At 44.0% G+C, this 72,089-nt stretch overlaps 1 protein-coding gene across 1 annotated transcript; it reads left to right on the forward strand.

The window, feature by feature from the left end:
• Positions 1-1,420: 1,420 nt before the first annotated feature.
• On the forward strand, positions 1,421-55,590 carry LOC120018333 (neprilysin-like). The gene is made up of 23 exons (XM_038961469.1): positions 1,421-1,463; positions 6,181-6,357; positions 20,310-20,345; positions 20,452-20,613; positions 32,944-33,024; positions 33,149-33,244; positions 33,358-33,476; positions 37,059-37,127; positions 39,279-39,413; positions 41,098-41,199; positions 41,286-41,422; positions 41,583-41,676; positions 41,812-41,940; positions 43,240-43,338; positions 43,835-43,912; positions 44,033-44,136; positions 44,284-44,342; positions 44,683-44,802; positions 44,928-45,061; positions 46,017-46,082; positions 50,753-50,848; positions 55,193-55,269; positions 55,491-55,590. Exons 1-23 carry the CDS (start codon positions 1,421-1,423, stop codon positions 55,588-55,590), a joined length of 2,313 nt encoding a protein of 770 aa, XP_038817397.1.
• Positions 55,591-72,089: the final 16,499 nt, after the last annotated feature.

A 72,089-nucleotide genomic window follows, 5' to 3' on the forward strand; every position in this document is an offset into this window, starting at 1 on the left:
GTTTCGTATACATTGTTTGTCTTCAGGAAGGCTGTGAGTTGCTGCGCAACAGCTTTTTCTACAATTTTTGAGAGGAATGGGAGATTCGATATAGGCCGATAGTTTTTTTATATTTTCTGGATCAAGGTTTGGCTTTTTCAAGAGAGGCTTTATTACTGCCACTTTTAGTGAGTTTGGTACACATCCGGTGGTTAGAGAGCCATTTATTATGTTTAACATAGGAGGGCCAAGCACAGGAAGCAGCTCTTTCAGTAGAGAACATACTTTTACTTGATTGCTGTTCCCGCAATTCACTCTTCAGTCTCATGGTGTTTTTTTCCCTCCTTTCTTGACCAGAAGCATAGTTCTGCTTCATCCTCTCATCGAAGTTGTAAACATTGACACCCGCTTTGACACGAGGCGGGGCCATTACGTAATTTGCGGGGCCCTACGCAACTTGCGTAGTGAGCGTATAGGGCCGTCCGGCTCTGATGGTTATTATATCAATACCTGCACCTAAAGGCGTCTCCACCACCATTTCTCGCACAATGAATTTTACCAAACCAAAAAGATCCCGCCATGTCGAACGAACAAATGATCTGTAGCCATTAATGAAATTGTACCGAAACACCTGTTTCCATCACAGCTGTCATTTTTATACCTTATGACTTTATTCACATAAAAACTGTGGATGGGAAACAAGGTTGTAGATAAAGACTAAGTTCGAGTCAATGAAGGTCATTGCATAACACAATTTTAGCCTGCCCCAAGGTTCGTTGCAACTTGCAAGTTATTGAGAAAGGGGAGTTTGATCAACAAATAATGCAAGGGGTAACCATCATCATATCAGTGACTGACCGAACTGCGGTATAGGCAGCCTATTCGCTCATGGCGCAATCCGCTCGCCCCAGCTATTTAAGAGCGACTTGTGGCGCGCTCATCTACTCGCAGCTCGAGCTTCGTTGACAGGCTCACTTCTAAACGCTGCCTTAAAGAGAGGCAACGTATCGGTAACCGCTAAGTGGAAACTTCACCGGGATACTTCACTGACAGGTCACACGTTTACTCTCCGGTCATTAGACTTTCCGTTGATTTATCCTACATTTCTCGCTGAAGCGTCCGTTCAATAGATCTAGAATAGAAATACAACTGTCTTGGACTCTGGCTTGGGGGTGTTGTAGGCTCGTGGCGTTAACAGGTAGAAGAGGTAAGCTTGTTTTCACGTTCTTTGCCAGCAAGGGAAGCGCGAGGCGGATTGTTCTTGAAATCCACAGACAGGCAACGAGAAAGGAAGAGTAGATGCTGCACGTGCAGTAGCTAATGGGGATCCTAATAAACTAATCTAAACAGGTAGCCTACATTCTCACCAACATCAATTTCCAGGTCATATTACCTCCGCGCATCTGATTGACTTTTGAAGGACGTTTGATTGGTTGATGTAATGCCCATATATATCATCGATCGAAAATTTTCAGAGATTCCTGGTAAGTCGGTTACACGTGCCAAATCCATTCTAAATATTGCATTTTGATGCTTGGTCTGTGTGTGGGACAAGTGACATTCACCGGTTGATCATCATGTCTTCCCACTGAGTTTTCTTTACTCTTGTTTGATGTGCAACAGTTAGGAAATGAACTCCGTCGCCTAAGCGCATTCGGCTCCTTCCCTTCTTGGTCATTCAGTGTCTCTTGCCAGATGTGAGTGATCATGTGTTTATTCATGTCATAATTGTCGACAGATTTTTTTGCTCACAAAATAGATGTTTTAATAGGACTAGTTTCCCCTTCGGACATGCTTCGCACAGACTAGAATGTGTTTGTGATGGATCTTTTAAAAAGAACATGTGAACATATTTTCATTACAGCTCTGTCGTTTCTATAAATAATATACCGTTTGAGTTGTTGTGTTGGGTACAGTCATGGACATATGTGTTCGTCTCCATTGTAATGATTCCCTGTAGGGGTTGGGTTCAGACTACATGGGTTTTATAGTGTTTAGCCATTATTCAAAGGATTCATTTCAGTAATTGAAACTTTTTATCATCTGGACATTTTGATGGTAAACAATAATGTCTTAGTGGAACCGTAACTTCAGGGAATAGGTTTAAGCTACGTGTGTGTTGTGGTTACAGTGAAACACGACTTTCATTTTGAAGTGGTTTGTGAGGTCTCATTGCGACGTTTCAAATTCATCAGAGTAACATACAACAATCATAAATAAAGGTTGTGTGTGTGGAGTCTTAAACCCATCTGGAGCCCCCACGCTCACACACGAACAGAGGTGTGTGTGTGGAGTCTTAAACCCATCTGGAGCCCCCACGCTCACACACGAACAGAGGTGTGTGCAAAACGGTGTGTGTGGTGCGTTCATGCTTCTGTGTGTGAGACATAGTCCTACTAAAAGTACTGCCTACAAGTCACTCCTACAGTAAGAGGCCCCACTGTCTCACTCCTACATGCTAACTGCCATCTCTTCTAACATCTCTCCCTCTTTACCCCACCTCTCTTGCATATGTCAGAAGTCATTCTATCCTAGTGCTTAGACTTGACGTGCCTGGCAGGATTATGGCTCTCTCACACACACACACACACTCCTGTAGCACCCCCCATATCGAGACCCCGAACCCCCCCTCAACATACACCTCGTGGTGTGACATTGTGAAAGCACACATGGCTGCTGTCGTCACCAAATGTAATCCCTTTCTGTGTGTGTGTGTGTGTGTGTGTGTTGAAACAGTTCTATGTGCTGTGCAGTATGCAGGCTAGAGTAAGAGTAAGCTCTGATTAGTAGGTCAAACATAACGCTGATCTTCCTTGCTCTGCCTCTCTCTCTCTCTCCCCCTGCCTCTCTCTCTCTGCCTGCCCCTGCCTCTCTCTCTCTGCCTGCCCCTGCCTCTCTCTCTCTGCCTGCCCCTGCCTCTCTTTCTCTGCCTGCCCCTGCCTCTCTTTCTGTCTGCCTGCCCCTGCCTCTCTTTCTCTCTGCCTGTGTCTCTCTCTCTCCCTGCCTGTCTCTCTTTGCCTCTGCCTCCCCCTGCCTGTCTCTGCCTCCCCCTGCCTGTCTCTGCCCCTGCCTCTCTCTCCCTCTGCCCCTGCCCCCCCTGCCTGCCTGTCTCTCTCTCTCTCTCTCTCTGCCTCTCTCTCTGCCTCTTTCCACTTCTCTTTTCAGAATACCCAGTGACCCTCATCCCTCCATATTTCTCTATCGGTATCTGTCTGTGTATTATCAGCCTATGGAATGCATTTCCTCCAGGTAGTATATAGCTGCAGTGACATGCCACTCCTGGCAGTCAATCATTGAACTGGAGCCAACTGGGATGATGGAATAGGAATGAATGCATAAGTGTTCACATGATGCCTGAGGAGATGGCACATCTAACAGTTAGCATCTGAATTATCATGAGTTACAGCTAAAGCAGAGTGTCTGGTCTTCTCTGCTCCCTTGCTGTAATGGCCAATTATCCGTCCTCCTAATGCGCCTGACATTAGGTGCCTAATAGGCCCAGGTTACAGGTGTAGAACAGTAATGGAGAGTGTTGTTCCCTTCTACACATTCAACTGTTCTAAAGCCGTACTTCAAGTAGACATCAGGTGTGTGTGTGTGTGTGTGTGTGTGTGTGTGTGTGTGTGTGTGTGTGTGTGTGTGTGTGTGTGTGTGTGTGTGTGTGTGTGTGTGTGTGTGTGTGTGTGTGTGTGTGTGTGTGTGTGTGTGTGTAAAGGGAGGCAAGGAGACTTTGTCCCCTGAATGGGTGCTCTCGTCTCAGCCAGCTAACAGCAGGAGCCTCCCTTCTGCAGACTCTGGTCACTGAACCAGCTTGTAAACGTGTGTGTACTTGCCAAGCGGGGGATCAAGGATCAATTGCCTGTTAAGGAAGAGTTTACTACGTGCATTTTGCTGAGGAGTTGAACTATAACTTGGTGAGAGGCAGAGCTGATCTTGTCTGGTTCTGGAGCCTTGTATTCTTTCTGCTGCACATTACAAGGTAGGGTATTATATTTTCATCTGGACCATTTTCTGGGCTTTTGTAAGGTTTGTACCTTACTGTGTGACCCCCCCCCCCCCCCCCCCCCGCCTTTCCCTCTCCCTGTCTTTCTCTTAGAATTTAGCTACTTATCTCTCTGTTTCTCTCTCGTTCTCTCTCTCTCTATTCATCTCTCATTCTCTTCATCTTTCCCTTCCACTTCTCTCTCTTTATCGTGGTGTTGGGGAGGGTTATCCTTTATTCTCTCTTTATGTAGTGTTGTGTGTCTCTCTCGTTGTGATGTGTGTTTTGTCTATATTTATTTATATTGTATACATGTTTTTATTTTTAATCCCATGCCCCGTCCCCTCATGAGGCCTTTTGCCTTTTGGTAGGCCGTCATTGTAAATACGAATTTTTTCTTAACTGACTTGCCTAGTTAAAATAAAAATGGTGGGGGGGGGGGGGGGGGGGAGGGTTGACCTTTATCGTGGTGTTGGGGGGGACGGTTGACCTTTATCGTGGTGTTGGGGAGGGTTGACCTTTATCGTGGTGTTGGGGGGGACGGTTGACCTTTATCGTGGTGTTGGGAGGGACGGTTGACCTTTATTGTGGTGTTGGGGGGGACGGTTGACCTTTATCGTGGTGTTGGGGGGGGTTGACCTTTATCGTGGTGTTGGGGAGGGTTGACCTTTATCGTGGTGTTGGGGGGGACGGTTGACCTTTATCGTGGTGTTGGGAGGGACGGTTGACCTTTATCGTGGTGTTGGGAGGGACGGTTGACCTTTATCGTGGTGTTGGGGGGGACGGTTGACCTTTATCGTGGTGTTGGGGGGGACGGTTGACCTTTATCGTGGTGTTGGGGAGGGTTGACCTTTATCGTGGTGTTGGGGGGGACGGTTGACCTTTATCGTGATGTTGGGGGGGACGGTTGACCTTTATCGTGGTGTTGGGGAGGGTTGACCTTTATCGTGGTGTTGGGGGGGACGGTTGACCTTTATCGTGGTGTTGGGAGGGACGGTTGACCTTTATCGTGGTGTTGGGAGGGACGGTTGACCTTTATCGTGGTGTTGGGGGGGACGGTTGACCTTTATCGTGGTGTTGGGGGGGACGGTTGACCTTTATCGTGGTGTTGGGGGGGACGGTTGACCTTTATCGTGGTGTTGGGGGGGACGGTTGACCTTTATCGTGGTGTTGGGGGGGACGGTTGACCTTTATCGTGGTGTTGGGGGGGACGGTTGACCTTTATCGTGGTGTTGGGGGGGACGGTTGACCTTTATCGTGGTGTTGGGGGGGACGGTTGACCTTTATCGTGGTGTTGGGAGGGACGGTTGACCTTTATTGTGGTGTTGGGGGGGACGGTTGACCTTTATCGTGGTGTTGGGGGGGGTTGACCTTTATCGTGGTGTTGGGGAGGGTTGACCTTTATCGTGGTGTTGGGGGGGACGGTTGACCTTTATCGTGGTGTTGGGGGGGACGGTTGACCTTTATCGTGGTGTTGGGGAGGGTTGACCTTTATCGTGGTGTTGGGGGGGACGGTTGACCTTTATCGTGATGTTGGGGGGGACGGTTGACCTTTATCGTGGTGTTGGGGAGGGTTGACCTTTATCGTGGTGTTGGGGGGGACGGTTGACCTTTATCGTGGTGTTGGGAGGGACGGTTGACCTTTATCGTGGTGTTGGGGGGGACGGTTGACCTTTATCGTGGTGTTGGGGGGGACGGTTGACCTTTATTGTGGTGTTGGGGGGGACGGTTGACCTTTATCGTGGTGTTGGGAGGGACGGTTGACCTTTATCGTGGTGTTGGGCGGGACGGTTGACCTTTATCGTGGTGTTGGGGGGGGAGGGTTGACCTTTATCGTGGTGTTGGGAGGGACGGTTGACCTTTATCGTGGCGTTGGGAGGGACGGTTGACCTTTATCGTGGTGTTGGGGGGGAGGGTTGACCTTTATCGTGGTGTTGGGGGGGGAGGGTTGACCTTTATCGTGGTGTTGGGGGGGGAGGGTTGACCTTTATCGTGGTGTTGGGGGGGACGGTTGACCTTTATCGTGGTGTTGGGGGGGACGGTTGACCTTTATCGTGGTGTTGGGGGGGACGGTTGACCTTTATCGTGGTGTTGGGAGGGACGGTTGACCTTTTATTTTTACAGCTGAGTTGTTGCCACATCTTTCTATGAGATATCATGTTTACTTAGTTTATATTCTTCAAGGAGATTATTTCAGAGTTAACCTTGTCTCCCCTCAGGTGAGGCGTTACAGCCAGCAGCTGAAGGAGTGTTGAGCATGGTGGAGACCGTCCCCCCTAAATCGGCTAAGAAGCCCCACTGGACCTCTCTGGAGATCGGGCTGCTCACCATCGTCTCCCTCCTCTTCATCGTAATATTGGCCCTCATCGTCCTCTTCGCCACAAAGAGGACTGACAGTGGTGAGTGGAGAAACTCATAGAGCAATCACTGTCGATCAATCAGCAATGAATCTATTAATCAGTCAGTCAGCCAAATCACATGTAGTTAAAACGTTATGTGAAGAGCCTTTAGCCATCTCAACAGATGTTATGGTGATGTGCTTTTGAAAAACAAATCTGTTTTCTATTCATACGGTTGCAATCTTGTGCGCTTGTATAGCCTACTTTCTGTCAGCGACGACCCTAAAACATACTGTTAAGTCAAATGTTATGGCACATTTTAATATGTGGCTTTCAGACTTCGAAGGGGCAATATTCATTGCTAATTTTTTAAAACTTTTATATTCATGATATCTAATGTTACCCATTTTGAATCTTGAAGAATATAACCTCTCATTAGCTTAGGTCAACTGTTGTACCCCATTTAGAACACAAAATATAAGATTGTTTTGCTCCTATGTTTGTAAACATTTAAGTTGTAAACAAACACTGAATAGCCGGGCGGCAGGTAGCCTAGTGGTTAGAGCGTTGGCCCAGTAACTGAAAGGTTGCTGGGTCGAATCCCCGAGCTGATAATGTCAAAATCGGTTGTTCTGAACAAGGCTGTTAACCCATTGTTCCCCGGGCGACGAAGACGTGGATGTCAATTATGGCAACCTCTCTGATTCAGAGGGGTTGGGTTAAATGCAGAAGACACAAGCCTTTCCCTTAAAACATGGTTAAAACTATGACTTTGATATCATGGATGGTCAGGCCTTGCATCCAGAGATCTGTCAATTAATATGAAAGTGGTTACATTTCTCAAGCCCTATCCCACAGCTTTTTATCAAAACACGGTAGCAGGTAGTCGGCTTTATTGTTCAAACTGCAGATTACCCCCTTAAAGTTTGTCAGCTCAAGGGGAGCGTTAAAGCCTATAGTGGCCTGAATCCCACTAAGGTACAGGGTTTTCAACAGGCTGTTAGGGATGGCCAGTAGTGGGCTGAATACTGAATCCCACTAAGGTACAGGGATTTCAACAGGCTGTTAGGGATGGCCAGTAGTGGGCTGAATACTGAATCCCACTAAAGTACAGGGTTTTCAACAGGCTGTTAGGGATGGCCAGTAGTGGGCTGAATACTGAATCCCACTAAGGTACAGGGTTTTCAACAGGCTGTTAGGGATGGCCAGTAGTGGGCTGAATACTGAATCCCACTAAAGTACAGGGTTTTCAACAGGCTGTTAGGGATGGCCAGTAGTGGGCTGAATACTGAATCCCACTAAGGTACAGGGTTTTCAACAGGCTGTTAGGGATGGCCAGTAGTGGACTGAATACTGAATCCTACTAAGGTACAGGGTTTTCAACAGGCTGTTAGGGATGGCCAGTAGTGGGCTGAATACTGAATCCCACTAAGGTACAGGGTTTTCAACAGGCTGTTAGGGATGGCCAGTAGTGGACTGAATACTGAATCCCACTAAGGTACAGGGTTTTCAACAGGTTGCTAGGGATGGCCAGTAGTGGACTGAATACTGAATCCTACTAAGGTACAGGGTTTTCAACAGGCTGTTAGGGATGGCCAGTAGTGGGCTGAATACTGAATCCCACTAAGGTACAGGGTTTTCAACAGGTTGTTAGGGATGGCCAGTAGTGGGCTGAATACTGAATCCTACTAAGGTACAGGGTTTTCAACAGGCTGTTAGGGATGGCCAGTAGTGGGCTGAATACTGAATCCCACTAAGGTACAGGGTTTTCAACAGGCTGTTAGGGATGGCCAGTAGTGGACTGAATACTGAATCCCACTAAGGTACAGGGTTCTCAACAGGCTGTTAGGGATGGCCAGTAGTGGACTGAATACTGAATCCCACTAAGGTACAGGGTTTTCAACAGGCTGTTAGGGATGGCCAGTAGTGGACTGAATACTGAATCCCACTAAGGTACAGGGTTTTCAACAGGCTGTTAGGGATGGCCAGTAGTGGACTGAATACTGAATCCTACTAAGGTACAGGGTTTTCAACAGGCTGTTAGGGATGGCCAGTAGTGGGCTGAATACTGAATCCTACTAAGGTACAGGGTTTTCAACAGGCTGTTAGGGATGGCCAGTAGTGGGCTGAATACTGAATCCCACTAAGGTACAGGGTTTTCAACAGGCTGTTAGGGATGGCCAGTAGTGGGCTGAATACTGAATCCCACTAAGGTACAGGGTTTTCAACAGGTTGTTAGGGATGGCCAGTAGTGGGCTGAATACTGAATCCCACTAAGGTACAGGGTTTTCAACAGGTTGTTAGGGATGGCCAGTAGTGGGCTGAATACTGAATCCCACTAAGGTACAGGGTTTTCAACAGGCTGTTAGGGATGGCCAGTAGTGGGCTGAATACTGAATCCCACTAAGGTACAGGGTTTTCAACAGGTTGTTAGGGATGGCCAGTAGTGGGCTGAATACTGAATCCCACTAAGGTACAGGGTTTTCAACAGGCTGTTAGGGATGGCCAGTAGTGGACTGAATACTGAATCCTACTAAGGTACAGGGTTCTCAACAGGCTGTTAGGGATGGCCAGTAGTGGGCTGAATACTGAATCCCACTGCATCTCAGTGCTACAGACGTCACTACAGAAGCTGGTTAGATTCCAGGATGTATCACAACCGAGCGTGATTGGGAGTCCCATAGGGCGGTGCCCAATTGGCCCAGCGTTGTTAGGGTTTGGCCGGGGTAGGCCGTCATTGTCAATAAGAATTTGATCTTAACTGACTTGCCTAGTTAAAGGTTCAATAAAATATAAATAAATGTGAAGCTTGTTGAGAGCTTACGGCCATTGGAGATGGAGCCTTCCTCGTCCTTTACAGGCCAATTAACACTGTGTGATAGGAGCTATGAATGGGGCTTTGGGAAATAAATAGAACTAAGTCACTGTTCACACTGGTTTAGTTAGACACGGAGACATGACGTCTTCATGTTTACTAATCCATGACAATGGATAACTAAACATGGGCAGTACGTGACTGTCGATTTAGATTATTCCAAATGTGACAGTGTGATGTTGGTGATTAATGATTGATGGTGAGCGAGAACTGATTGGTTCTGAAAGGCACCACTTTATTGTTTTCAGATAGAGGGATTAAGATATCCCAGCAGTCATAGTGTTCTACTTCTGACAACTACTGTCTGACCAGCAGTACTGTTTCCTTCAGTAGAGTTCTACTACTGTCTGACCAGCAGTACTGTTTCCTTCAGTAGAGTTCTACTACTGTCTGACCAGCAGTACTGTTTCCTTCAGTAGAGTTCTACTACTGTCTGACCAGCAGTACTGGTTCCTTCAGTAGAGTTCTACTACTGTCTGACCAGCAGTACTGGTTCCTTCAGTAGAGTTCTACAACTGTCTGACCAGCAGTACTGGTTCCTTCAGTAGAGTTCTACAACTGTCTGACCAGCAGTACTGTTTCCTTCAGTAGAGTTCTACTACTGTCTGACCAGCAGTACTGTTTCCTTCAGTAGAGTTCTACTACTGTCTGACCAGCAGTACTGTTTCCTTCAGTAGAGTTCTACTACTGTCTGACCAGCAGTACTGGTTCCTTCAGTAGAGTTCTACTACTGTCTGACCAGCAGTACTGGTTCCTTCAGTAGAGTTCTACAACTGTCTGACCAGCAGTACTGTTTCCTTCAGTAGAGTTCTACAACTGTCTGACCAGCAGTACTGTTTCCTTCAGTAGAGTTCTACAACTGTCTGACCAGCAGTACTGTTTCCTTCAGTAGAGTTCTACTACTGTCTGACCAGCAGTACTGTTTCCTTCAGAGTTCTACTACTGTCTGACCAGCAGTACTGTTTCCTTCAGTAGAGTTCTACTACTGTCTGACCAGCAGTACTGTTTCCTTCAGTAGAGTTCTACTACTGTCTGACCAGCAGTACTGTTTCCTCCAGTAGAGTTCTACTACTGTCTGACCAGCAGTACTGTTTCCTTCAGTAGAGTTCTACTACTGTCTGACCAGCAGTACTGTTTCCTTCAGTAGAGTTCTACTACTGTCTGACCAGCAGTACTGTTTCCTTCAGTAGAGTTCTACTACTGTCTGACCAGCATTACTGTTTCCTTCAGAGTTCTACTACTGTCTGACCAGCAGTACTGTTTCCTTCAGTAGAGTTCTACTACTGTCTGACCAGCAGTACTGTTTCCTTCAGAGTTCTACTACTGTCTGACCAGCAGTACTGTTTCCTTCAGAGTTCTACTACTGTCTGACCAGCAGTACTGTTTCCTTCAGTAGAGTTCTACTACTGTCTGACCAGCAGTACTGTTTCCTTCAGTAGAGTTCTACTACTGTCTGACCAGCAGTACTGTTTCCTTCAGTAGAGTTCTACTACTGTCTGACCAGCAGTACTGTTTCCTTCAGTAGAGTTCTACTACTGTCTGACCAGCAGTACTGGTTCCTTCAGTAGAGTTCTACTACTGTCTGACCAGCAGTACTGGTTCCTTCAGTAGAGTTCTACTACTGTCTGACCAGCAGTATTGGTTCCTTCAGTAGAGTTCTACTACTGTCTGACCAGCAGTATTGGTTCCTTCAGTAGAGTTCTACTACTGTCTGACCAGCAGTACTGTTTCCTTCAGTAGAGTTCTACTACTGTCTGACCAGCAGTACTGGTTCCTTCAGTAGAGTTCTACTACTGTCTGACCAGCAGTACTGGTTCCTTCAGTAGAGTTCTACTACTGTCTGACCAGCAGTATTGGTTCCTTCAGTAGAGTTCTACTACTGTCTGACCAGCAGTATTGGTTCCTTCAGTAGAGTTCTACTACTGTCTGACCAGCATTACTGTTTCCTTCAGAGTTCTACTACTGTCTGACCAGCAGTACTGTTTCCTTCAGTAGAGTTCTACTACTGTCTGACTACTACTGTCTACTATTTATTTATTTAACCTTTTATCAGGGAGTCCTACTGAGACCAAGGTCTATTTTGCAGATGAGCCCTGAATTACAGAAATGACAGAAAATGCATACATCAATATAAATACAAAATGCATGCTGAAAGAAAAACACAGTCCTAAACTACCACATTCATCAGTAATAAGGTCCTCAATCAGCTGTCTGAATTACCCAGAGGCACCAGAACATCACATTCATCAGTAATACGGTCCTCAATCAGCTTTCTGAATTACCCAAGAGGCACCAGAACATCACATTCATCAGTAATAAGGTCCTCAATCAGCTTTCTGAATTACCCAAGAGGCACCAGAACATCACATTTAAGAACATGTTGAGGTGCAAGAAAACCTAAAAGCTGATTTGCATAACTCAGTAGAGACCAAGAATAATTTCCAGAGGTAACCATCCCCCAGACCATGGGTGGTGACTCGTATGTCTCAAGTTTAGTAAAGACATTACGAACAGTGGGACTTTTTGTAAAAGGGCTTTATAAATGAAAACATAGCACTGTATCAACCTACGTGACATCAGAGGGCCAACCAACTTTCTAGTAGAGAATGCAGGTATGAATACTCAAAATGTAGCCTGTAATAAGCCGCAGTGCGCTATGATAAACTGCATCTAACGGCTTTAATGAAGTGGCAGCTGTGTTCACGTCGATGATGCCGACATGGTCAAGAACCAATAGGAACATTGACTGAATAATCTGCGTTCTACTATTTAGCGAGAGGCAGGACCTGTTTCTATAGAAGAAGCCCATTTTTTAAAATTCTGTTTCTTTACTAACTCGTCCATATTAGTGGTTAATTTGTAAATCCCCCCCCCCCCCTCCAATTTCCTAAATTTTGTCACTAGAGTCAAATACTTTGTGGCACACATCAGTCAAATACTTTCTATAGAACAAACTTCACGTCAGGATAGGCAACCCGAAATGAATAATTCATGACTGTGTGTTATATTAAACAGAGGGAGTAAAATGTAGGCAAGCAATAAACATTTCAGAACAACTACTAGTCGAATAAGACATGGAGAGATGACGAATTTTGGCAAAGAGATGTATTTAAAGACTTATACACTTGAAACAAATGGCCAAACCGAAAACTGCAGACATTACTAGTGCCTCTCCCGCGATCAAACCGCCATATAAAATGAAACGCAGACTAACGTGATCAATGACAGCTGCCTTGAAGGACACAAATAAAACCTGCTTTCTGCTACTAACCTCGGAGAGGTGCCGGACCGTGGTCAATATGCTTTTTATGAGACAGCGTTTCCATCTATCCAGATATAAGCACGGACACGATCAATATGGACAACACCCAAAGTACATATGTTTAAATCATCAAAGTTATTTTTATGCGCTCTAGAGAACAACATATACTTAGTTTTACCTGCATTCAATACTAATTTCAGGTCAAGTTTTTCTGTAATACAATGAAGACAGACTGTAGTTCAGAGAGCCTGGTCAATCGTGGGGGCAATAGCAAGAGTATCATTGACATACTAGTGCAGGTTACCGTTTTTTACAGACAAGTCGATATTGTTTATACTGAATTATTATATACAGTACCAGTCAAAAGTTTGGACACCTACTTATTCAAGGATTTTTATTTGTACTATTGATGTCTTCACTATTATTATACAATACAGAAAAAACTATGAAATAACACATGGAATCATGTAGTAACCAAGAAAGTGTTAAACAAATCAAAATATATTTTTTAGTTTCTTCAAAGTGGCCACCTTGTGCCTTGATGACTGCTTTGCACACTCTTTGCATTCTCTCAACCAGCTTCACCTGGAATTATTTTCCAACAGTCTTGAAGGAGTTCCCACATACTAAGCACTTCTTGGCTGCTTTTCCTTCACTCTGCGGTCCAACTCATCCCAAACCATCTCAATTGGGTTGTGGTCAGGTCATTGTGGAAGCCAGGTCGTAATTCTCGACCATTGGCGACTCAGATCTACTTCTCGTGACTATTTGCACTTTTACTGGATAGGCTACAATGATAAGCAGAATATTAGCACTGTGTGTGCACAGCAGCGATGGGTTCTGTTCTCTAGCAGTGGAAAAGACGCTCCACACCTGGCACATGCAGCATACATCAGCTGGTGAGCAAGCAATGAGTGTGGACAGGCAGGCTCATCTGAAACCACCAGTCACCAGCCTACTCTTTAGCTTTGCCTGGTTAAGAAACACAAACTGCTTTGTGAAATGTAAAACAACATTAGTGTGGAGTTTAATAGTAAACAGTCTAGTTATTTGTCTCTCTCTCTCTCTCCCCTTGAGGACAGAGAAATAGGCTGTCTTTGAATTTGTTGTCTCGCTCCAACCTCTCACTTTTCCCCCTGCATCCCATAGCCAGGTTCTGACAAGTCTCAGATTAACTGACAATTACAGACGTTACCTTCTTACTGAAGTATGTCGGGAATTTTCTGTTATTTTGCTACATAATGTTCCTGTAGATTTAAAAACATAATTCGGTTAACACCATTAATAGCATATGGAGCGTTGATGATGCCTGCTATGAAAGTATCAGCCTTGTCCCTGTTTCACTGTCGGCTGCTGTGTGAGTGAGCCACTCTCACTCCCTCTCCCCATTGTGCTCACAGAGGAGGGAGAGATGCATTATGAGAAGAAACAAGCGTATGACCTTTGCTCAAATGCAATTGTGGGGAAAAATACAGTTTTCAAAGCAACTACTGTTGTTCTAGTTACAGAGAGCTTTCTGTGAGTACCACTTCACAACCGGAGTCGGCTGTAGCCTAGTGTGGTTTTGATGCATCCGCAGAGTGGGGCAGAGCATGCCATTTTGCAGTGAGTAGGTCACCTAGGACTATTGCTGGAAAGTCTTTGTAGGACATACGCCTACATTTTTAGATTAATCAATTAGCCATCGTGGCTATATAGCAACAATATCATATTTAGATTTAGCAATCTAGCTAATTGTTTTGAGTTCCCGCTTCCTCAGGTAGTGTATAATATAGCCTACCGGCCAATATGCACAAAGATGGCGGAAAATTCTCTGAAGAGCAACATTTTTTTTCTGATAATACTGGATCCTATTTTGACAGGTTGCACATCAATATAAATCAGCATTTCCTGGATATGTTAGATGAAATAGCTTACTTTTTTAATCATAGGCTACCATCTTAGTTTCTTAGGCTACCATCTTAGTTTCATAGGCTACCATCTTAGTTGTCCTACAAGTCTCTGGAAGAAAATTGTCTAGAACCCTGCCGCTAATGTAAAGTAGCTGTCCATAATTTTTTTTTTTTTATTGTTGTAATTTTATATAGCAATAAATATTATACATTGCGATAATTTCCCTAATGTGGACATTTTCTAGTTATTATACGTAACAAAAATATAAACGCAACAATTTCAAAGATTTTACTGCGTTACAGTTCACATAAGAAAATCAGTCAATTGAAATAAATGTATTAGGCCCTAATCTATGGATTTCACATGACTGGGTAGAGGTACATAGAGGAGGGCATAGGTCCACCCACTTGGCAGCCAGGCCCACCCACTAGGGAGCAATCAGAATGTGTTTTTCCCCGCAAAAGGGCTTTATTGAAGACCAAAATAATCCTCAGTACTGATATGGATGTCCTGAGCTGGCGTGGTTACACATGGTCTGCATTTGTGAGGCCGATTTGGACGTACTGCCAAATTCTCTAAAACGACGTTGGAGGCAGTTTATGGTAGAGAAATTATCATTACATTTTCTGGCAACAGCTCTGGTGGACATTCCTGCAGTCAGCATTTCAATTGCACACTCCCTCAACTTGAGGCATCTGTGCCAATGCGTTGTGTGACAACTGCACATTTTATTATCCCCAGCACAAGGTGCACCTGTGTAATGATTATGCTGTTTAATCAGCTTTTTGATGTGCCACACCTGTCAGGTGGATGGATTATCTTGGCAAAGGAGAAATGCTCACTAACAGGGATGTTAACAAAATCTGAGAGAAATAAGCTTTTTGTGCGTATGAAACATTTTGGGGATTTTTTTAATTTCAGCTCATGAAACATGGAACACTTTACATGTTTTTTTTGTTTTGTTCATGATATATTTTGCAAGCTCATTTTCACTACAAAACTGTATTACTGTATTACACATCCTTTTTTTAAATTCATTTTTTTTTTTACATCAGAGTGGTGATATTAATGTAAACCGTTATAGTCCTCACGATGACCCTAAAATGTTTTCTTTAAAACAAATTCATGTCTTTGGTTAAGTACCGTTGATTTTTCATACGCGACTCTCCGTGGCAGCGCTGTTGTCATTTTCAAACTCAAATGGCAAGGAGAAATCAGCTCATTATAAAAGTAGTTGGCCACAAACAAATAGTCGGATTTGACAGTCAAGCTATCAGTCCAATGGGAGCCAACACCTGTCCCTATTTAGAACTACCTGTGATTTGTTGAAATTCTCCCATCAAAAAAAGTGTTGCGTTTCCTTATTCGTATTGACCATATGCTGTAAAAATTGTCCCAGAAGGAGACGACCACTACAGGTTGTGTAGTATATATTTAGTATACCCAAGCTCTTTGTGGTTTGTCTGTTTTTTAAAAGAGTAGCAGCAGCAAATTGTCCCTGTTCCATTGATTTTCAATACAATATCAATGTGATTTTAATTTGCATGTGTAAAAGACATCACACTGCTTGCTTAGCGAGGAGCACTGTATCTCAAACCCATCCCATACCTGGCGTGAACTCGGGACCTCTGCCTCAAAAACACAAGTGACCGCCCTCCTCGAGCCTCTTTGCCGATCGCCCCAGCTCGAAAGCGAACTAATGAGGCGAGGAGTACGTTGATTACAGGAAGTCATCTGAACACAAGTGAGACACCTGTATGTGTAGTCATTTTTATGTCACGTTTTCAAATTATAACCTATTTCAGTATATTGATTATGAATTTGGTGTTTTGACACTGGGCTATAAAATCGAGTTATGTTTTATGAAAATAAATGATTTCAACAGGGTTCTATTTAACCATAAAAGTGCCAATGGGTAAAAATGTCATCATTTTTGAAACCCTTTTATTTTATTCTTCTGAAATTGTAGAACTTTAAGGAACGTTACCACAAAAAAAACACTATTTACGATGTCTGTTAGTATGGAGGAATGAAAAATGATCTCTCTGTATAATAGTGGTGTGGGTCCGAGCTGAAAATATGGACTCCATAGTAAACCACATCTGGCACAGAGGTAGATGTACAATGCTGTGAAAAAGTATTTGCCCACTTTCAAATTTTCTCTACTTTTGCTTATTTTTGATACTGAAAGTTATCAGATCTTCAACACACAACCTAATATTAGATAAAGAGAACCTGAGTGAACAAATATCACAACAATTACATGCAGAACTTTGTTTATGAAATATGTAACACCCAATGCCCCTTTTTTTTTCTTCTCTCCCCCTTACACTCAATTACTGGTTGTGCCACCTTTAGGTGTAATGACTCCAACTAAACACTTTCCTGTAGTTGTTGATCAGTTTCTCATGTCGCTGTGGAGGAACTTTTGCCCACTTTTCCATGCAGAACCTTTTAGTTTTTTTTTCTCAAGCATACACGGCTTGTTTCATGTCCTGCCACAACATCTCAATAGGGATTAGGTCTGGACTTTGACTAGGCCATTCCAAAACATCAAATGTGTTGCTTTTTAGTCATTTTCATGTAGACTTGATTGTGTGTTTTTGGATTATTGTCTTGCTGCGCTTCAGCTCACCGACAGATGACCTGATATTCTCTGTTACAGACCAGAATTCATGGTTCCTTTTTATTAAGGCAAGTTGTCCAGAGGCAGCAAAGCATCCCCAAACATCACACTACCACCACCATGCTTGACCATTTGTTATAAGGTTCTTACTGTGGAATGCAGTGTTTGGTTTTGGCCAGGCATAATGGGACCCATTTTGTCCAAAAAGTTATTCTTTGACTCATCTGTCCATAGAACATTCTTCCAAGAGTCTTGATGATCATCCAGAAGCTTCCAGGTGCTTTTTGGCAACTTTTTGGAGGACATGGGTCCCATTATGTCTGGTGAAAGCCAAACACTGCCTTCCACAGTAAGAACCTCATACCAACAGTCAAGCGTGGTGATGGTAGAGCACGGATTTTGTAACGTCAGGATAGTTGGTTCAATTCTTGGGACTAACCATCCTTAAAATGGATGCAGTCACTTCTAGAAGTCATAAGGCGCTTTGGATAAAAGCATCTGCTAAATGGCATATATTATTACTCTGTGCCCACCCTCCCCTATTAAGGTGTCACCAGCCGCCCGTGGTAGACATTGGTATTGCCCTTTTTTAAGCAAAAAATATGGTTAAAAAGCCACTGAATGAGCCCCAAAACATGCTTTGGCTTATTGATTTTGATAATAGTTCAGAAATCTTGCCCAGCCTACTAAAGTGGATCCATTTTTTTAAACAGTCACAGCAGGCAGGATGCAAACAGGGAGCTAGTTTACCAGACGAGTCGCCACACCGCTCTGTGTGCGTCGCTGTGCGTGTTCTGCCTCATTATGGTGTTGCGGTTTTTAGCGCCACCTGCTCGATGTTTGTTCTACTACACCTTGTTAACCGCATTTATTCTATGGTACTTTCTTGTGTGCTCCTTTGGGATCAGTTGACCACATTTGATCACAGGAACATGTACTCCGGAGTATCTCTAGCCATCCTTGTTGTGTCTGCCTGCGAAAGCATTGTCTGTGAGTCTAACACGTTGTCTGTATGTTCATCTTGCTATATCAGAAGTTATTTTCTACAGAGGATGTTGTTTGGGTTTTATGTCAGTAGTTTTGCTGAGTAGCAGCTTGCCTAATAAATCAGACTGTGATACCAATTCTTGGGATTCAGTCTGAAACAACAAAGCACTGCAAAACTTTGGAAAGTTTCCTTTTTCAAGCCAGAATGTTGAATATAATTACATTTTGAACTTACTCTACCGGTTGTCTGTGCAGTTGGTCCTTCAGTTGGTTAAAATTTGAAAAGAAATATCCACAGGAAAGTATTATTTACCAAACTTAGAGCGCGTAAACACCTGCAAGACTGCGGGTGGTATGCATTGCCTGCAAGACTTGCGGGTGGTATGCATCGCCTGCAAGACTGCGTGTATCATCTTGTGCACAAGCAAACAAATCTTGATTTAAGTCAGTTTAATTATGCTTTCCTGTGGATATTTTGTCTCAAATTTCAACCCACTGAAGGACAAACACCACAAACAATCGGTAGAATAAATTCAAATGTAATTTTAGTCAACATTCGTGACAGACAAGGGACATTAGTTAATTTTTTTTCTATGTAATTGTGCATGGTTTTGCTGTAACTTTGCATAGCCACAGTGGGACTTTGGCACATTTAGCAAGTGATGCTATCTGATCTCTTCATGCCTTACGCAAGCATACAGGTCTATTTGGGCAGTGTTTTGAATTTAGAACATTGTTCATTTCAATATGCTTATTGGATACAGCTTTTACCTAAGCATTCTATTGTACGTTATGTTGCACCATGGGTAATGTCTGAGCTGTATGTTCATTGCATTATTCTGTATTCTTTGAAGTTTCACACCATTTCATTAAATACTGGAGGTTTGGAGAAAGCCTAATCCTGACTCTTGACATAGAGTTTGTCTGTCTAATTACGGTTGAACACAGCCTGAGGAGGACAGAACAGTGTGTGTGGGGTGATCATTTTGTGATCATCAAAACAGAAATTAGCCACAGAAGGCGGATCCAAAAATGCAGCGTGAACATTTGGTCAAGGTTAGGGACGTCCCTAGGAGTCGATAGTGCTAACACACAGGCAGCTGAATTCAGATTTTTTATTTTTATTTTACACTTATTGGTCTTTTGACCAATCACTGCAGAGTTTTCCACATCAGATCTTTTTCAGAGCTGATCTGATTGGTCAAAGACCAATTAGTGAAAAAAAAGGTCAGTTTTGGGCTGCCTGTGTAAACGCAGCTAATGAGTGACAGACAAACAGCCTGAAAGGGTAATTATTTACCCCAAGTCTGGTTTGGAGCCTACCCACCATTTAATTCATGTTTAAAATGTAACTTTAAAAAAAAATTGAGCATCAGTATCAACTTTAGCATATTAGTAGAGAAAAGGAACGAGATGTTTTTTTCCCTGGCACTACACCGCTCAAATGACCAAAGCTTGATAATGAGTTGGTTATTTGAATCAGCTGTGTAGTGGTAGGGCAAAAACCACAATGTTCACCAAGAACCCTGTTCTATTGTAATCCCTTCATTACAGCACAGGAAACCAAAGCACTGTTCATGGTTTCCCTCCTGGTTATTTCCTAGAAGGGGATCAACAAGGATTATATGTAGATTATGCCAAACATTCATTACAAATAAACCATGAAGCGCTCTCAGGAGCCAAATGTTCATTCAGCCGTTTAATCAAGTCAAACATTTTTCATTCAGTTCCGTTCACTTAGATGTGCATCTACTTCCTGTAGTACCTTGATGTTTGTGACAGTGTGATCCATCTTCAGTTTATCTAGATGTAATATATATTTGGAGTGCTTAAAGTATAATACAAAATAAAAAAATAAAAAATAAAAAAAAGATTTTATATATATATTTTAACAACCAAATCTCTATTGATGTAAGTGGCATGTTATAGAATGGTCCGGACACTTAATTTATATATTTTTTCCATTTCCTCATTGTGCAGTACGGGGGCTCTGAGAACCTAAACAAATGCTCCATAAACACCCCGTCCTTTTAGAAACAGAAACGCTCTCAGTGTGGTGATGCAGACCTTAAGATGTTATACACATGAAATTGTCATTCTGAACCTAATCCGCAGCATTACATTGCTTTTTGTGCGACTCGAGCTTTTTCCGCTATCCAGCAGTTCCGTTCTCCGTGTAGCCTGCTGCTAGAATGGACAGAGGTATCGCTCGAGTCTCTTGAAAACCAAGTGAAATCGCAAAAAGTTTTGGGATGCTTCTATAACTTGCCATTACATCAAAAATAGAGATTTGGTTGTAAAAAAACAATTCTCTTAAGTTGGCAGTGATGAATAAACTTGTTTGGTTTATTTTTTTCCCTTTTTAGATGGTGTCTGCACCACGGCGGACTGCACTCAGGCAGGTAAATATATACATACACACACACACACACATACACACATACATACACACACACACATATACACACACACACAGGTAGAATATGAGCTGTTTTTGTCTGTGTGCAGCGTCTCGTCTGATAGAGAACATGGATGCCAATGTGGACCCGTGTGACAACTTCTACCAGTACGCCTGTGGAGGCTGGTTGAAGAAGAACATCATCCCAGAGACCAGCTCCCGATACAGCACCTTCGACATCCTACGAGACGAACTGGAGGTGGTCCTGAAAGGTTTGAAAGTCTTGTAGCTTGGCGCAGTTTGGATTCAGTGAGTTTTCCAGGGAGGTGTGAGAGCTGGGTGTGGATCTGTTGGCCAGGGAGGTAGGAGTGATAGGGGGCTGGGTGTGGATCTGTTGGCCAGGGAGGTAGGAGTGAGGGGGCTGGGGTGTGGGTCTGTTGGCCAGGGAGGTAGGAGTGAGAGGGCTGGGTGTGGGTCTGTTGGCCAGGGAGGTAGGAGTGAGGGGGCTGGGTGTGGGTCTGTTGGCCAGGGAGGTAGGAGTGAGGGGGCTGGGTGTGGGTCTGTTGGCCAGGGAGGTAGGAGTGAGGGGGCTGGGTGTGGGTCTGTTGGCCAGGGAGGTAGGAGTGAGAGGGGGCTGGGTGTGGGTCTGTTGGCCAGGGAGGTAGGAGTGAGGGGGCTGGGTGTGGGTCTGTTGGCCAGGGAGGTAGGAGTGAGGGGGCTGGGTGTGGGTCTGTTGGCCAGGGAGGTAGGAGTGAGGGGGCTGGGTGTGGGTCTGTTGGCCAGGGAGGTAGGAGTGAGGGGGCTGGGTGTGGGTCTGTTGGCCAGGGAGGTAGGAGTGAGGGGGCTGGGTGTGGGTCTGTTGGCCAGGGAGGTAGGAGTGAGGGGGCTGGGTGTGGGTCTGTTGGCCAGGGAGGTAGGAGTGAGAGGGGGCTGGGTGTGGGTCTGTTGGCCAGGGAGGTAGGAGTGAGAGGGGGCTGGGTGTGGGTCTGTTGGCCAGGGAGGTAGGAGTGAGGGGGCTGGGGTGTGGGTCTGTTGGCCAGGGAGGTAGGAGTGAGAGGGCTGGGTGTGGGTCTGTTGGCCAGGGAGGTAGGAGTGAGGGGGCTGGGTGTGGGTCTGTTGGCCAGGGAGGTAGGAGTGAGGGGGCTGGGTGTGGGTCTGTTGGCCAGGGAGGTAGGAGTGAGGGGGCTGGGTGTGGGTCTGTTGGCCAGGGAGGTAGGAGTGAGGGGGCTGGGTGTGGGTCTGTTGGCCAGGGAGGTAGGAGTGAGGGGGCTGGGTGTGGGTCTGTTGGCCAGGGAGGTAGGAGTGAGGGGGCTGGGTGTGGGTCTGTTGGCCAGGGAGGTAGGAGTGAGGGGTGTGGGTCTGTTGGCCAGGGAGGTAGGAGTGAGAGGGGGCTGGGTGTGGGTCTGTTGGCCAGGGAGGTAGGAGTGAGAGGGGGCTGGGTGTGGGTCTGTTGGCCAGGGAGGTAGGAGTGAGAGGGGGCTGGGTGTGGGTCTGTTGGCCAGGGAGGTAGGAGTGAGAGGGGGCTGGGTGTGGGTCTGTTGGCCAGGGAGGTAGGAGTGCGGGCTAGGGTTTGTGTGGTTGGAGGATTTACTGGGGTTAAAGCAGCTTGTCCTTCAAGGAAAAACTGGGTCTCTAGGAATAGTCACGGTGGTTAATGGTGTCATCTATCTGCAGTGTTTACTGCCAACGCAGGAACATACAAAAAAAAAGAAAGGTGCATAGAGGACAAAGCGTCATCTGAAATCCCGACCTTAGAATAGTTGGAGGCTTTTAACACCATCTGGTTAGCACCATCTTGACAGTAGATTTACAGGAAGGCTTCCCTTACACCTGAAGGATTGGGTGGTGGTGGGGGCTTGGTCTGTCTGATTTACATTGGATATATGGATGTCACTGCACCAAATCAAATTGTAAACTCAGCAAAAAAAGAAACGTCCCTTTTTCAGGACCCTGTCTTTCAAAGATAAGTCGTAAAAATCCAAATAACTTCACAGATCTTCATTGTAAAGGGTTTAAACACTGTTTCCCATGCTTGTTCAATGAACCATATACAATTAATGAACATGCACCTCTGGAACGGTCGTTAATTGCCTACCGTCTGTAACCCGTTAGTGTCTTAAGGTCACAGTTGTGAAAACTTAGGACACTAAAGAGGCCTTTCTACGGACTCTGAAAAACAACAAAATAAAGATGCCCAGGGTCCCTGCTCATATGCGTGAACGTGCCTTAGGCATGCTGCAAGGAGGCATGAGGACTACAATGTCTGTACTTTGAGACACCGAAGACCGCGCTACAAGAGGGACAGCCGATCGTCCTCGCAGTGGCAGACCACGTGTAACAACACCTGCACAGGACCGGTACATCTGAACATCACACCTGCGGGACAGGTACAGGATGGCAACAACTGCACGAGTTACACCAGGAATGCACAATCCCTCCAACAGTGCTCAGACTGTTCGCAATAGGCTGAGAGAGGCTGGACTGAGGGCTTGTAGGCCTGTTGTAAGGCAGGTCCTCACCAGACATCACCGGGAACAACGTCGCCTATGGGCACAAACCCACCATCTCTGGACCAGACAGGACTGGCAAAAAATGCTCTTCACTGACGAGTCGCGGTTTTGTGTCACCAGGGGTGATGGTCGGATTCGCGTTTATCGTCAAAGGAATGAGCGTTACACCGAGGCCTGTACTCTGGAGCGGAATCGATTTGGAGGTGGAGGTACCGTCATGGTCTGGGGCGGTGTGTCACAGCATCATCGGACTGAGCTTGTTGTTATTGCAGGCAATCTCAATGCTGTGCGTTACAGGGAAGACATCCTCCTCCCTTATGTGGTACCCTTCCTGCAGGCTCATCCTGACATGACCCTCCAGCATGACAATGCCGCCAGCCATACTGCTCATTCTGTGCATGATTTCCTGCAAGATAGGAATGTCAGTGTTCTGCCATGGCCAGCGAAGAGCCCGGATCTCAATCCCATTGAGCACGTCTGGGACCTGTTGGATCATAGGGTGAGGGCTAGGGCCATTTCCCCCCCAGAAATGTCCGGGAACTTCCAGGTGCCTTAGTGGAAGAGTGGGGTAACATCTCACAGCAAGAACTGGCAAGTCTGTTGCAGTCCATGAGGAGATGCACTGCAGTACTTAATGCAGCTAGTGGCCACACCAGATACTGACTGTTACTTTTGATTTTGACCCCCCCCTTTGTTCAGGGACACATTATTCAATTTCTGTTAGTCAGATGTCTGTGGAACTTGTTCAGTTTATGTCTCAGTTGTTGAATCTTGTCATGTTCATACAAATATTTACACATGGTAAGTTTGCTAAAAATAAACGCAGTTGACAGTGAGAGGACGTTTATTTTTTTGTTATGTAAATTTGTCAAATTCGCCGAATACAACCTTACCATGAAATGCTTACTTACAAGCCCTTAACCAACAATGAATATTTTTTAAGAAAATATTAGCAAAAAAAGTAATAAAATAAGTAGCACAATTAAAATAATAATAAAGAAGCTATATACAGGGAGTCGGTAGTCTAACGGTTACGAGTGTTGGGTCAGTAACTTAAAGGTCGCTGGTTCGAATCCCGAGCCCAAACATCTGATGTGCCCTTGAGCAAGGCACTTAACTACAATTGCTCCTCTAAGTCTCTCTGGATAAGATTGTCTACTAAATGTAAACATGTGTGGAGTTGCAGGTGAGTCAAGGTAAATGTAGGGTTAAAATTACTGCATAGATAATAAACAGCGAGTAGCAGCAGCGTAAAAAAAAAAAGGGGGTTGATGCAAATAGTCTGGGTAGCCACTCAATTAACTGTTTAGCAGTCTAATGGCTTGGTGATGGAAGCTGTTAAGGAGCCTTTTGGACCTAGACTTGGCGCTCAAGTACCGCTTGCCGTGCGGTAGCAGAGTGAACAGTATGCCTCGGGTGGCTAGAATCTTTGACAATTTTTAGGCCCTTCCTCTGACACCGCCCTGTATATAGGTCCTGGATGGCAGGAAGTTTGGCCCCAGTAATGTACTAGGCCGTACGCACTACCCTCTGTAGCGCCTTGTGGTCGGCTGCTGAGCAGTTGCCATACCAGGCAGTGATGCAACCAGTTAGGATGCTCTCGATGGTGCAGCTGTAGACCTTTTTGAGGATCTGAGGAACCATGCCAAATCATTATCATCGTGCCCTCTTCACAACTGTCTTGGTATGCTTGGACCATGATAGTTTGTTGATGTGGACGCCAAGGAACTTGAAGCTCTCAATCTGTTCCACTACAGCTCTGTCGATGACAATGGGGGCATGCTCGGTCCTCCTGTTCCTGTAGTTCACAATCATCTCCTTAGTCTTGATCACGTTGAGGGAGAGGTTGTTATCCTGGCACCATGCGGCCAGGTCTCTGATCTCCTCCCTATAGGCGGTCTCATCGTTGTCGATGATCAGGCCTACCACTGTTGTGTCATCGGCAAACTTAATGTTGGTGTTGTGCCTGGCCATGCAGTCATGAGTGAACAGGGAGTACAGGAGGGGATTGAGCACGTACCCCTGAGGGGTCCCCGTGTTGAGGATCAGCATGGCGGATGTGTTGTTACCTATCCTTACCACTTGGGAGCGGCCCGTCAGGAAGTCCCGGATCCAGTTGCAGAGGGAGGTGTTTAGTCCCAGGGTCCTTAGCTTAGTGATACGCTTTGAGGGCACTATGGTGTTGAACGCTGAGGTGTAGTCAATGAACAGCATTCTCACATACAGTTGAAGTCTGAAGTTCACATGCACTTAGGTTGGAGTCATTAAAACTAGTTTTTCAATCACTATTTTTTGCAAGTCGGTTAGGACATCTACTTTGCATGACACAAGCCATTTTTCCAAAAATTGATTATAGACAGATTATTTCACTTATAATTCAGTGTATCACAATGCCAGTGGGTCAGGAGTTTACATACACTAAGTTGACTGTGCCTTTAAACAGCTTGGAAAATTCCAGAAAATGATGTCATGGCTTTAGAAACTTCTGATAGGCTAGTTGGCATCATTTGAGTCAATTGTAGGTTTACTTATGGATGTATTTCAAGGCCTACCTTCAAACTCAGTCCCACTTTGCTTGACATAGTGGGAAAATCAAAAATCAGCCAAGACCTCAAAAGAAATTGTAGACCTCTACAAGTCTGGTTCATCCTTGGGAGCAATTTCCAAATGTCTGAAGGTACCACGTTCATCTGTACAAACAATAGTACACAAGTATAAACACCATGGGACTACGCAGCCGTCATACTGCTCAGAAAAGAGATGCGTTCTGTCTCCTAGAGATGAACGTACTTTTTTGCAAAAGTGCAAATCAATCCTAGTACAAAAGTATCTATATCCACAGTAAAACGAGTCCTATATCGACATAACATGAAAGGCTGCTCAGCAAGGAGGAAGCCACTGCTCCAAAACCACCATAAAAAAGCCAGACTACGGTTTGCAACTGCACATGGGGACAAAGATCATACTTTTTAGAGAAATGTCCTCTGGTCTGATGAAACAAATATAACTGTTTGGCCATAATGACCATTGTTATGTTTGGAGGAAAAAAGGGGACGCTTGCAAGCCGAAGAACACCATCCCAACTGTGACGCACGGGGGTGGCAGCAGCATGTTGTGAGGGTGCTTTGCTGCAGGAGGGATTGGTGCACTTCACAAAATAGATGGCATCATGAGGATAGAAAATTAGGTGGATATATTGAAGCAACATCTCAAGACATCAGTCAGGAAGTTAAAGCTTGGTCACAAATGGGTCTTCCAAATGTAAAATTACCCCAAGCATACTTCCAAAGTTGTGGCAAAATGGTTTAAGGACAACAAAGTCAAGGTATTGGAGTGGCCATCACAAAGCCCTGACCTCAATCCTATAGAAAATATGTGGGCAGAACTGAAAAGGCGTGTGCGAGCAAGGAGGCCTACAAACCTGACTCAGTTACACCAGCTCTGTCAGGAGGAATGGGCCAACATTCACCCAACTTATTGTGGGAAGCTTGTGTAAGGCTACCCAAAACGTTTGACCCAAGTTAAACAATTTAAAGGCAATTCTACCAAATGCTAATTGAGTGTATTTAAACTTTTGACCCACTGGGAATGTGATGAAAGAAATAAAAGCTGAAATAAATAATTCGCTACTATTATTCTGACATTTCACATTCTTAAAATAAAGTGGTGATCCTAACTGACCTAAAACAGGGCATTTTTACTAGGATTAAATGTCAGGAATTGTGAAACTGAGTTTAAATGTATTTGGCTAAGGTGTATGTAAACTTCCGACTTCAACTGTAGGTGTTCCTTTTGTCCAGGTGTGAAAGGGCAGTGTGGAGTGCAATAGAGATTGCGTCATCTGTTGAGGCAGTATGCAAATTGGAGAGGGTATTGGTTTTCTGGGATAATGGTGTTGATGTGAGCCATGACCAGCCTTTCAATGCACTTCATGGCTACAGACGTGAGTGCTTTATTTAACTAGGCAAGTCAGTTAAGCACAAATTCTTATTTACAATGGCGGCCTACCGGGGAACAGTGGGGTAACTGCCTTGTTCAAAGGGAAGAACGACAGATGTTTACCTTGTCAGATCGGGGATTCGATCCAGTAACCTTTTGGCAGGTTACCTTCGTGTTCTTGGGCACAGTGACTATCGTGGTCTGCTTGAAACATATTGGTATTATAGACTCAGACAGGGAGAGGTTTAAAATGTCAGTGCAGACACTTGCCAGTTGGTCAGCGCATGCTCGGCATAGACATCCTGGTAATCCGTCTGGCCTTGTGAATGTTGACCTGTGTAAAGGTCTTACTCACATTGGCTGCGGAGAGCATGATCACTCAGTCGTCCGTAACAGCTGGTGCTCTCATGCATGTTTCAGTGTTGCTTGCCTCGACGCGAGCATAGAAGTAATTTAGCTCGTCTGGTAGGCTTGTGTCACTGGGAAGCTCGTGGCTGTGCTTCCCTCTGTAGTCTAATAGTTTGCAAGCCCTTCCACATCCAACGTGCATCGGAGCTGGTGTATTACGATTCAATCCTAGTCCTGTATTGACGCTTTGTCTGTTTGATGGTTTGTCGGTTAGGGTCCCGCTCCTTGGAAGCGGCAGTTCTACCCTTTAGCTCAGTGCGGATGTTGCCTGCAATCCATGACTTCTGGTTTGGGTGTGTACGTACAGTCACTGTGGGGACTACGTCATCAATGCACTTATTGATGAAGCCAGTGACTGATGTGGTGTACTCCTCAATAACATTGGAAAATTCCCGGAACCTATTCCAGTCTGTGCTAGCAAAACAGTCCTGTAGCTTAGCATCTTCTTCATCTGACCACTGTTCTATTGACTGAGTCACTGGTGCTCCTGCTTTAGTTTTTGCTTGTAATCAGGAGGATAGAATTATGGTCAGATTTGCCAAAATGGAGGGCAAGGGAGAGCTGTGTAGGTGTTTTTGTTCCCACTCTGGTTGCACATTTAACATGCTGGTAGAAATTAAGTTTCCCTGCATGAAGTCCCTGGCCAATAGGAGCGCCACCTCTGGATGAGCGCTTTCCTGTTTACTTGTACAGCTCATTGAGTGCGGTCTTATTGCCAGCATCGGGTTGTGGTGGTAAATAGACAGCTACAAAGAATCTCTAGATGAAAACTCTCTCTTGGTAAATAGTGTGGTCTACAGCTTATCATGAGACGCAAAAACCTTAAGACTTCATTAGATTCCGTTCACCAGCTGTTGTTTACAAATATCCATAGACCACCACCCCTTGTCTTACCAGAGGCGGCTGTTCTATCCTGCCGATACAGCGTAAAACCTTCTAGCTGTATGTTATTCATGTCGTTCAGCCACGACTCGGTGAAACATAAGATATTAGTTTTTAATGTCCCGTTGGTAGGATATACGTGATCGTAGTTTGTCTATTTTATTATCCAATGATTGTACGTTGGCTAATAGGACCGATGGTAAATGCAGATTACCCACTTGTTGTCGGATCCTTACAAGGCACCCAGACCTACGTGCCCGATATCTCTGGCTCTTCTTCATGCGAATGACGGGGATTTGGGCCTTGTCTGGTGTCTGAATTAAATCCTTTGCGTCCGACTCGGTAAAGAAATAATCTTCTTCCAGTACGTGGTGAGTAATCGCTGTCCTGATATCTAGAAGCTCTTTTCGGTCATTAGAGACGGTGGCAGAAACATTATGTATAAATTAAGTTACAAATAAAGTGAAAAAAAAAACACACATAATAGCACAATTGGTTAGGGGACTGTGAAACGGCAGCCATCTCTGGTACCATTATTTATTTCTTGAGTTATCTTAGATTAATTCTGAATTTTGAGGAAGTGTATACTGGCTACGGAGTTCCAAATGGACAAACAGTACAAATGGACAAACAGTACTACTTTTTTTTTCTTCTTGTTTTTCAAGCGGAAGTCTTAAGGGAGGATGCGAGCAAACTTGTTTGGTTCGGCTAGCCGAGTTCTGCTAGCTGCCATCCAAACTGAAGCATGCTTAATGGCAGAGGGGGTTACCATCTGTTAACAGTGTAGAAAATGATTTTCTTCATCCAAAATTAGTCTGGAATAATGGTAGACAGGTGTATACAGATGGGAGGAAATGAGACTCTCACCCCTCTCTTTTAGCTTATTTTACAGTCAACTTTTTCCTGTTCACTTTATATGCCCTCAGTCACACTCTGAATCACCCCTTATTTGCCCTTCTCTCTCCTTTAATCTCCTCTTATCTGCCTCCCTCTGTTATGCTCTCCACCTCTTCTCCTCCACCTCTTCCGCTCCTTTCTATCTTTTGATGTCTCAAGTATCTGTGTTTAACTTGTATGGCTTTTTAAAGCGTATTGTAAATCAGAGGTAGAGTACTCTTGGGGGTCCTACTTTGTCTGAGTGAATGTGCATGATTGTCCACTGCCAAAGCCTGATTTTAAAAAACACACGTCTGGGTTTGATTCTCCGGTTTATGTCTCTGATTGAATTACAGCAATCAGTCTCCACACTTTCTCTATCAGACGTCATTATCACCAGTACAATACTGTCAGAAAAGCTCACCCTGGTACCAGACGGGTAGACAATTGTGTCTGCTAAATACAGTCAAGGTTAAGACAAAATTCACAGTAACAAACTGTATGAAAAGATAGAGGGGCAAAATAGGTTTGTGTTTTGTCATTGGTCATGATGGTCTAATCTTCTGCTGTATTTAATCTTCTGCTCTCATTTAATGACACCCGTTCCCACTGCTACCACTGACCCGTTCCCACCGCTACCACTGACCCGTTCCCACCGCTACCACTGACCCGTTCCCACCGCTACCACTGACCCGTTCAGCACGGGGACATCGGTTCGCTCTGCATTGTGAACCCGAAATGAAGACATCAAAAAATGACAATCACTAGGCCTTTAGGCTAAGCCTACGCTGCGTTGTATGCCTCTTGAGTAAATCTGAGCTGAAAGAACATTTCTGTTTAAACAACTAGACGCCTTAATCTTCAATTTTAAAACAATTGTGTGCACGAACAGCCGAGGAAAAAAAACAAAACCCCCACACAAACGAACAAAAACGACAACCTCTTGTCATAATATATGCACAAACTGTTTTGACGGACTTAATGAGGCACTGCTCTTGGCTCTTAACCACAGCTGTGTGTGGGTAGGCCAGTTTTCCACCTCTCTCTTTGTTTCAGGTATGGCGTACTCTGCAATAATTTGCCCAATTGACCGTGAGCTTTTTAATTGTACCTTGTTTGTGCCGGAGGGAGAAATAGGAAGGAGGGAGAGAGACTGGTGCAAGTCCAAAAGAGAGAAATGTAGAAAGATGGGGATGAACTTAGAGAAAGGGAAGTGAGGAAATGGGAGGTGACATGGTGGTTATCTCTGTGGGAAGTGCCCAATGAGCTGTCGGTGACATCATAAAGGGTCAGACAAAATGTCTGTCAGACAGACAAGCGTGACATCAGAGGGTTAGATAGAGCGGATCACTTTTGTCAAATGGTCACCGCCTTTCAAGGTGTGTTGCACGATGTTTAAAAACATTGTCTGACTTGCGCCTATATGGCGATTTGCATGAACTTTATAAAAATCAAAGGTCATTCACTGCAAGTTTCTGCAATTGCTCTTCACCACCTTCATCGTGCAGCCCTCACCTGCATTGTGGGAGGCTCTATCGTCAACCAGACATTCTGTGTTTTTTTGTTTGTTTGACCCACGCGAACATGACCAAAGAAATAACTGAAACAGGAACCAACTTTGCCTTGATTCATGTATACAGTAGAGATATAAATATTTATACTACCGTTCAACAGTTTGGGGTCACTTATAAATGTCCTTGTTTTTTAAAACTTCTTATGGCTGAGATCCCGCAAACGGGATCGATTTATTTATTTGTCTGTATTTTAAAATAACATCAAATTGATCAGAAATACAGTGTAGACATTGTTAATGTTGTAAATGACTATTGTAGCTGGAAACGGCTGATGATTATTATTATTAATGGAATATCTACATAGGCGTACAGAGGCCCATTATCAGCAACCATCCCTCCTGTGTTCCAATGGCACGTTGTGTTAGCTAATCCAAGTTTAGCATTTTAAAAGGCTAATTGATCATTAGAAAACCCTTTTGCAATTATGTTAGCACAGCTGAAAACTGTTCTGATTTAAAGAAGGAATAAAACTGGCCTTCTTTAGACTAGTTGAATATCTGGCGCATCAGCATTTGTGGGTTTGATTACAGGCTCAAAATGGCCTGGAACAAAAACCTTTCTTCTGAAACTCGTCAGTCTATTCTTGTTCTGAGAACTGAAGGGTATTCCATGCGAGAAATTGCCAAGAAACTGAAGATCTCGTACAACGCTGTGTACTACTCCCTTCACAGAACAATGCAAACTGTCTCTAACCAGAATAGAAAGAGTAGTGGGAGGCCACGGTGCACAACTGAGCAAGAGGACAAGTACTTCAGTGTCTAGTTTGAGAAACCGACACCTCACAAGTCCTCAACTGGCAGCTTCATTAAATAGTACCCGCAAAACACCATTCCCAACGTCAACAGTGAAGAGGCGAATCCGGGATGCTGGCCTTCTAGGCAGAGTTCCTCTATCCAGTGTCTGTGTTCGTTTGCCACATCTTAGTCTTTTCTTTTTATTGGCCAGTCTGAGATATGGCTTTTTATGCCTAGAAGGCCAGTGGCTAGTCGTAAAATCTGTCATGATTGATTGTATTGTTACAGGCCCACTATGTGGTTGTTAAAGTCCCATTTGGAGAGATATGGTAGTTTTTCTCTGCATAACATTTTAGAAGTTGTCCCTTTTTTTCAGGTTTAGAAGAAGTGGCTGCTAAATTCTAACTCCCATTCGTGTTAGCAAGGCTAGCATACAGAAATCAGTGGTGGTAGTCTGTTTTTAACTGTAATGCAGTAGATTGGTGACAATGACATGAATATGTATTTGGGTTTGACATCCATACAAGCATTATACTCTGATTTTAACCTCCCAGATAGTATGAAATACACATTGTAAACAATGGCATAAATATAGGCAAATTTTGCTGGGGAGGGGGGGGGGGGGGCAATTAAGAGATTTGGTATCTTTTCCCACGCATTACCATGGCACTTCAATTGTTTAGGTTGAGTTCGATTGACCTCTTTACCACATGTATGTGGTTAGACAGAATGTCTGTAAGTCAGACATCTTGTGACGGCACAGAGGGTCAGACGGCACAGAGGGTCAGACGGCACAGAGGGTCAGAAGTCCAACAAATCTGTGCTCCATGTTCAGCTTGTCAGCAATTCTGCAGCTGCTGCCTGGGTCTGTAGAACATATACATGGAGCATTTGCTCTGCAGAGACACACTTCCTGTTTAGGGCCCTGATGTTGGTGCCAGATAAATAATATGACCTTAAGTGTGCGTGTGCCTCACGAGCATCATGTGGTCTTTAATCCATATGCGCGCACACACACACACACACACACACACACACCAGTCAGTTGTTAATCCAATCATACACAAATGATCTGTGCCCTTTGGCAGGAAGCTCCCTATGAAGGGTTCCTAACCCAGAGCTTCATTAAGATTAAATGAGCAGATAAATAGTGTGCACACTAGGCAATGAGACAGCAGGGGTTCTGCCCTAACCGGAAGAGGGGGTGGTGGGAATCAGGGTAGAGGGAAAGAGGAAGATTGAGATGACAGATGGCTGTTACTGTAAAAATGAAAAAAGAGCGGGGGGGGGGGGGCAGATGAAAGGTAGAAATACAGAGTGGGTGATACAAAAAGGTAGAGAGAAAAATAAAAGCACATTCTTTGTCCTAACTCTAGCCAGTGTTTATTCCTACTATTACCACTGCTAGTGCATGTGGGAAGGACCTTTGATTTTAAAGCATTGTTTTTACCCTGCTTGTTCTTTGTTCTGTGATGTTTCTCAATGTTTGTTATGTGGTGAAAAGCAGGGGTGCCAGCAGACAGATGGCTCCTTGGCCTGGGGTCTGGCTGAGTTCTGTCTGGTCTGGAGAGACCTGTTGCGGTCTCTCCGGGGGGCATTATATTGTCCTCAAACACAGATTCTATGCTCCATGTTTCTCACAACACTCGCAGCTGAACTGATCTCCCCCCTCATTATAGATGTTTTGGAGAAAAGCGTGGAGGGGGAGGCCAGTGCCCTCACTAAAGCCAAGACCCTCTACAGATCCTGCACCAATGAGAGTGAGTCTGTTTTGTTGGGGTCAATAACATTTAAGTTCAGACATTTCAGTCAAACCTACCTTTTTAAACTGTGAGTTAACCTTGGTCACTTCCTGTTTTTTTTTCTTTTCTCCTACCTCTGAAGGTCAGATTGAGAAAAGGGGCGGAGCTCCTTTACTAGACATGCTCCCTAATGTATTTGAGTGGCCAATAGCAACAGACAACTGGGAGAGCGTCTATGGTAAACTACACTGCTCTTCTAGCACTGTTTCCTATACCCATTTTTGTTTACCTATTCACAATCCAATCCAATTCAATCCTCCTCTGTCTCCTCCTCTCTCCTCTCCTACTTAGGTGAAAGATGGAGGTTGGAGGATGCCATTGCCATACTAAATGAAAAATACGGAACTCATGTCTTGGTTAACTTTTTTATCGGCACTGATGACAAAGACTCCAATTCACACATCATTCATGTAGGTGGCCGTCACATGCACAGAGACACACCTATACCTCCGTCACATGCACAAAGACACACCGATACCTCCGTCACATGCACAGAGACACACCTATACCTCCGTCACATGCACAAAGAGACACACCTATACCTCCGTCACATGCACAGAGACACACCTATACCTCCGTCACATGCACAGAGACACACCTATACCTCCGTCACATGCACAGACACACACCTATACCCCCGTCACATGCACAGACACACACCTATACCCCCGTCACATGCACAAAGAGACACACCTATACCTCCGTCACATGCACAGAGACACACCTATACCCCCGTCACATGCACAGACACACACCTATACCCCCGTCACATGCACAGAGAGACACACCTATACCCCCGTCACATGCACAGAGACACACCTATACCTCCGTCACATGCACAGAGAGACACACCTATACCCCCGTCACATGCACAGAGACACACCTATACCTCCGTCACATGCACAAAGACACACCTATACCTCCGTCACATGCACAGAGACACACCTATACCTCCGTCACATGCACAAAGACACACCTATACCCCCGTCACATGCACAGAGACACACCTATACCTCCGTCACATGCACAAAGACACACCTATACCCCCGTCACATGCACAAAGACACACCTATACCCCCGTCACATGCACAGAGACACACCTATACCTCCGTCACATGCACAAAGACACACCTATACCCCCGTCACATGCACAGAGACACACCTATACCTCCGTCACATGCACAGAGAGACACACCTATACCTCCGTCACATGCACAGAGAGACACACCTATACCCCCGTCACATGCACAAAGACACACCTATACCCCCGTCACATGCACAAAGACACACCTATACCCCCGTCACATGCACAGAGACACACCTATACCCCCGTCACATGCACAGAGACACACCTATACCTCCGTCACATGCACAGAGACACACCTATACCTCCGTCACATGCACAGAGAGACACCTATACCTCCGTCACATGCACAAAGACACACCTATACCTCCGTCACATGCACAGAGAGACACCTATACCTCCGTCACATGCACAGAGACACACCTATACCCCCGTCACATGCACAGAGAGACACCTATACCTCCGTCACATGCACAAAGACACACCTATACCTCCGTCACATGCACAGAGAGACACCTATACCTCCGTCACATGCACAAAGACACACCTATACCCCCGTCACATGCACAGAGACACACCTATACCTCCGTCACATGCACAGAGACACACCTATACCCCCGTCACATGCACAGAGACACACCTATACCTCCGTCACATGCACAGGGACACACCTATACCTCCGTCACATGCACAGGGACACACCTATACCTCCGTCACATGCACAGAGACACACCTATACCCCCGTCACATGCACAGGGACACACCTATACCTCCGTCACATGCACAGGGACACACCTATACCTCCGTCACATGCACAGGGACACACCTATACCTCCGTCACATGCACAGGGACACACCTATACCTCCGTCACATGCACAGGGACACACCTTTACCTCCGTCACATGCACAGGGACACACCTATACCTCCGTCACATGCACAGGGACACACCTATACCTCCGTCACATGCACAGGGACACACCTATACCTCCGTCACATGCACAGGGACACACCTATACCTCCGTCACATGCACAGGGACACACCTATACCTCCGTCACATGCACAGGGACACACCTATACCTCCGTCACATGCACAGAGAGACACACCTATATCCCCGTCACATGCACAGAGAGACACACCTATACCCCCGTCACATGCACAGAGAGACACACCTATACCCCCGTCACATGCACAGAGAGACACACCTATACCCCCGTCACATGCACAGAGAGACACACCTATACCCCCGTCACATGCACAGAGAGACACACCTATACCCCCGTCACATGCACAGAGAGACACACCTATACCCCCGTCACATGCACAGAGAGACACACCTATACCCCCGTCACATGCACAGAGAGACACACCTATACCCCCGTCACATGCACAGAGAGACACACCTATACCCCCGTCACATGCACAGAGAGACACACCTATACCCCCGTCACATGCACAGGGACACACCTATACCTCCGTCACATGCACAGAGAGACACACCTATATCCCCGTCACATGCACAGAGAGACACACCTATACCCCCGTCACATGCACAGAGAGACACACCTATACCCCCGTCACATGCACAGAGAGACACACCTATACCCCCGTCACATGCACAGAGAGACACACCTATACCCCCGTCACATGCACAGAGAGACACACCTATACCCCCGTCACATGCACAGAGAGACACACCTATACCCCCGTCACATGCACAGAGAGACACACCTATACCCCCGTCACATGCACAGAGAGACACACCTATACCCCCGTCACATGCACAGAGAGACACACCTATACCCCCGTCACATGCACAGAGAGACACACCTATACCCCCGTCACATGCACAGAGAGACACACCTATACCCCCGTCACATGCACAGAGAGACACACCTATACCCCCGTCACATGCACAGAGAGACACACCTATACCCCCGTCACATGCACAGAGAGACACACCTATACCCCCGTCACATGCACAGAGAGACACACCTATACCCCCGTCACATGCACAGAGAGACACACCTATACCCCCGTCACATGCACAGAGAGACACACCTATACCCCCGTCACATGCACAGAGAGACACACCTATACCCCCGTCACATGCACAGAGAGACACACCTATACCCCCGTCACATGCACAGAGAGACACACCTATACCCCCGTCACATGCACAGAGAGACACACCTATACCCCCGTCACATGCACAGAGAGACACACCTATACCCCCGTCACATGCACAGAGAGACACACCTATACCCCCGTCACATGCACAGAGAGACACACCTATACCCCCGTCACATGCACAGAGAGACACACCTATACCCCCGTCACATGCACCCTTTAACCCTCTCGGGTAGGGATTTAGTGTACCTATTTGCTCAATAAACTACTGTAAATTTTTTGTAATCCTTTAAATCTAACAGTGTGAAGTATTCACACACTAAACTCTCTGAACCGCCTACATTAGCAGTACATGCTCTCATTGGTCACACAACCTCTACGTTTTTAAAGAATGGCACACACATCCGTCTGCATTTAATTACCAATCATTGTTATTTTGATTTGTTTAACTAGGCTGATTAAGACCTAAGTTAAGAACAAATTCTTATTTTACAATGACGGCCTACACCGGCCAAACTCCAACCAGGACGACGCTCGGCCAATTGTGCGCCGCCCTATTAAATGTCTACGAATGAGCCACTGCACTCCTTAAAGTATCCTGTTCAGTTTAACAGTCATACCAACTATTAACGATGCAGTTTCTGACCTAATGAATAATATGGATAGGCTTTATGGTCCAGGTGTTTAGTGTTTAGTGAGTGTATTGGCTTTCTCCTGCTGTTGAATGAATGGCTACTTGTGTCCTGATTTATTATAATTTTTTCTCTCTCTTGCCAGTTTGACCAGCAAACCAGCCTTGGCCTCTTATCCAGAGATCACTATAGCTGTACTGGGTCCTATGCAGAGGTAGGCATGTAAGCACACACACACATTATTTCTCTGTCTGGAGCTGTGGAGGAAATGAGTTCTCTGTACGGGTATGTCTGGGTTTCCCGTTCTGATCACTGGTCCATCCACCCAGAACACACAACGACCCACATCAGCATAGATTCCAAGCCCTCAGCATCAGTTTAGGATAAGATCAACATCCTCTCCAGGTAATTATTGCTGACGCTGGGTCCAAACCTCCACTATGGGTTAATGAACTTCAGGACTTGTTATGAAGAAGTCTAAAGCCGTGAGGTTTTCAACCTGAATATATTACTGTAGTTTAATGATTAAACTAATCATCAGCATAGACATGCTCTAATGGTTTCTGAACCTCCTCTGCTAGTGTGTTTACACAGACCTCCAGATAAACCTGTTTGCCTGAGGAGGTCTCTGTTATGGAGAAACGGTCAACCCCAGTATTATCCCCCTAAACACTGGTCACATTTTTTGGCCCACGGATCTCCCACGTTTCAACGCATCTTACTGTTACTCATGTCAGTATGACTAGCTGGAGTGTGAGTGGATGTGTGTATGTTAGTTTGGGGGTATATTGTGTGTGTGATGAGACATATTTGGTCGCAGCCCAACCCAAACCACATGTTTGAGGTAGACATTCTCTCGTATGGTTTCACTGTACTAAGTACCGCCGCTGATTGATATTCTGTACTTGCCAAGCTTGGCTTGGATAGGTGTGTTTGGTGCTTTGATGTTCATTTTGGATGAGAGCGAGTCTCCTTATATGGAGTTCTCTTCCTGTCTCTTAATACCAAACGGAAGATCATTGAGCCTCATTTATATTTACAGTGATGTGAATACAGTATCTCACTTTATATTTACAGTGATGTGAATACAGTATCTCACTTTATATTTACAGTGATGTGAATACAGTATCTCTCTTTATATTTACAGTGATGTGAATACAGTATCTCTCTTTATATTTACAGTAATGTGAATACAGTATCTCTCTTTATATTTACAGTAATGTGAATACAGTATCTCTCTTTATATTTACAGTAATGTGAATACAGTATCTCTCTTTATATTTACAGTAATGTGAATACAGTATCTCTCTTTATATTTACAGTAATGTGAATACAGTATCTCTCTTTATATTTACAGTAATGTGAATACAGTATCTCTCTTTATATTTACAGTAATGTGAATACAGTATCTCTCTTTATATTTACAGTAATGTGAATACAGTATCTCTCTTTATATTTACAGTAATGTGAATACAGTATCTCTTTATATTTACAGTAATGTGAATACAGTATCTCTTTATATTTACAGTAATGTGAATACAGTATCTCTTTATATTTACAGTAATGTGAATACAGTATCTCTTTATATTTACAGTAATGTGAATACAGTATCTCTCTTTATATTTACAGTAATGTGAATACAGTATCTCTCTTTATATTTACAGTAATGTGAATACAGTATCTCTCTTTATATTTACAGTAATGTGAATACAGTATCTCTCTTTATATTTACAGTAATGTGAATACAGTATCTCTCTTTATATTTACAGTAATGTGAATACAGTATCTCACTTTATATTTACAGTAATGTGAATACAGTATCTCACTTTATATTTACAGTAATGTGAATACAGTATCTCTTTATATTTACAGTAATGTGAATACAGTATCTCTTTATATTTACAGTAATGTGAATACAGTATCTCTCTTTATATTTACAGTAATGTGAATACAGTATCTCTCTTTATATTTACAGTAATGTGAATACAGTATCTCTCTTTATATTTACAGTAATGTGAATACAGTATCTCTCTTTATATTTACAGTAATGTGAATACAGTATCTCTCTTTATATTTACAGTAATGTGAATACAGTATCTCACTTTATATTTACAGTAATGTGAATACAGTATCTCTTTATATTTACAGTAATGTGAATACAGTATCTCTTTATATTTACAGTAATGTGAATACAGTATCTCTTTATATTTACAGTAATGTGAATACAGTATCTCTTTATATTTACAGTGATGTGAATACAGTATCTCTCATTCCTCCTTAGCTACCCAACAACTTCTGACCGCTCTTCTTTTCTGTTGATACTACAATACGCGTTTTTAAGGTGTGTTTCTGTGTGTCCTCCCAGCCATGTAGAGCATACAAACAGTTCATGATAGACGTGGCCAAGCTGATCCGCACCGACCGCAGCCTAGTGGTCAACGAGACCCAGATCAGAGAGGAGGTCACCAGGGTCATTGAGCTGGAGAAGGACATCGCCAATGTAAGATCAACACCCCTTCTTTAGGAACACCTGCTTTACTTATGATCTGCTGTTTTGTAACAAATGACTGGGAAGATGAGAGAAAATAGGGATCCTCTATATCAGGGAGTGGGCGACTCCAGTCCTCGGGGGCCTGATTGGTGTCACACTTATTCTATCCAAACACAGCTGATTTACGTTATATATTACATATCCTACCGTTCAAAAGTTTGGGGTCACTTAGACATTTCCTTGTTTTTGAAAGAAAAGCAATTTTTTTTGTCCATTTAAAATAACATAAAATTGATCAGAAATAGTGTAGACATTGTTAATGTTGTAAATGACTATTGTAGCTGGAAACGGCTGATTTAAAAAATATAAATAAAAAAGGAATATCTACATAGGCGTACAGAGGCCCATTATCAGCAACCATCACTCCTGTGTTCCAATGGCACATTGTGTTAGCTAATCCAAGTTTATAATTTTAAAATGCTAATTGATCATTAGAAAACCCTTTTGCAATTATGTTAGCACAGCTGAAAACTGTTGATTTTAAAGAACGCTTGTTTGGTTACTACATGTTTCCATATGTGTTATTTCATAGTTTTGATGTCTTCACTATTATTATTACTTGCCAAAACCAGAGTTTGTTAACAAGAAATTTGTGGAGTGGTTGAAAAACGAGGTTTAATGACTCCAACCTAAGTGTATGTAAACTTCCGACTTCAACTGTATGTATACCACCGGTCAAAAGTTTTAGAACACCTACTCATTCAATGGTTTTTCTTTATTTTTACTAGAAAATAGGAAAAAATAAAGAAAAACCATTGAATGAGTAGGTGTTCTAAAACTTTTGACCGGTGGTATACATACATACAGTTGAAGTCGGAAGTTTACATACACTTAGGTTGGAGTCATTAAACCTCGTTTTTCAACCACTCCACAAATTTCTTGTTAACAAACTCTGGTTTTGGCAGGTCGGTTAGGACATCTACTTTGTGCATGACACAAGTCATTTTTCCAACAATTGTTTACAGACAGATTATTTCACTTATAATTCACTGTATCACAATTCTCCCACCCCTAAATGGAGTAAGCTAATGGACAACACCGAGGCTTCTTCTTCCAGCTTTACATACTACATACATTTTAGTCTATTTTACAATAGTTCTATTGTTCGTTTTTACTCCTGTCCTTCCTCAACCTACCACCTTACTCCTGTCCCATCTATTTCTGACATCCGGTTTTTCTATTTGCCATATCTTTCAAACTGTGCTCTTTCACAAAAGTTCTTAACCCATATATGTTTTACGGCTCTGGTTCTTACCAGTTGGTGTGGTAACCAGGTGGTGCTGGTTCTTACCAGTTGGTTTGGTAACCAGGTGGTGCTGGTTCTTACCAGTTGGTGTGGAACCCAAGCCCTGAGCCCATGCGCTCTTTCTAAACAGATTTGTAACAGATCAACAGGTCCCATTGCTCAGTGCTACACTGCTGCCTTTTACAATAGAACCATAATGTTCTGGTACTGACATTTACAGTGTAGGGACTCCTTGGCCTCCAAAGGCTGTTTGTTGCTGTTGGAGGTGTCCGGACCTACCCTGCTGAGTGTTTGACAGACAGGCATTTATGATGTGTCTAACAGTGCCTGTTTTCGATAAACATACAGTTAATGGTGTTGGGTACTGAATCCCCCCTCCCCCCACAGGCCACTGATACTCCAGAGGACCGTAACAACCCAGTTCTCCTCTACAACAACATGGAGCTGGGTGTTCTCAATGCTAACTTCAGCCTGGAGGTCGACACACAAGTAAGAGACTGTGTGTGGGTGTGCGCGTGCTATGCTTTAGTTTTCTGTTCTGTTAACTATGTCTGATGATAAACCCCTCTTCTCAGGTGTTTAACTGGAGTGACTTCACCAGGAAGATCATGGGGACGGTCGGCATCACTGTGCTTGACACAGAGAGTGTCATCAACTACGCACCTAACTACTACAGACGACTCAACCCCGTCCTGGCCAAGTACACTAAGAGGTGAGCACATTGACTCAACCTTGTCCTAGCCAATTACACTGAGGTGAGAACGTTGAAAAAGACAGAATTATAAAGTGATGATAAGCATCAGTTAATCAAACATTCTAATCTAGTGCATTGTAGATAGTTGCTGGTGTAGTACCTGTGTTGTTGTTTCCAGAGACCTGCAGAATTACATGGTGTGGCGTTTTGTCATGAACATGGTGGTGGGTCTGAGCAGGCAGTACAGGGACACCAGGAAAGCCTTCCGCAAGGTACAGACACGTCATCTCCTCCTTTTACTCTCCCTCCCTCCTTTCGCTCTACACCATCTTCTCTTCCTACATCTCACCATCTCTCTGGTGTGTGTGATGTCATCAGTATGAGCCATGCTGCGTTGTCCCCTGCAGGCGCTGTACGGTACCACGTCGGAGGCAGCGGTGTGGCGGCAGTGTGCCATCTACGTCAACAACAATATGGACAACGCAGTAGGAAGACTGTACGTAGAGGAGGCCTTCTCTGGGGAGAGCAAAGAACTGGTGAGGTTAACGAGGGGGTGGGGGGGAGAGTGTTTGTGTGTACCCAAGCCTTGTATGTTTACTTACGATACAGCAGCAGTGGGGTAGTGAATCGTGTGTGTGGATATTACTCATCTGTTATTGTGCTGAGCCTCTCACACACTGCCCACTGTAACACCTGGAGCCACTGTAACACCTGGAGCCACTAACACCTGGAGCCACTAACACCTGGAGCCACTGTAACACTAACACCTGGAGCCACTGTAACACTGTAACACCTGGAGCCACTGTAACACCTGGAGCCACTGTAACACCTGGAGCCACTGTAACACCTGGAGCCACTGGCCACATGTGACATGTCACAGGAGTGTGTGTGTATTTAAATACCACCTGTGTGTGTAGAGGTATCTGATTGCATCGCTGCCCTTTTTTAGATGTGCCACACTGCATATTTCCCCTCTTGTGTGTCTTAACTGTCCTGTATGTCCAAAAAATTTGCAGCATGCACTGTGTGTGTGTTTGCATGCATAAGCCTGTTCAGATGACCTGTTGGCTGACACAATAGGGTCTCATACCATTGAGTTTACTCTTACACAAATCATAATCCAAACACCCATATTAGCAATCAAACGTTCAGTCAGCCCCCTTATACATACCCAGCTATTTTAAACTCACGATGACAACCATAACATTTCAATGCTCACTCTAAAGCATTTCTTTCCTTAACATTCTGAAAGGAGACATCTATCACGTTGTAACGGCTTTCCTCCTCCTCTTCATCCGAAGAGGAGGAGCAGGGATTGAACCAAAATGCAGCGTTGTGTGATGACATATTATTTATTTAAACAAGACACAAAACGAACTATACTTGATTAACTACAAAACAACAAACGACGTAGACGCACCTGAACATAAGAACTTACGTATAACGAAGAACGCATGAAAACAGGAACAGACTACATAAACCGAACAAACAAAACCGAAACAGTCCCATGTGGCGTAACATAACACAGACACAGGAGACAACCACCCACAACAAACAGTGTGAAAACACCTACCTTAATATGACTCTCAATCAGAGGAAATGAAAACCACCTGCCTCTAATTGAGAGCCATATCAGGTCACCCTTAAACCAACATAGAAACAGAAAACATAGACTGCCCACCCAAACTCACGTCCTGACCAACTAACACATACAAAACTAACAGAAAACAGGTCAGGAACGTGACACACGTTCTATTTCAGAGGAACCTGTTCTGAGATCCACTAGTGAAATGATCAGTACATGCTGATATGTCTAGTGTGTGTGTGTGTGTTAGATGGAAGAGATGATCTCTGTGATCCGGGAGGTGTTCATCAGTAACTTAGACCACCTAAGATGGATGGATGTAGAGACCAAGAAGGCTGCTGAGGAGAAGGTGAGACTGTTTGTAAGCTTGTGTAGTCTAAAATGAATCTATGATCGTATGCTATCCATTTGTTTTTTGTATGCTGTTCTTTATGTCATTTTAATATTTGAGAATTAACCAATGATATTAGGCCACTCTTGGCCATGATTACAGACACCTGTGTGTCTTTTGACACTATATAAACGAGTCATCCCGCAGTGTTTGTGATTATACCCTGATGAAGACAGCTTGGCTGTCGATGTTGGTAATACAATTTTAGCATCTGAGCTCCTAGAGTGTGCGGCTCTCCTTTATTTTCAAGAAGGTGAGACTCACCTGCCATTGATTTCTACATGTTGACCTCGGGCTGATCCTTTTTACCTGTCTCTGTTTTACCTGTCTGTCTCTCTTCTACCTGTCTCTCTTCTGTCTCTGTCTCTTCTGTCTTGTTTTACTTGTCTCTCTTCTACCTGTCTGTCTCTTCTACTCGGTCATTATCCCCCTCAAACTCTTCAATCCTCTATAGGCACAAGCTATCCGAGAGCGGATTGGCTACTCCAACAACATCAAGAATGACACCTACCTGAATAACGAGTATAAAAATGTGAGTGTTGAAAGAGCATTATAATGCAATTCATCAGTGGATGTGGTCCAGTGAACACAGGGTTCAAACTCTCATATTTGCCATTGACACCAATGCAATGTGTTTGTGTGTTGGTGTTAGTTGAGCTACAGCGCAGAGGAGTACTTTGAGAATATCCTTCAGAACCTGGAGTACATACAGAAGAAACGTCTGAGGAAGCTACGGGTCAAAGTCAACAAAGAAGAGTAAGATCCTCCCTTTCCAAAACCCATTGTCAGCGCTGGCTAAAATAGCAGCCACAGTGCTAAGATGAGAGTAGTTATTAACTTCTGTTTGATAATTCATGGAAGAGTTCATAATTAATGTGAAACATCTTCCCGTCTCATCACCAGATGGGTAACGGGAGCAGCCATTGTCAATGCTTTCTACTCTTCAAGCAAAAACCAAATAGGTAACAGAGTCCTCTCTACTATCACCTCTATTGTCATCTCCCCGCTACTGTCATCTCCCCGCTACTGTCATCTCCCCGCTACTGTCATCTCCCCGCTACTGTCATCTCCCCGCTACTGTCATCTCCCCGCTACTGTCATCTCCCCGCTACTGTCTCCTCCCATCACCGCTACTGTCTCCTCCCATCACCGCTACTGTCTCCTCCCATCACCGCTACTGTCTCCTCCCATCACCGCTACTGTCATCTCCCCGCTACTGTCTCCTCCCATCACCGCTACTGTCTCCTCACATCATTTCTGATATGTGAGCTCCTTTCTCTCGCTCTCCTCCTATGCTCTCAGTGTTTCCAGCAGGCATCCTACAGCCTCCGTTCTTCGGTAAAGGCCAGACCAAGTCTCTGAATTTTGGCGGTATCGGCATGGTGATCGGACATGAGATCACTCACGGGTTCGATGACAACGGTAAGAGACTGTGCACATAGAATTAGCGTCATTAGAATGGACAGTCCAATTTGAAAGTGTTGTTTTATGACATGTGGACTAGCTGGTCAGCTGTCCTTAACAGAGTTTGTTTGTCCGGTTGCCAGGTCGTAACTATGATAAAGATGGTGACCTGAAGGATTGGTGGACGCCAACCTCCACCCAGAACTTTGTGAATCTGTCCAAGTGCATGGTGGACCAGTATGGAAGCTTCTCCTGGGACCTGGCCAACGGACTGAATGCATGTTTACCTCTCCTCTCCTTTTTCTCTGCATCTGTTTTCTCTTTTCTCCTCTCTTTCCCAGGAAATGTGCACTGGGTTCACATCAAATTGTATTTGTCACATGCGCCGAATACAACAGGTGTAGACCTTACCATGAAATGCTTACTTACAAGCCCTGAACCAATAATGCAGTTCATGAAATAGAGTTAAGAAATATTTTAACTTTAGTTTATTTAGTCAAAATTAACACAATAAAATAACAATAACGAGGCTAAATACAGAGTCAATGTGCGGGGGTACAGGTTAGTCTAGGTAATTAGGTAGAGGTAAAGTGACTAGAGATAATAAACAGCGAGTAGCAGCAGTGTAAAAACAAAGGTGGGGGGGGGTGGCGTGTGTCAATGTACACAGTCTGGGAGGTCATTTGACCCCCCCCCCCCCCCCATTTGTTTTTACACTGCTGCTACTCTCTGTTTAGTATCTATGCATAGTCACTTCACCCCTACCTAAACGTACAAATTACCTCAACTAACCTGTACCCCCGCACACTGACTCGGTACCGATACCCCCTGTATATAGCCTCGTTATTGTATTATTTTTTACTTTAGTTTATTTGGTAAATATTTTCTTAACTCTTCTTGAACTGCACTGTTGGTTAAGGGCTTGTAAGTTAGCGTTTCACTTGTTGTATTTGGTGCATGTGACAAAGTTTGATTTGATACCCTCCAAAAAAATGCATGTCTTTGGGGTATGAGTTTTGGGCGTCTACTTTTGTCCTGCTTCCCTAAAATGGGAAGACTATGTACAAAAAGTGCTGTAATTTCTTAACGGTTCACCCAATATGGATGAAAAATAGTCTCAAATGAAAGCTGACAGTCATTGTATCATTTAAAATCCAAAGTGCTGGAGTATAGAGCCAAAACAACAAATGTTTCAGACTGTATTGATCTGTGTTTTTCTTTTCTGTAAGCAGCTCAATGGGAATAACACTCTGGGAGAGAACATTGCAGACAACGGTGGGATTCGCCAGTCGTACCAGGTAGGCATGGACAGACAAAGATTTTACAGAAGCAAAAAAAACAGGCGGTGCACACAATCTGTGGTCTGAATACTTTCTGTAGGCACCGTAGATGGGTACTTCAATAGCCTTTAATACTTTACATGGACAACTACTTTATTGGACTTTAATACTTTAAGATCGTTTATTATATTTTACTTTACGATAGATAGGCACTGTCAACAGTTTTTATTCAACACTATTATAAAACATAAAATGTGCTTCTCTCTACTTCCACTGCAGCTGCAATGAATGAGTAACCACGTGTATCGATAGCCCTGCGTTTTTTATTATTATTAGCGGCTCGTTGTGTCTATTTTAATATCAAGGAATATTTCACTTTCGCTGGTCATAGGAACAACATGAATTTGTGCATGAAGCCGATGCAGTTTGACTTGAGTTTCGCCATCAGGTGTAAGACGGTGCCCCCTCTCTCTGGACAGTCTCACCGTAGGAAAGGAAGGAGAGAGCAGGGGCCATGAGAGGCAGACCCTCTTCTGCTCTCTCCCTCCGCTGAGACTAATGTGTCCAAAACAAACAGAGAAAACGAGATCCAACTGGGGGGGGGGGGGGAAATGTCAATGGTCAACCCTCCTCGGAAACGTGGGTATCTTTCTAGAGCTCCGACTTTCCGACCAGAAAATCACCGACGTCATGATTTGACCTTGGAAGCATTATGACCATGCTTTTGAACAGACACCGGGAGACAAATCCACCTTTCAGCAGGACAATACCAGTATACTGGGGTATTTGGAAATACCCACAGGATGCTTTTTCAATACCATCAAAACTATTTTGAATCTTTTCAATACATTTTTATATTTGTAGCTACTTTTTAAGGAAATACTTGCAGTCAACTTGTGCAATTGTTAGCATATACAGCAGATTGTGTTAATTTCACCTGTTCTCACCTGTCCCATTATTTTACATGATGAATCTTGCAGTAGTTCCCCAGAACATTTATAAATAGCACAATAGGAGAAAGTGGGAGCCGGTGATTCCAGCTGTGTATTGACAGGGGTCACATTTATATTTCAATTCATGTTTGTTTATTTTTTTGCTTCAAGAATGATCAGGGATGTGCAACTATAGTTTTCCTTCACAGAAAATACAATATTGCAACACATTTGGCAGAAAATGGCTTAATTTTTATCAGATGACAACAGAAGTGCAACGCTATTTGTCTGGCGGCAACACAAGTAAATGAGCTTACAATGAAAATGCGAGGTCTTTTTTGCAAAAGCTCCTGAGTGGCGCAACAAGTGGCGCAGTGGTCTAAGGCACTGCATCTCAGTGCAAGAGGCATCACTACAGTCCCTGGTTAGATTCCAGGCTGTATCACATCCGGCCGTGATTGGGAGTCCCATAGAGCGGTGCACAATTGGCCCAGTGTCATCCGGGTTTGGCCATGGTAGGCCGTCATTGTAATTAAGAATTTGTTCTTAACTGACTTGCCTAGTTAAAAAAATTGTTTTTTATTAAGGGAAGCATGGCCATCATATTTCTAATGTTTATTATAGAAAGAATGTAGCCAGCTTCATTTCCTAATGTTTTGCTTAATGGTAATCTTGCATTTTACCGGAGAAAGGTAGGCTTGCTACAGCGAGAAAAGTAGCTACACATCAGTCAGAGCGCTGGCTGCTGATAGCATTCCCGTTTGTGAATTCTCATCGAAGTGGAGAAGTGCAACTGAAGAACTAAATGTGTCTGATGCTGAGCAGAAATTACAATAAGTATTTTTGATCTGCGTTTACAAAATGTAGCAGAATATTTCTTATGCATTCAATTGTTTTCTCCTGCGTGAAAAACTCACAATTCTGCATTAATGTGACCCCTAAGTTTAACTTGCTAGTTATCTAGTGGATGAATTAATAAGGTGACATCATATAGTGTTGGCTTTCTGCCGTGGTTGAGAAGGCAAAGTCCTTAGGATGAGTTCTGTACAGCTGCCACTGCTATCTTTTGATTTCTCCTGTCTGTTCTCGGCTGGACTGTCCCCCCCCCCCCCCCCTCTTCTTTGAGCAGAGCAGGCAGACCCGTTGACCTAGTGACTCCAGACTCCACACAGACACAGCGTGTACACAAGCTGCTCCAGAGCCAGTACTCTTCTTCCTTCAGAAAAGAAAAACATTTATAAGTGAATGTCTACCGTTCACATTCACTTATAAATGTCCTAACTCACCAAAAATGACATTTGGTAGCTCCTACACATACATGTATAACTTTATGAGCTGGATTGCCTGTCTTTGCAATTTGTTTGTTTTTGTTTGCACTTGTTAGCATATTTAGCTATTACTTGTGCTGATTTTATCAGAATGTATGCAGGGTTTTTTACGCCCCCTTGTGGACTACGCCGGCAATACCGTAAATCCCAGGATAAGAGCAAGACAGTATGACAATATGAACATCTTCATAGCACCCAACCCTACCTAAAACACAAGACGAAATATACACTGGAGTTGCTAACCAAGATGACATTAAATGTTCCTGAGTTAGTTTTGACTTAAATCGGCTTAACTTCTTATGGCTGCAGGGGCAGTATTGAGTAGCTTGGATGAAAGGTGCACAGAGGTGCCCATAGTAAACTGCCTGCTCCTCAGTCCTAGTTGCTAATATATGCATATTATTATTCGTATTGGATAGAAAACACTCTGAAGTTTCTAAAACTTTGAATTATATCTGTGAGTATAACAGAACTCATATGGCAGGCAAAAACATGAGAAGTTCCACTTCCTGTTTGAATTGTTTCTGAGGTGGCAGATTTTCAACCAAGCTCTCATTGAAATTACAGCGAGATATTGATGAGTTTTCACTTCCTACGGCTTCCACTAGATGTCAATAGAACTTTGTCTGATGACTCTAATGTGAAGGGGGGCCGAAGGAGACAGGAATTAGTAATCATTGCCATGAGGTGACCACGCATTGAACACGCGCCTTCACATGAGGAGGACCTCTGTTCCACCGCTCTTCTGAAGTCAATCTAATTCTCCGGTTGGAACGTTATTCAAGATGTATGTTAACAACATTCTAAAGATTGATTCAGTACATCGTTTGACACGTTTCTACTGACTGTTACGGAACTTTTGGACGTTTCGTCACGTTATAGTGGATGCGCTTTGTGACTTTGGAATTGTTTACCGCTAACGTGCTAACCAAAGTAGCTAATTGGACATAAATAACGGACATTATCGAACAATTCAAGCATTTATTGTGGACCGGGGATTCCAAGGACTGCATTCTGATGAAGTTCATCAAAAGTAAGGAAACATTTATCATGTATTTTCTGGTTTCTGTTGACCCCAACATGACGGCTAATTTGGCTATTGTTCTGAGCTCCGTCTCAGATTATTGCATGATTTGCTTTTTCTGTAAAGTTTTTTTGAAATCTGACAGCGGTTGCATTAAGGAGAGGTATATCTATAATTCCATGTGTATAACTTGTATTATCATCTACATTTATGATGAGTATTTCTGTTGAAACGATGTGGCTATGCAAAATCACTTGATGTTTTTGGAACTAGTGAATGTAATGCGCCAATGTAAACTCAGATTTTTTGTTATAAATATGAACTTTATCAAACAAAACATGCATGTATTGTGTAACATGAAGTCCTATGAGTGTCATCTGATGAAGATAATCAAAGGTTAGTGATTAATTTTATCTCTATTTCTGCTTTTTGTGAAAGCTATCTTTCGCTGGAAAAATGGCTGTGGTTTGGTGGTAACCTAACATAATCGTTTGTAGTGCTTTCGCTGAAAAGCATATTTGAAATCGGACACTTTGGTGGGATTAACAACAAGATTACCGTTAAAATGATATAAGACACATGTATGTTTGAGGAATTTTAATTATGAGATTTCTGTTGTTTGAATTTGGCGCCCTGCACTTTCACTAGCTGCTGTCATATCAATCCCGGTAGCGGGATGCAACCATAAGAAGTTAAATCTGTGGCAAGACTTGAAAATGCCTGTCTAGCAATGATCAACAACCAACTTGAGCGCTTGAAGAATAATGTGCAAATATTGTACAATCTAGGTGTTCAAAGCTTTGAGTTTTACCCAGAAATACTCACAGCTGTAATCGCTGCCAAAGATGATTCTAACATGAATTGACTCGGGTTTGAATCATTATTTAATCAAGATATATTAGTGTTTTATTTTTCATAATTTTTTTTGTTAGAATTGGTCTTCCACTTTGACTTCACAGGGTATTTCGTGTAGATCGTTGACAAAAAATGACAACTATTTTAATCCCACTTTGCAACACAACAAACTTTGGAAAAAGTTGAGTGTGAATACTTTCGGAAGGCAATGTATTTATTGTAAAGTATTAAAGGCTAATAAGGTGTCTTTGTATCTTTCCTAAAGGCAAAGTGGTGTTGTTGATTTCAGGCCTATTGTACCCAGTAATACTGTATGTGCGGAAGCTCAGAGGATGAGTGTAAAATGAGTCTAACTCTGTTATGGATGTGGTGTTGTAATGAATTCAGCCCAGTGGGGTTGGAATGATTTCAGGCCAGTGGGGTTGGAATGATTTCAGGCCAGAGAGGATGGAATGATTTCAGGCCAGAGAGGATGGAATGATTTCAGGCCAGAGAGGATGGAATGATTTCAGGCCAGAGAGGATGTAAGTGGTGGTGTTATGATTTTAGGCCTACCTGAACTATGTGGAGAAGAATGGGAATGAGCCTCTCCTGCCTGGAATAAACCTCAACCATCAACAACTCTTCTTTCTCAACTTTGCTCAGGTCAGACTGGATGGATGGATGGTTAAGGGGATGGGTGGATGGATGGATGGTTAAGGGGATGGGTGGATGGATGGATGGTTAAGGGGATGGGTGGATGGATGGTTAAGGGGATGGATGGATGGATGGTTAAGGGGATGGATGGATGGATGGATGGTTAAGGGGATGGATGGATGGTTAAGGGGATGGATGGATGGTTAAGGGGATGGATGGATGGTTAAGGGGATGGATGGATGGTTAAGGGGATGGATGGATGGTTAAGGGGATGGATGGATGGTTAAGGGGATGGATGGATGGTTAAGGGGATGGATGGATGGTTAAGGGGATGGGTGGATGGATGGTTAAGGGGATGGGTGGATGGATGGTTAAGGGGATGGGTGGATGGATGGTTAAGGGGATGGGTGGATGGATGGTTAAGGGGATGGGTGGATGGATGGTTAAGGGGATGGCTGGATGGATGGTTAAATGGATGGCTGGATGGATGGTTAAGGGGATGGCTGGATGGATGGTTAAGGGGATGGATGGATGGATGGTTAAGGGATGGATGGATGGTTAAGGGGATGGGTGGGTGGATGGATGGTTAAGGGGATGGGTGGGTGGATGGATGGTTAAGGGGATGGGTGGGTGGATGGATGGTTAAGGGGATGGGTGGATGGATGGTTAAGGGGATGGATGGATGGATGGTTAAGGGGATGGATGGATGGATGGTTAAGGGGATGGATGGTTAAGGGGATGGATGGATGGATGGATGGTTAAGGGGATGGATGGTTAAGGGGATGGGTGGATGGATGGATGGTTAAGGGATGGATGGATGGTTAAGGGGATGGATGGATGGATGGTTAAGGGGATGGATGGATGGTTAAGGGGATGGATGGATGGTTAAGGGGATGGATGGTTAAGGGGATGGATGGATGGATGGTTAAGGGGATGGATGGATGGATGGTTAAGGGGATGGATGGATGGATGGTTAAGGGGATGGATGGATGGATGGTTAAGGGGATGGATGGATGGATGGTTAAGGGGATGGATGGATGGTTAAGGGGATGGATGGATGGTTAAGGGGATGGGTGGGTGGATGGATGGTTAAGGGGATGGATGGTTAAGGGGATGGATGGTTAAGGGGATGGATGGTTAAGGGGATGGATGGTTAAGGGGATGGATGGTTAAGGGGATAGATGGATGGATGGTTAAGGGGATGGGTGGATGGATGAATGGTTAAGGGGATGGATGGATGGATGAATGGTTAAGGGGATGGATGGATGGATGGTCTAGGGATGGATGGTTTAGGGATGGATGGATGGATGGTTAAGGGGATGGATGGTTAAGGGATGGATGGATGGTTAAGGGGATGGGTGGGTGGATGGATGGTTAAGGGGATGGGTGGGTGGATGGATGGTTAAGGGGATGGGTGGATGGATGGTTACGGGGATGGGTGGATGGATGGTTAAGGGGATGGATGGATGGATGGATGGTTAAGGGATGGATGGATGGTTAAGGGGATGGATGGTTAAGGGGATGGATGGATGGATGGTTAAGGGGATGGGTGGATGGATGGTTAAGGGGATGGGTGGATGGATGGTTAAGGGGATGGATGGATGGATGGTTAAGGGGATGGATGGTTAAGGGGATGGGTGGATGGATGGATGGTTAAGGGATGGATGGATGGTTAAGGGGATGGATGGTTAAGGGGATGGATGGATGGATGGTTAAGGGGATGGGTGGATGGATGGTTAAGGGGATGGGTGGATGGATGGTTAAGGGGATGGGTGGATGGATGGTTAAGTGAATGGATGGTTAAGGGGATGGATGGATGGTTAAGGGGATGGATGGATGGTTAAGGGGATGGATGGATGGTTAAGGGGATGGATGGATGGTTAAGGGGATGGATGGATGGTTAAGGGGATGGATGGATGGTTAAGGGGATGGATGGATGGATGGTTAAGGGGATGGATGGGTGGTTAAGGGGATGGGTGGGTGGATGGATGGTTAAGGGGATGGGTGGATGGATGGTTAAGGGGATGGATGGTTAAGGGGATAGATGGATGGATGGTTAAGGGGATGGGTGGATGGATGAATGGTTAAGGGGATGGTTTAGGGATGGATGGATGGTTTAGGGATGGATGGATGGATGGTTTAGGGATGGATGGATGGTTAAGGGATGGATGGATGGATGGTTAAGGGGATGGATGGTTAAGGGGATGGATGGATGGATGGTTAAGGGGATGGGTGGGTGGATGGATGGTTAAGGGGATGGGTGGATGGATGGTTAAGGGGATGGGTGGATGGATGGTTAAGGGGATGGGTGGATGGATGGTTAAGGGGATGGGTGGATGGATGGTTAAGGGGATGGATGGATGGATGGTTAAGGGGATGGATGGATGGTTAAGGGGATGGATGGATGGTTAAGGGGATGGATGGATGGATGGTTAAGGGGATGGATGGATGGTTAAGGGGATGGATGGTTAAGGGGATGGATGGATGGATGGTTAAGGGGATGGATGGATGGATGGATGGATGGTTAAGGGGATGGGTGGATGGATGGTTAAGGGGATGGGTGGATGGATGGTTAAGGGGATGGGTGGATGGATGGTTAAGGGGATGGGTGGATGGATGGTTAAGGGAATGGGTGGTTAAGGGGATGGATGGATGGTTAAGGGGATGGATGGATGGTTAAGGGGATGGATGGATGGTTAAGGGGATGGGTGGATGGATGGTTAAGGGATGGATGGATGGATGGATGGTTAAGGGATGGATGGATGGTTAAGGGGATGGGTGGATGGATGGTTAAGGGGATGGATGGTTAAGGGGATGGATGGATGGTTAAGTGGATGGATGGATGGTTAAGGGGATGGATGGATGGATGGTTAAGGGGATGGATGGATGGATGGTTAAGGGGATGGATGGATGGTTAAGGGGATGGGTGGATGGATGGTTAAGGGGATGGGTGGATGGATGGTTAAGGGGATGGGTGGATGGATGGTTAAGGGGATGGATGGATGGTTAAGGGGATGGATGGATGGTTAAGGGGATGGATGGATGGTTAAGGGGATGGATGGATGGTTAAGTGGATGGATGGATGGTTAAGGGGATGGATGGATGGATGGTTAAGGGGATGGATGGATGGATGGTTAAGGGGATGGATGGTTAAGGGGATGGATGGTTAAGGGGATGGATGGTTAAGGGGATGGATGGTTAAGGGGATGGATGGATGGATGGTTAAGGGGATGGGTGGATGGATGGTTTAGGGATGGATGGATGGATGGTTTAGGGATGGATGGATGGATGGTTTAGGGATGGATGGATGGTTAAGGGATGGATGGATGGTTAAGGGGATGGATGGATGGATGGTTAAGGGGATGGATGGATGGTTAAGGGGATGGATGGATGGTTAAGGGGATGGGTGGATGGATGGTTAAGGGGATGGGTGGATGGATGGTTAAGGGGATGGGTGGATGGATGGTTAAGGGGATGGGTGGATGGATGGTTAAGGGGATGGGTGGATGGATGGTTAAGGGGAAGGATGGATGGTTAAGGGGATGGATGGATGGATGGTTAAGGGGATGGATGGATGGATGGTTAAGGGATGGATGGATGGATGGTTAAGGGGATGGATGGATGGATGGTTAAGGGGATGGGTGGATGGATGGTTAAGGGGATGGGTGGATGGATGGTTAAGGGGATGGATGGATGGTTAAGTGGATGGTTGGATGGTTAAGTGGATGGATGGATGGTTAAGGGGATGGTTAAGGGGATGGGTGGATGGATGGTTAAGGGGATGGGTGGATGGATGGTTAAGGGGATGGGTGGATGGATGGTTAAGGGGATGGGTGGATGGATGGATGGTTAAGGGGATGGATGGATGGATGGTTAAGGGGATGGATGGATGGATGGATGGTTAAGGGGATGGATGGATGGATGGTTAAATGGATGGATGGTTAAGGGGATGGCTGGATGGATGGTTAAGGGGATGGATGGATGGTTAAGGGGATGGATGGATGATGGATGGTTAAGGGGATGGATGGATGGATGGATGGTTAAGGGGATGGGTGGATGGATGGTTAAGGGGATGGTTGGATGGATGGTTAAGGGGATGGGTGGATGGATGGTTAAGGGGATGGATGGATGGTTAAGGGGATGGATGGATGGATGGTTAAGGGGATGGATGGATGGATGGTTAAATGGATGGATGGTTAAGGGGATGGCTGGATGGATGGTTAAGGGGATTGCTGGATGGATGGTTAAGGGGATGGATGGCTGGATGGATGGTTAAGGGGATGGATGGCTGGATGGATGGTTAAGGGGATTAATGGTTGTCACTCCCTATCATACTACTGTCTCTTCCTCCAGGTGTGGTGTGGAACACATCGACCACAACAAGCTGTCAACTCCATCAAAGTAGAAGTACACAGTCCAGGGAAGTTCAGGTACGATCTCTCACGCCATAATTTCATTCCTCTCCTGTATCACTCAATGCCACTTCCTCTTCCACTAACCCCATCTCTCTCCATATTAACTCTTTGTGGCCCTCAGTGTCTCTGGTTTACCTTATTTAATTTGAATGAGTGTGATTTAGACCTGGGACACCAGGTGTGGGGATTGCCTTGTCATTCTGGCCAGTGATGACCATTTCCTGTTTCCTGTTCAGGGTCCTGGGGTCTCTCCAGAACTTCCCAGAGTTTGCCAAGGCCTTCAACTGTCCCAAGAACAGCTACATGGTGCCTGACAATATCTGCCGAGTCTGGTGATACTGTAGTCTTGACACTAGCCTGCCCTGAGGCTGGTAGGGGGTGAGAAGTGGGCTTGTGTCCTCTTCCCCTTCCTAACCACCTCACCTTTCCCACTGACTGTTAGAGCACTAGTCTGGAACAGGGGTATGTTCTATGTTCCCTGCAGGGTGGACCAGGACTGCTACACTGACTACAGAACAAACAGATTCAATGGACTACAGAGTGCTGTTCATAGCCAGCTCCCAGACTCTTCACCAGATCCGCCAGGTCACTGCTTTCCACGGGATGCAGTCACGTCAATTCACAATCTTATTTTTTGTTTTTTTTTGTTTGAAAATGTACTTTTCAATTATACTTTTTTCCCCCGCTGCATTTCAATCATGATTAATTATTTTATTTGTATACAAAATGTGAGACTAATTTGAGCATCTTGAACAACAGACAAATATCCACTTATTCTAAACTGTAGCTCTGTTTGTCCCAAATTCTATTTGTTTTACACTGAGGTGGGCCTCAATATAAACCAAAATGTACACTGTATATCAATACATTCTAGATCAATATACGTTGACAGTAATCAATAGTCACACTAGGGGGATTCTATTTTATTGTATATTTAAGAAAATCACATTTTATTTTACTGAATATACACCAATGAGTATAATAAGCATTTCATAAATGTTTTTCTGTATATGTTAAATGTTTCTAAATGGATGCCAACTATTTATGTCTACAAGCATTGCACCAAAAATGTAAGTTGTTGCCTTGGAATCAGTTGGGTGACTTAGCTGGTCAGGAATTGACATGCATCAAACATTGCTATTTTTATTTTACAGCAAGAATGTGACCACGATTCAAACTGCTCTGTCCAGCAGAGGAGGCTGGTGGGAGGAGCTATAGAAGGACGGTCTCATTACAATGGCTGGAATGGAATCATTGGAATGGTACCAAACACGGAGTGAAACGTTGTTTCCACGTTTCCTTTTTATTGCATTCCAACCATTACAATGAGCCCGTCCTCTTATAGCTCCTCCCACCAGCCTCCTCTGGTGTTCAGTATGTGTGTGTTTTTGTATTTTTGATGTATGTTTTTATCCGGATGTAACCACTACATTTTTCAACAAACTGATGAAGCCTTGCATGAACCATGGTGCTACTGCTGTTTGTGTGTGTGTGTGGGGGTGCTGAGGAAGTCAGGTTTGTAGCTGGACCCCCCCCCACACACACTGTTTACGCCAAAGATTTTTTTTTTTTTTAACACACAGACACGGCAAACAAAACATGTCCTTGTTGATTTTCATCATTCGCACGGTGTCTTTAAGGTACAGATTTACTAAGTGTTAAGTTTTTGTCTCTTTATTCCTTTCTGGGAGAATATTTGCGCCTGTTAAGGTGTTTGGTAAATCCTGGTTTGAAACACACTCTCCTTTTAGCTTTTCTATGTAAGGGGAAATGAGGTTCAGTCCACAATGTGTCATGGGACTCAAAACATGCCATTTCTCAACAATGCCACCCGTTTATGTTGCCATGTCCACTCACACAGCTTTCTGTGTGTAAGTTCTCCCTCCTACACACACACACACAACCATCTCACCTGTAGAACGACAGACGGATATACCTCAGTTGCCTGTATTTACATACTTTGTAATAAAGAAAATCACGATGACAATAATGAGCACTTTTTTGGCGGGGGGTTTATAATATATCCTTAAAGAGAATGTGGTATGTTTTATGACTTATTCTTTGTGTGGGTAGAGTACATGCAAGAGATGTGGAGAAAGGGAGGGTGTGTCACTGTGCCTTCAGGGTCTATCTGAGATGAAAACCAGTGGATGGACGTGTGCAGCCAGGCAACAGTTTTCCTTGGCTTTTTCCTAATCGCTGAGACAACCCAGCTCTGAGATCCAACGCTGCTCTTTTCTATACTGTCATTGTGCTACTACCTCATGTGTTTGGTTGAGGAGGTCCTATATGATTTAAAGCAGAGCTACTTCCTCCTTCCCTGGGGGGGGCTGGCTCTCATCCACCTCTTCTGATTGGTTTTGAGCTGGCAAAACAGGTGTGTGTGTGTGTACAGAGCCCTTAGCCAATCAATGACATTAGGAAGGGACATGTCAGGAAGGGACAAACAGAATCCAGCAGGACAGTGACTGGCAAGAACTGACCTAAGTCATTCCTCAACTGAACACACAAACTGTTAAACCATCCCGTTTTGCCAACGGTCACAACCAGAGCGATGTGTTGTACCATTGACCTAAGTCATTGGTTTTGGCTTGATTGTGACATAAGTTGATAATTTAAGTCCCAGGGAGAGTAATGACTCCAGGACGGTGTCCCTCCACCTCAAGTTGTTCCCCATTGACACTAGGTGAGTGTTTCAGGGTGTTTTGGCTGCGTTGAGGGACCTGGGTCATGTCCCCTGCTCAGACGTTGCATGCATCAACTGACAGATCGCTGTAACTTTCTGATGTGGTTAGCTGCAGTTACAATACCTATCCAGGCGTTGTATGATCTGGCATGTGTCAGCAACGCCTGGGCAGAGGAACGCGCCCTCCCCTGAGCCTGGTTGGTGGAGAGAGTATCTGCGGTATCTTAATGGCTGCCCCGGGGACATGTTAAATATACCCCACACTGTCCTGCACCTGATTAGAAGCACATTTGTTGGCACTCAGGAGACAGCCTGCAGAGAGAGATACTGACACGAGAGAGAGGCTTACTGAGAGGAGAGGGGGGGGGAGAGATACATGAAAAGAGGTAGATAAAGGGAGAAATGCAAAGAGAAAAATATAGTAGGGTAAAGAGAGGGAGGGAGAGATGGAGGGACCGAGGTCGAGACATGTAGAGATATGCTGAAGTTCACTGATTGCTGACCTGGGTGTGAAGGAAGGCTGGAGGTTCATATTTCATTCTCTCTCTGCTGGCTGTCAACACTGTGCCAATAAATGCCTTGTTATGCCTGCCATCTCCATGTCTCTTTCTGTCTCTCTCACTCTTTATTTCTGTCTCTCTCTCTTTATTTCTGTCTCTCTCTTTTGTGTGTATATATATATGTGTGTGTGTGTGTGTAGCTCTCTCTTTCTCTCTCACTCACTGCTTGGCAGCTTGCTGTAGGTTGACACCACCCACTACCCTATGGTAGCAGCAGCAGTGTTTCCACACCATTCCCTCTCACACCTTCAGTGCTATTAGTGGCTACGCTACCTAGCGTCACAGCTAGCATTACAACACCTCAGCATGTTCCCGGCAACCTGCCTGCCATTTGGCTTGTTGGGTCACTGTGACCAAGTCATCAGAGTAGTTTGGTGGGGGCAGGTAGACATAGTCCCAGTCCCTTTTCATGTTTGCAACTCAGTGTTGAGAGTTTGACAATTTCAAGTCACCAAGACCTGTACTACTTGATAATAATAGGCCCATTCAGTGGTAGTATTCAGTGGTAGCATTCAGTGGTAGTATTCAGTGGTAGCATTCAGTGGTAGCATTCAGTGGTAGCATTCAGTGGTAGTATTCAGTGGTAGCATTCAGTGGTAGCATTCAGTGGTAGCATTCAGTGGTAGCATTAAAGGGACTTTACACTGGACTGAACAGAGGAAGAAGAGGGAGTGAGAGACGTGTAGATAGTCAGATCTGGACAGATTGTCACAGTGTCTGTTTGACATTTACTGCACTGTGGTCAGCCATGTAGTCAGCCATGTAGTCAGCCATGTAGTCAGCCATGTGGTCAGTCATGTAGTCAGCCATGTGTTCAGCCATGCAGTCAGCCATGTAGTCAGCACTGTGGGCAGCCATGTGTTCAGCCATGTAGTCAGCCATGCAGTCAGCCATGTAGTCAGCCCTGTAGTCAGCCCAGTGATTAGCCATGTAGTCAGCCATGTAGTCAGCCCTGTAGTGAAACATGTAGTGGACCATGTAGTCAGCCCTGTAGTGTACCATGTAGTCAGCCATGTAGTCAGCCATGTAGTGTACCATGTAGTCAGCCATGTAGTGTACCATGTAGTCAGCCCTGTAGTGTACCATGTAGTCAGCCCTGTAGTGAACCATGTAGTCAGCTCTGTAGTGAACCATGTAGTCAGCCCTGTAGTGAACCATGTAGTCAGCCCTGTAGTGTACCATGTAGTCAGCCATGTAGTCAGCCCTGTAGTTAGCCCTGTAGTGTGCCATGTAGTCAGCCCTGTAGTCAGCCCTGTAGTGAACCATGTAGTCAGCTCTGTGGTCAGCCCTGTAGTGAACCATGTAGTCAGCTCTGTGGTCAGCCCTGTAGTGAACCATGTAGTCAGCTCTGTAGTCAGCCCTGTAGTGAACCATGTGGTCAGCCTTGTAGTGAACCATGTAGTCAACCCTGTAGTGAACCATGTAGTCAGCCCTGTAGTGAACCATGTAGTCAGCCCTGTAGTGAACCATGTGGTCAGCCCTGTAGTGAACCATGTAGTCAGCCCTGTGGTCAGCCCTGTAGTGAACCATGTGGTCAGCCCTGTGGTGAACCATGTATTCAGCCCTGTGGTCAGCCCTGTAGGGAACCATGTAGTCAGCCCTGTGGTGAACCATGTATTCAGCCCTGTAGTGAACCATGTAGTCAGCCCTGTGGTCAGCCCTGTAGGGAACCATGTAGTCAGCCCTGTGGTCAGCCCTGTAGTGAACCATGTAGTCAGCCCTGTAGTGAACCATGTAGTCAGCCCTGTAGTGAACCATGTAGTCAGCCCTGTAGTGAACCATGTAGTCAGCCCTGTAGTGAACCATGAAGTCAGCCCTGTAGTGAACAATGTAGTCAGCCCTGTGGTGAACCATGTAGTGAACCATGTAGTCAGCCCTGTGGTGAACCATGTAGTCAGCCCTGTGGTGAACCATGTAGTCAGCCCTGTGGTGAACCATGTAGTCAGTCCTGTGGTCAGCCCTGTAGTCAGCCCTGTGGTGAACCATGTAGTCAGTCCTGTGGTCAGCCCTGTAGTCAGCAGTGTCAGACAGATGATAATAAACTAGCTGGGATGATGGTTGAGAATGAAATAGATGACCTCAACATCCAGTCCAGTGTAATGTCCAGTTTAGGGGATGAGAGGAGGACAGGTGGTCAAGCAGCAGGGTGTCCAGTGTAATGTCCAGTTTAGGGGATGAGAGGAGGACAGGTGGTCAAGCAGCAGGGTGTCCAGTGTAATGTCCAGTTTAGGGGATGAGAGGAGGACAGGTGGTCAAGCAGCAGGGTGTCCAGTGTAATGTCCAGTTTAGGGGATGAGAGGAGGACAGGTGGTCGAGCAGCAGGGTGTCCAGTGTAATGTCCAGTTTAGGGGATGAGAGGAGGACAGGTGGTCAAGCAGCAGGGTGTCCAGTGTAATGTCCAGTTTAGGGGATGAGAGGAGGACAGGTGGTCGAGCAGCAGGGTGTCCAGTGTAATGTCCAGTTTAGGGGATGAGAGGAGGACAGGTGGTCAAGCAGCAGGGTGTCCAGTGTAATGTCCAGTTTAGGGGATGAGAGGAGGACAGGTGGTCGAGCAGCAGGGTGTCCAGTGTAATGTCCAGTTTAGGGGATGAGAGGAGGACAGGTGGTCGAGCAGCAGGGTGTCCAGTGTAATGTCCAGTTTAGGGGATGAGAGGAGGATAGGTGGTCAAGCAGCAGGGTCAACCATGACGGTTGGTAACTTTCCAGTCACTGATACAATGTCCATATCTCCCCTGCCTCCTCCTTCCCCCAAATTCTTCCAAAGGGCAGAGTTGGGAGGTGACCTACCTCATGTTTCTATGCCGCCTTGCCCATACCCTCCCTCCGCTCTTCATCATTCCAGCCGATGTGTGTTCCTCACCAGTGGTGGTTGTTTTGGTGTGTTTCCCCTGTAGCCTCTGGATGGCCCTCATAGTGGGTGCTGTGGTCTGTGTGTTGGTCCTGTAGCCTCTAGATGGCCCTCATAGTGGGTGCTGTGGTCTGTGTGTTGGTCCTGTAGCCTCTGGATGGCCCTCATAGTGGGTGCTGTGGTCTGTGTGTTGGTGTTTGCTCACAGAATGTTTGGAATGCCCTGGCAGACATCATGTGACAGCTCCTGGTGTTTTAGACATCACACTGGGATGTGAGAGGGAACCGACGCAGGCACACACACACTGGTACACACACACACACTGGTACACACACACACACTGGTACACACACACACACACACACTGGTACACACACACACACACACACACACACACACACACACACACACACACACACATACTGGTACACACACACACACACACACACACACACACACACACACACACACACACACACACTGGCAAAGGCACACACATACTGGTACACACACACACACACATACTGGTACACACACACACACACACACACACACACACACACACACACACACACACACACACTGGCAAAGGCACACACATACTGGTACACACACACACACACATACTGGTACACACACACACACACACACACACACACACACACACACACACACACTGGCAAAGGCACACACATACTGGTACACACACACACACACATACTGGTACACACACACACACACACACTGGTACACACACACACACTGGTACACACACACACACACACACTGGTACACACACACACACACACACACACACACACACACACACACACATACTGGTACACACACACACACACACACACACACACACACACACACACACACACACACACACACACACACATACTGCTGGCCCAGGCACACACTGACTGTACTTACTGCGTGGGAGGTGGTGCACATTTACTGTTGGGTGTGAAGTTCCTGTTAACTTCAGCAGGAATGTTTACACTTTAGAGTAGAGCCCACAGTGAAGTGTACTCTTATTTTGGAGTACCAATTTGCTTGGAAAGAGACACTTTACTCTACACTTGTTGTGGAGAACCCACTTATGTTGAAGTGTGCATACCTACTTTGAAGTGCACTAAGTATTATGTAATAATCACCTAACGTAACCTTGGTCTAAATTAAGGTCTCACAGCAGGACACTGGGCCTCACTCTCATACTGACCTACATCTAGACTACACATCTCGACTGCAGTCTGTCTTTCAGCCAGGGATGCTGTCTTCACAGGAAGTGGGGGGAAATGTTCTCTCATTTATAGTGGACCGATAGGGTTCAAATGACTAATGAGAGAAAGGTGCCATTTGCAGCACAGACAGACAGGCTGTAGGAACAGATGTCAGAAGAGAGAGAGACACAGTGGAGAGGGCCATGATCTCAACCATTACTGTGAAGTAAACACTGTGATCACACTGACAGACAGACAGACAGACAGACAGACAGACAGCACTTTGGAATTAGACGAGGAGGGATTGTAGCCAGGAGGAGCCATGAGTACGACTGTTATGATGTTTTCCAGCATTGATCAAAGTAAGAAATGAAATGTGGACAATCTCGCCGCACATTTGTGTCATTCATCATGTAACAATGTCATGTTTCTTACTGTAGACACAGATCATTGACAATGTATGTGACTGAAAACGGACATCTGTGGCCAATATGGCTGGGTGCTGTGTCGTTGACGCTATGGTAACCATGACAACAGACAGTAGAATCCTGTGGGTCACAGACACTCCACATGGTGACATATCCCCCAGGAATTATTACAAACCCCATGTTAAATGACTGACATGGATTCAATCCAAGACACATTGTAGAGCAGTGCACTAGACCGCCTACAATACGCCTTTTAAAGACATTTTCTCTGATGTTTGCAGAGATCTGCATCCACGGTAAACACTACCGTCAGCTAAAGTATATATTAATTTTAAAAGCCTGATATAGTGGCCTGCTCTATAACGAGCCTTTGATTGAATCCTGGCCTGTTGCCTAACAGAACAAAAAGCTTTCCTCTTGGTCTAACTAGGCAAAACAGTGACGCCATGTGGCAAGTTAGAGTACTGCATGCAGAGTTACATTTAAATCAACAGTATGTGAGAGAATTGAGTTTTAAAACTAGTGCAACCAGTAATCATATACAAGATCCACAGTGCCTGCTAACCATTTGATCAGCAATGACCTAGTTAAAGCTTTTTTCTTGTTATCACTCATTTTGCCTCTCTCTCACATACTGTTGATTTAAATGTAACTCTGCATGCAGTACTCTAACTTGCCACATGGCGTCACTGTTTTGCCTAGTTAGACCAAGAGGAAAGCTTTTTGTTCTGTTAGGCAACAGGCCAGGATTCAATCAAAGGCTCGTTATAGAGCAGGCCACTATATCAGGCTTTTAAAATTAATATATACTTTAGCTGACGGTAGTGTTTACCGTGGATGCAGAATTTGTGTTTGCAGAATATCACTGTAAGCAAAACACATCTGAAGACTGTTGCCACTTCCTAAATTCCCCCGAGGGTCTAAAATCTATGATGATTCAAACGCAGTGTTATCTCACGACTGTTTGAGAAGTGAGTTGGTAATACCTATTAATGGGGGACTAAAGATCCAGCCAACATTCTTTATGGAAACAGACCATAGAACACCCGGCAGACCTGACATCAGTTTATGTTCTTGAGTCAGTGTAGTTTACATTACTTTAAGTGATGATCTGATTCTAGATCAGCACTCCGGGGTATTTCCACCCTAGTTACAGGGAGGAACAGTACACTTAACCTCGATTGAGGTGCCTAACACCAACATGGTGTTTATGACCACATACTGTACATTGTGTTTTGAAGGAACAGCTTTGGCCTGAGGCGTTTATACACACCTATGTTCCCCACCGACGTGTGCATTCCTGTGTAAAAAAAAATCCAAGGTAAAAAAAAACACTAATAAACACCTTAAATTCAATGTAGGTGTTGAGCTAATGCCCTGCACCTGGAAGTAATTTTATTACACAATAACATTTGGTGTACTCAGCATAAGTGACATAAGCAGGTAATTTAGAACCAAGGCCAAATGTATTAACATTTAGAAACTCAGTCAGGATTTCAACTTACTGTTGAGAGTTAGAATAACATAATTAACACGGTTCAGTTTCGAATTTGGTTGTCAATTTGGTTGTCCATCAGTAGTTTTCCTCTTGTTATGTCAGTCACTCACAGACACTCAATTAGCCCATGTCAGCAAACATGTTTTTTTTTGTTGGTAAGTTAGTCTAATGGCCAGCTATCTAAACTTGTAGTAATCATGGCCAAATTACCGACCAGGCACGAAGGGCACGTGACCAGGGGCCCTGACCTCCATGTGGCCCCCATTTGGTTTTGATTAATTAATGGAATAACAGAAAGGTGTCAAATTAGTTTTTTCTCGCAAACATCCTTTCTGAATTTAAAAGTAATCCAAGAAGTAATCATCTAGTTTTTCCAAATTATCTGTAATCTGATTACAATATTTTTGATGGTAAAATGTAACTGACAACTATCATTGTGAGCCATAGTGCTTTTAAAGGCCAGACATCAACGTTCATTCTTCTCTTCCCTCTTCCTCCTTAACCTCCTCCATTACAAGAAGTGCTCGCACTCTCACTTATGGGGGTGGGGAAAAGAACAAATGGGAGACTTTTAGTAACCATGGCAACCGCATCATCACATCTGATGTTTTTGATAGGTATTACCAAAAGTGTGACACACACACACACACACACACACACAGTTACAGAACCAATACTTTTATCACATCATGTAACAAGAGAAACTGATAATGGATAGCTGAAGGTTCATCTCCACACAAGGACATTACATCACCACAGCTGCTCACACTGAGAATTTCACAAGACAGTGGGTCATTTAGGTTCACAGGCATCTGGTACAGAAGGGTTGTTTAACTGTATGGCAGCACAGCCTTACATGCTGACTAGATCGGGCGCGTTCATGCGTCCGCGTGCGCTATCCCTCGCATGTTCATTTTGTCCTCCCACACCAGACGCAATTGAAATATCAAAACAAACTCAGAACCAACTAGTAATTTGGGGACAGTTCAAAAAGCATGAAACATTTATGTCAATTAAGCTAGTTAGCTTGCTGTTGCTAGCTAATTTGTCCTGGGATATAAACATTGGGTTGCTATTTACCTGAAATGCACAAGGTCCTTTACGCCGACAATTAATCCACAGATAAAGGGTAAAACCGAGTTTGTTTCTAATAATCTCTCCTCCTTCAGGCTTCTTCTTCTTTGGACTTTATATGGCAGTTGGCAACCAACTTTAAGTTGCATTACCACCACCTGGACTGGAGTGTGGACCTCAGTTCATCTTTCAATCACCCACGTGGGTACAGTTGAAGTCGGAAGTTTACATACACCTTATCCAAATACATTTAAACTCTGTTTTTCACAATTCCTGACATTTAATCCTAGTAAAAATTCCCTGTCTTGGGTCAATTAGGATTACCACTTTATTTTAAGAATGTGAAATGCCAGAATAATAGTAGAGAGAATGATTTATTTCAGCTTTTATTTCTTTCATTACATCCCCAGTGGGTCAGAAGTTTGCATACACTCAATTAGTATTTGGTAGCATTGCCTTTAAATTGTTTAACTTGGGTCAAATGTTTCAGGTAGCCTTCCACAAGCTTCCCACAATAAGTTGGGTGAATTTTGGCTCATTCCTCCTGACAGAGCTGGTGTAACTGAGTTAGGTTTTTAGGCCTCCTTGCTTGCACATGCTTTTTCAGTTCTGACCACAGATTTTCTATAGGATTGAGGTCAGGCCTTTGTGATGGCCTCTACAATACCTTGACTTTGTTGTCCTTAAACCATTTTGACACAACTTTGGAAGTATGCTTGGGGTCATTGTCCTTTTCCCTCCAAACATAATGGTGGTCATTATGGCCAAACAGTTCTATTTTTGTTTGATCAGACCAGAGGACATTTCTCCAAAAAGTATGATCTTTGTCCCCATGTGCAGTTGCAAACCGTAGTCTGGCTTTTTTAGGGCGGTTTGGAGTAGTGGCTTCTTCCTTGCTGAGCGGCCTTTCAGGTTATGTCGATATAGGACTCGTTTTGCTGTGGATATAGATACTTTTGTACCTGTTTCCTCCAGCATCTTCACAAGGTCCTTTGTTTTTAAAATTATTATTATTATTATTTTTATTTTTTTTATTGAACATTGGAAACATACAATATACTTGCAGTGAAGCCGCTCAACAACCACATCACACCAGTCATCCAACAGACTCCCATTCATAGCGACACAGAAGCATCCAGGGCCAACGCCCTGCTCAAGGGTATGTTGACCGATCTACCACCAGGCCAAAAAACGTGAACCCGAACCCTCCAAGATCCCCCCACGGTTCCCCAATAGCTGTCCCTCAACCATTCGAGACCCCTCCCACAGTCCCCCCAGGAAGAAAAATAAAATGCAATTATTTCCATTCCCCACCCCGAAAAAACCCACAATTCACCAACAACCAAGAGAATGAACTAAAGAGAAAAAAGGAAAAGACAGAAGAAAACAGCAAACAACAATGCAAAAATTAAATAATACATTTAAAACAAAGGACATCAAGGACAACTAAAATTATAACAGCAATGCCAACTGTATATGTTTGTGTGTGCATGTCTCTCACTATTACATGTGTGTGTGTGTGATCTTGTATGTGTTTATTTGAATGACCTTTAAAAAAAAAAATGTTTACTTTTATCTTTGACTATCATTCTATCTCTCACACAGCAAGTCCACTCCCACTTGTCTCCAATTCCACATCCCAACCCTCAGCTTCCCTCAGCCCATCCGATCTATCTCTGCTACCCATCCACTTCGGGTTTCTAAGCAAAACACATATCTTTCAACTATCCTGTGATGTTTAACGTACAATTTCAATCTATCTAATCGAATAGAATCCACAGATTGCGATTTGAAGATAAATACTTTTACTAAGAGTATTAGTAATTGACTGACCTGGTCTCTCCAGATCTCCTAACAGTACTCTTTCTAGGGTCAATTTTAGATCAATGCTATGCATGTTTAGCTGTTCCTGAACCTGAGACCAGAAACAGGCTACCTGAGGGCAATAGCAAAATAAATGGTCTATTGATTCTGTATCCTCACAACAAAATCTGCAGAGCTTCGATGATTTTTTGCCCCAAATATTCAACATTTTGTTGTTGGCAAAGAATTCTATATAATAATTTTAGCTGAAAAGCACAAAGTCTTGAATCTTGCATTGTTTTATATATCAACTCATACCATGGAATCGGTACATCAAAAATCTCCTCACAACTATTTTGCAATCTGTATGGCACAGTTGTCAACATCCTTGTCCTCAAATGAAACTGATAAACTTTCCTATTTATGCTATTTTTATTCCTCCGCCAGTTTTGATCCTCTATATTGGGCAGACAGACCAGTTCCCTACCTCCTCCCGCTGCCACCTGCCTCCTCCATTTTTGTGGTAATGCTGTAATCAATTGGTTGTACTCTTGGATTGAGCAGACCTTCCCGTGCAATTCTGATAACTCCATGAAGGACATAACTCTACCATTCCAATTTACAATATAATTTAAGAACAAAATACCCTTTTCAAACATCTATCCCATAAATACAGGTATTTTATCAACCAGCACATCTGAGTTCAGCCATATTATCTGTTGTAATATTTGTTCTATCTTTTCAGGGGGATGAAATTGAAATTGTAGCCAGCTCTGCAATGCTTGTTTGAAAAAGAGAGATACTTTGAAAAAAAAATCATTTTCAATTAATCAAAAACGAGTCAAGGCAATGTGCACAAAGGCAAAAAGGCCATTTTTAAACAATGGATGAGCTTTTCTTAGTAATCTACTTGAGAACCATTTAGGGTTTAAATAAAACTTTTGAATGAGTGAAGCTTTTAGAGAGAGGTTTACAGCTTTTCTATTTAATAATGTCAACCCACCCAATTCATATTCATTATATAGATAGGCATGTTTTATTTTGTCTGGTTTAGCATCCCAGATAAAGCGAAATATTTTTTGCTCATATGATTTGAAAAACGAATCATCAGGAGGAGGCAGCGTCATAAGTGAGTAAACTAAGATATGACTAAGGAGTTAATCAGGGCAATTTTTCCATAAATAGACAGGTATTTACCTCTCCATGGTTGCAGGATCTTGTCTATTTTTACAAGTTTTCTATTGAAATTCATTGTGGAGAGCTTATTTATATATTTTGTGATACGAATACCGAGTATGTCCACTTCACCATCAGCCCATTTTGTAGGTAATCTGCAGGGTAATGTCAAAGTTGTATTTTTAAGGATCCAATACGTAATATTGTACACTTATCATAATTTAGGTTTTAGTCCAGAGAGTACAGAAAAGTTATCTAGATCTTCAATGAGACATTGCAGGGATCTAGCTTGCGGACTTAATATAAAACTTGAGTCATCGGCATACATGGACATCTTTGTTTTTAAGCTTTGGATTTCTAATCCTCTAATGTTGTTATTGGATCTGATTTTAATCGCTAGCATTTCAATGGCCATAACGAATAGATATGTTGACAGCGTACACCAATGTTTAACTCCTCTTGACAATTCAAAACTCTGAGAAGTAGCCGTTATTTACTATTTTACACCTGGGGTTGCTATACATTATTTTTACCCATTTTATAAGAGAGAACGCATCTCCTTCCTGAGTGGTATGACGGCTGTGTGGTCCAATAGTGTTTATACTTGCGTACTATTGCTTGTACAGATGAACGTGGTACCTTCAGGCATTTGGAAATTGCTCCCAAGGATGAACCAGACTTATGGAGGTCAACAATTTTTTTTTCTGAGGTCTTGACTGATTTCTTTTGATTTTCCCATGATGTCAAGCGAAGAGGGACTGAGTTTGAAGGTGGGCCTTAAAATACATCCACAGGTACACCTCCAATTGACTCAAATGATGTCAATTTGCATATCAGAAGCTTCTAAAGCCATGACATTTTCTGGAATTTTCCAAGCTGTTTAAAGGCACAGTCAACTTAGTGTATGTAAACTTCTGACCCACTGGAATTGTGATACACTGAATTATAAGTGAAATAATCTGTCTGTAAACAATTGTTGGAAAAATGACTTGTGTCATGCACAAAGTAGATGTCCTAACCGACTAGCCAAAACTATAGTTTGTTAACTTCTCTGGGATATGTAGGACGGTAGCGTCCCACTTGGCCAAAATCCAGAAAAAATGTAGCGCGCCAAATTCAAATATATTACTATAAAAATCAATCTTTCATGAAATCACACATGAAAGACACCAAATTAAAGCTACACATGTTGTGAATCCAGCCAACATGTCTGATTTCAAAAATGATTTACGGGGAAAGCACACCAAACAATTATGTTAGCTCAGTACATAGCCACAGAAAAACACAGTCATTTTCCCAGCAAAAGATAGCTTTCACAAAAACCAGAAATAGAGATAAAATGAATCACTAACCTTTGAACATCTTCATCAGATGACACTCATATGACATCATGTTACACAATACATTTATGTTTTGTTCGATAATGTGCATATTTATATCCACAAATCTCGGTTTACATTGGCGCCATGTTCAGAAATGACTCCAAGATAACCGGAGTAATTACAGAGAGCCACGTCAAATAACAGAAATACTCATCATAAACCTTGATGAAAGATACATCTTTTACATAGAATTAAAGATACACTTCTTCTTAACCTCTTGACGCTAGGGGTCATATATATATATATTTTTTTAAACGTTCCCAACGTAAACTGACATTTTCTCTGGCCCAGATCCTAGAATATGCATATAATTTACAGATTAGGATAGAAAACACTCCAAAGTTTCCAAAACTGTTAAAATATTGTCTGTGAGTATAACAATACTTATTCTGCAGGCGAAAACCTGAGAAAATATAACCCGGATGTGATATTTTTTGAAAGAATTCTGTGTTTCCTGGACCGTCTATCCTCCATTTAAAGGGGTATCAACCAGATTCCTTTTCCAATGGCTTCCTCAGGCTGTGACCAGGCTTTAGACATAGTTTCAGGCTTTTATTTTGAAAAATGAGCGAAATGTTTCAAAAGAGGTCAGGTGTCCTCTGAATAGTTCCTGCGCGCGAGAGAGGGGCTCCCCATTTTCCTTTTGTCTCTTAAAGAATAGGTTATGGTCCGGTTGAAATATTATCGATTATGTTTGTTAAAAACAACCTGAGGATTGATTATAAAAAACATTTGACATGTTTCTACGACCATTACGGATACTTTTTGGAATTTGTCGAACGGAACAAGGCTTTGATTTTCTGAACATAATGCGCAACCCAACTGGCGTTTTTTTGTGATAAAAGTAATATTTATCGAACAAAAAGAACATTTGTTGTGTAACTGGGAGTCTCGTGAGTGGAAACAGCCGAAGATTATCAAAGGTAAGCGATTCATTTTATTGCTTTTCTGACTTTCGTGACCTTGCTAATTTGGGGCTAGCTGTTGTAGCATTGATTGCTACACTCACAAAAGCTTGGATTTCTTTCGCTGTAAAGTATATTTTCAAAATCTGACAAGATAGGTGGATTAACAACAAGCTAAGCTGTGTTTTGGTATATTTAACTTGTGATTGCATGATTATAAATATTTTTAGTAATATTTATGCATTTGGCGCCCTGCAATTCTAGCGGTTGTTTAGGAAAGTGATCCCGTAAAAGGGATCCGTAGCGCAGAGAAGTTAACTTCTTTGGGATAGGGGGGCGCTGTTTTCACTTTGTAAAAAATCGTTCCCAAATTAAACTGCCTCGTACTCAATTCTTGCTTGTACAATATGCATATTATTATTACTATTGGATAGAAAACACTCTCAAGTTTCTAAAACCGTTTGAATTATATCTGTGAGTAAAACAGAACTCATTTTGCAGCAAACTTCCTGTTAGGAAGTGAAAAATCTGAAATCGAGGCTCTGTTCCAGGGCCTTCCTATTCATTTGCTTGAAATCTATGGATATACATGCACTTCATACGCCTTCCACTAGATGTCAAGAGGCAGTGAGAGGTGGAATGGGGTGTCTAGCTTGATCTGAGGTCGAACAAGAGCTCTTGGAATGACGTGACCACTTTTTCCTTTGTTCAGCAAGGCGCGGGAAGGAACCCTGGATTGCGTTCTGAAAAGCTTTCGTTATAGACGGCTAATATCTCTGGCTTTGATTTTATTTGATACATGTGATAATATCATCGTAAAGTATGTTTTTTCAATATAGTTTTATCAGATTATTGAAAGTTTATCGGGAGTTTTGGCGGTTTCCGTTCTCTGCGTTTGGTGAAGATGGACAGCTTCGTGCCACTTGGCTAGCTTTGGTTGCTAATTCGACAGGAGAAAAGGACATTCTAAAACCAAACAACGATTGTTCTGGACAAAGGACCCCTTGTACAAGATTCTGATGGAAGCTCAGCAAAAGTAGGAACCATTTATGATGTTATTTTGTATTTCTGTGGAAAATGTTTAGTACTATTTTCCGCCCTCATTGTAGGCGCTGTCTCGCTATAACGTAAGCTGTATGTCGTACTAAAGTTATTTTTAGAATTCTAACACGGCGATTGCATTAAGAACTAGTGTATCTTTCATTTGCTGTACAACATGTATTTTTTAGTAAAGTTTATGATGAGT

Source organism: Salvelinus namaycush, chromosome 23, assembly GCF_016432855.1.
Source record: "Salvelinus namaycush isolate Seneca chromosome 23, SaNama_1.0, whole genome shotgun sequence".
Lineage (NCBI taxonomy): Eukaryota > Metazoa > Chordata > Actinopteri > Salmoniformes > Salmonidae > Salvelinus > Salvelinus namaycush.

What these genes read in the sequence shown, in the direction of transcription:
- LOC120018333 (XM_038961469.1), top strand. Translation starts at nt 1,421, where the DNA reads ATGCCCATATATATCATCGATCGAAAATTTTCAGAGATTCCTG. An exon ending in GGATTCGCCAGTCGTACCAG is followed by an intron (nt 46,083 to 50,752) that starts GTAGGCATGGAC and finishes TTATGATTTTAG; the next exon opens with GCCTACCTGAACTATGTGGA. An exon ending in TCTTTCTCAACTTTGCTCAG is followed by an intron (nt 50,849 to 55,192) that starts GTCAGACTGGAT and finishes CTCTTCCTCCAG; the next exon opens with GTGTGGTGTGGAACACATCG.